The sequence below is a fragment of the Clupea harengus genome, chromosome 21, assembly GCF_900700415.2.
Source record: "Clupea harengus chromosome 21, Ch_v2.0.2, whole genome shotgun sequence".
NCBI lineage: Eukaryota > Metazoa > Chordata > Actinopteri > Clupeiformes > Clupeidae > Clupea > Clupea harengus.
In genome coordinates, this window is record NC_045172.1 from 16,047,822 (window position 1) to 16,113,428 (window position 65,607).

The window sequence follows — 65,607 nt, forward strand, 5'->3', positions numbered from 1 at the left end:
CACACACACACACACACACACACACACACACACACACACACACACACACACACACACACACACACACACACACACACACACACACACGAAACAGCAACACAACAGCTCTCATATATACAAACCCCAGCTCACATATATGTACAGATGCAGTATATACAGCATGCACAGATACATGAACACATACACACACACTACCCAGAGTCTCGTTGGGTATTCAGAAGACGGTGTCAGACACAAACACTGAGAATAGGTGACTTGAGGAGGCGCTGAAATTAACGTGAAATGGGGCATGCTGTGTGCTAAATTAGACCTTATTATGCTGGTGTGTTCTCGCTCCTTCTCTCTCCCTCTCTTTCTCTCTCTCTCTCTCTCTCCCTCTCTCTCCTTCTCTCCCTCTCTCTCTCTCTCTCTCTGCCTCATCTTCAGTTTTTCTCGCAAATACTCTTAATTAGTATATGAATAAACTGTATTTTCTTCCTTCTGCAATAGTGGCAGTCTACATGAAAGTATACCTGTAAACTGGAATGGTACATTTCAGCAAAGAGTCTTCTGGCCCATCTGAGACCTTCCTCAAGTGTTGAGATACAGCCTTGTTTTCATGGCAAGAAATGGCATTTCAGTGTATGAAGTTAATACAATGTGGTTGGTAAGCATGCTCTAGGAAGCTCTACTCAGGCTCTATGCTGAGCTCTGCAAACCTGAGGGGACGGCGTTCGGTTGTCTCGTGGAGCAGTTTTCCTGTTTGTCTTAGCATTTTGGCTGTCATCGTCAACCCCGCCACCCTGCAGTGTTCGACACCTTTTCCTGTTTCTCAATGTAAGCAAGGAGTGCTGTTGTCAGGGAATTCACTAACTGAGAGGAAGAGAGAAAGGGAGGGAAAGGGAAGATGGCCCACAGAAAAAAGAGGATCTCTAATTCACATGAACAAAAATGTTAAGAATGTTTGAATACATACGGACAGCCTCAGTGCCTCTTTCTGGACCAATAGGCAAAATAGATGTTAAATGTGAAATACCTAGCTCTTGCATAATAGATTTTAATTATTTGTAGCTGTAACAAGCCATGATGTGCAATGCACAATAAGAACTCCACACTGTGCGGCTGAAGGTAAGGACTAACATGTGATGGTCGATTTAAATCTCTGATCTGCATAGTTCCCTGTCTTTGGATATTAGTTTTAGTGAGACCTTGAATAGTTCCCTTCTGTGATGGAGGCTGAAGCAGACATTAGCTGGTGTTGAGAGATGTTCTAATGTATCCGGATACCACATGCTTTTAACAGATCCAATGCTGGTAAAAATGAAAATTGCACAAGGTGACCTTGACCAGGTTCTGGATCCAAAAATCTCTCAATGTGTTGATATGCATGAAAACAAATGCCCCCTCATAAGCCATGTCTAAAAAGAAAAAGGTATTTTTGTGTTGTATTCTTGCATTTTTACATTGTTTTTGGCAAAAGCAGTGGCAAAACAACGATCCCTGGATTTCAGTAGTAACTGGCACTATCAAACTATCAACAACATTTGTATTATGAGCCCAAGTTCAGTACAGGCCACCAAAAGCCCGTTTTCTATTTACATGCTTGAGCGGCTGGCTGGGTGTTTACAGAGTGAGGTGAGTAGGAAGATGATTGATGAAGATGACTATGATTTATGGAAAAAATGATTAACCTAATTGCTTCATTGACTGTGAACGAAAGGTGCAAATACAGCTTTACCAGTGGATTTGGGACAACTATATAAAAATAACATTTTAAACTTAAAGCAACTCTTATATAATGACTATATAGACATTGAGAATATCAGTGATTGTGACAGCAGTCAACTAGTCATAAATTATCATTAGAAATAATCAAACATCAATCCCTCTTCCCTGTAACAGTGAATTTATTAAGCAGTCTATCTGTGAGTTATTACACCAAACATAGACTAAACTTCTCATGCTTCATTTTAGATGGGTGTTCCCACACTGCCAACCCCTAACAACTCCATTTTCCATTACAGAAGCCTGACGACCACTCCAATCAGTGTGACTCGTGTGTAAGAGACACAGCTGATTATTACGGAAAGATCCAAATGGAAAATTAGATTAGCCACGGTGTGGAATTATCCCTCACCCCGCTACTCGCTGGATTCTTTCCCTTGCTGGGAAGCGCTGGCGTCATTCCATATCAGGTTCCACGGTCACTGTAGGGAATGACCCGTGCACCAATCGACGGGGAATCTGGCTGTGGAGCCTCCTGGGCTATACCATTTTATCTGGGTGTGGGGCCTCCTGGGCTATACCATTTTATCTGGGTGTGGGGGGGAGAGGGTTACACAGTGGGGAGGGTCCTACGCCACAAGGCCTGAGTCTCAGCTAGGTGACAGGCCTAAGAGCTCTCAGACTCAAACTGTTATTTATGGAAACCACTGCCATCAACGTCCCAGCCAAACACGACTGTGGAGTGAGGCTGTCTCCATAGACCACTCTCAGTGGAGTGAGGCTGTCTCCATAGACCACTCTCGGTGACGCCCCAGTGTGCTTTCTTACCAGGGGTTCCATTACACAATACAAATAAACCCACTGAGATGCTGAGAGCACTTACAGATAACTAGGTGTAATTTTTTATCATATAGTTTAATTTTGTCCTATTGAATGAACTTCACATTGAGGTTTTGAGTGTATGACAATTGAGATGAGGTGTGTGACGATTAATGTCACACCTACATGCTTGTTTATAAAGCTTACTGACCCATTGGTTTAGTATTTCTCAATTTCATATGTTTGGGATGAACTTTTATTTACATTTTTGCATTAAAATGATTTCAGCTGTCATGGCTTCTATGTGCAGTTTATATTTTATTTGTGTATTTAAATATAGCTTCAGAGAGTTTTTTCCAACTAACCCTCAAGATCTTGATGACAACACCAGAGTTCTAAACAACAGTATGATTTAGCATGCACAGTAGGTCCTCACATAGTAGGTTTGAAGGATGGGATTGGGCAATAGAGACTCTACAATGCCCTCTTGTACAATCTCAAAAGAGTTTGGTGACCATGACCTGGGCTTCCCCTCACAACCGACGTCATTATTTGGTAAGCTCCCTTCTCTCTTCAGATTTCACGACTTTTCTTCAAAGGATAGATAAAAAAAAAAAACATTTTGCCAACGAGACAGGCCTTTTTTAAGTACAGTCACTGGCTCTGTTGCCAGGGTAACCCGGACAGGATGTCTGTGCTTGTGACAGACTGGGAATTCTCCGGAGCCCACAGAAAAGGCCATGATGCTAATTGATGCTAATTGCGAGAGGAATAAAGCTTAGCACTTGTCACACGGAAGCGATGATGTCACAGCAACCTAATGTGACAGGGCGGTGTCTGGTTCTGTGGCCATGTTTTTTAAAATCCTTTTTTTTTGTAGATTTGTACTTTTGTTTGAGTCTGGAATATCATTATCATCAGCATGAAAGCTAATATGTGCTTACAGCGAAACCTTTTGTCATTTTTAAAAGTCTATTTTAAATGACCACATTTTTAAAGATCTTGATAATGGCTATTGTGATACTTGAGAAGAGCATATTTCTCATTTATTTTAATGAGTCTTCAGATGTCTTTGAGAATGGGCAAAGCTGAGTTGGCAGTATCCTGCAGCTTTGAAAGTGACTGTCCAGATATGAAATAGGAAGGGGAGGAAGAAGCAGGCCATAGTATGTACATGAACAGCAGGGAACACTCTGTCCGCCATTACCCAATCAGGGTCACCTTCACCTTTCACGCTCCACGCTTCCACGCTCAGTATAGGCCTTTATCTGAAAACGCCTATCAGGCTCTTCTGGGCTCTATTACGGGTTCTATTATGGATTCTATTCGGAGCTATTATGCTATGGTTCTCTATTCGGTGTTCTGTAAGAGATAAACACACAGTCAGGGCTGCGTTAAAAAAAATGTATTCTACTTGATGTACTTTGTATGTTCTTTTCATTATGTTCTTTGCTTTCTTTTAATTACATTTCAATCTCTCACTTGTCTTTATCGTTCCTTTGGATGTTCCTTTTGGTGTTCCTTTTGCTCTTATTTATGTAAAGCACATTGAATGGCCTCTGTGTATGAAATGTGCTTTATAAATAAACTCACCTTTCCCTTCCCCAGAGACACAGGCACAGACACTCTCTACACTCTACTGTACTTCACCTGCAGTACAAATGACCCCCATCCCAACTGGTAGAGCTAGGTGCTAACAACCCCAAGGTCATGAGTTCATCACATACTTAGAACATCGACACTTTACTTGAACTGTAAGTTAGGTAAAGGCAAAGGCTTGTGCTAAATAAATTAATGTAAATGTAAAGCAGCCCAGTTCCATAGTGCTGGCCCATATTGCTTGTCCTTGAGTAAAGAACATGAAAGCACTTCTGCATTCCCCCCCCCCCCCCCCCCAAGCAGGAACTACGAGCAGTCTGATGTGGTAATAGCTTTACAGAGACGTTTTGTGTACAGTAAACTTGTGTGAGTCTTTATTAGCATTTGTTTAAGCAACATGCCCTCCCAATGCAACCGTAATGCCATCACAACACAGTCTGAAGTGTTTCTAGGGACAGTGGGCGACTCCTTAAAGTCTGACATGAAAGTGCTGTTTCTTTGGTGACACTGTGTAGTCAGTTATTAACACGACCTAAACCATTATTTTGTGTAGCCATCTCTCGTTATAATGTGAATTGCCAGGACGGTAACTAGGACAAATGTTTTAGCCAGTGGACCATTATATATAGACGTACGTAAGTGCAGTGTGGTAACATGTAGTCATGAAAGCCTATCAAGTATTGGGGAATTACTTAATATTGTAAATACCTTATACCTTATTTTGAGAACATGTTAATGTTGTTTTGCTTTGTTAGAACTCTTCCTCCACTTTACGGGACGGTTTGCTTGCCTGACTTCAAGCTGCGAGCTCTCAGCTGACTATCAACCAGCAACCGAACCCACACCTGTCCCCCTCATCTGCCTCATCACACAGGGCAGCCGTTCCAGACATTCACTGTAATTAGGGACATATCTTCCCAATACCTTCTCTAACATGTGGATGTTCAGTTCCTTCAGTCAGAGCCAGCCTTGGCAGTGTTTGAGCCCCTGAGAGATTTGACTTTGGCATTTTGCAGTTTCTCAGGAGATGTCACTGTGGCCTTTCCAAAGGGAAAAATACACACCTCTCAATTCTCCTCTACGGTAGTAAACCACAAATCATTCTGGAGATTCAATGGAAATATTTCCCTCTAAACCGAGACAGTGATGGAATGATGGTGATGTGGATTTCTTTCCTTATCAGGCGGCCCTCGTAAATGACTTTGTCTGCTAGCACAAATGCTACGGCTAGCTCACCACAGAGGTGAGGCTAATCTCACATTTCGGCTGGCTAGTGGGATAGGGAGAGGGAGCAGGAGCTGGGCTGGGCTCTCCAGGAGTCACCTTGTCCCTGGCTGCAATGCACTGCAGAGGAGGAGGCCCCTGTGCCTCTATGGGCGGATCGGGGCCACAACCCTCCCTCTGTCACCTCCACGTGCCTGATGCTTCCTGAAGCAGAACTATGCCCTTCCTCCTGCCCGCCCTCCCTTCCTCCCTTCCTCCCTCCTTCCTTCTTTCCCTCTCCCCTTTATGTTCACCCTCCCCTCTGCTCTCTTCCTGTACCTTTCACTGTATCAGCGTGTGTGTGTGTGTGTGTGTGTGTGTGTGTGTGTGTGTGTGTGTGTGTGTGTGTGTGTGTGTGTGTGTGTGTGTGTGTGAGTGTGTGTGTGTGTGTGTGTGTGTGTGTGTGTGTGTGTGTGTGTGTGTGTGTGTGAGAGATTGTCTCTCCCACTGTGTCCCCCTGACTTAGGACAATTAACATGTTATACATGGGTTTAGAAATCAACAAGATACTGGTCAATAAGAAGCAAATGATGCTGATAAATACACAACAGATCTCTCTTTCTCTTCCAGGTCTCTGTGTCTCTCTATCTCTTTCAGGTCCCTGTGATCTCTCTGTCTCTGTGTCTCTTTATCTTTCATATACATCAGCCCTCAAATGCCTGACATAATGCCAATGCTTCAGCAACATAACATTCACGTGTACGACATCATTCCTCACCGTCATGTCATTTAGCTTTGGCAGAAAAACTACATGGCACTACCTTCCTGAAGCCTCATCGCTGCTTCTGCAAATGACAGGGGTGGTGGGGGGGGGGTTATAAAATACAACCCTGCTACAAAGAAGTATTACTAGTTTGAATCTTCCAAGCTCAGAGCGTGGGATGATTTCCTGCTTGGGATCGTATCTGTTTAGGGCAGGTGGTGAATGAATGACAGCTTGGGCTAGGGGAGGCAAGCCTGGGATGCCGCAAGTAAGCTGCATGTCATTACAGCATCAATCACACAGGCAGGCTCCTGGGAGGGCTCTGTACAGCTCATCTTCCCTCACGTGGCGACGTCACCTGTTTCTTTTCCCGTCCGTTTTACACACTCACTTCCCACCAGATTACCAGAAGTGTGTGCTTAGTGTACTAGCTAACAATGGCTGCTGTCTTCTGACCTTGGGGAATTGGTATTAAGGGCGATGAGCTGAGCACCCTATGATATATGAGAGACATGGTGGAACACACTAAAGATTAGAGGTGCAGAGTTCTCACTTGTATCATTCAACCATTTCCATTTCTCGATCCCAATAATCGTGTAGTATGTTGGCATTGTCTGCCTCCCTGTTTCCCTTTAATGCCATTGTTGGCTCCGACTCCATCTTTTTGCCCTTGGCAAACCCCATACTGAACCAGCGCTGGTATGCAGCTGTAGTAGTGCCATGTAGGACAAGAGACTCCACCAGCGAGGCATGCGGGAAGGTCATCAAAGCTCCCCATCTGTGACGCAGTAGGCGTGAGAGAGTGACGTATGGGACATGCTCCTGGTGTGTGCAAGAGAGAGAGAGAGAGAGAGAGAGAGAGAAATAATGATCAGATGAGAGAATGAGGAATGATATATATAGACTGGGATAGATGGTGAAAGAGAGTGCGGGAGAGAGAGAGAGAGAGAGAGCACACACACGAAAATGGGGATGCGCTCTAAAAATAGCAACAATGTATACGAGAGCGGGTGCTAAAATTGCAGCATGTGCTCACTGGTGCAGTGTTTCTAAATGGAGGTTGCCTGCGTCGTTCGTCAGCGACGTCATCGGTGACGGAAAAGTACCTGCACCGGACAGCAGCCACACCTTAAAGCTCTCCGGTGTTTTAGAGTATTAAAGAACAGTGGCTGGAGTGGAGGGGGTGGGTGTGTGTGTGAGGGGGGGGGGTACACTGTCGTGTTAAAAGATTAAGAAGTCGCCCATCTCTGCTCACTGTCCTTTGTCTGATCCGCTCTGCCCGGCTGGGCTGCTGCAATGGCCCCGAGCAATGTTCCTAAGACTTCCCATGAGAGATTAAGGCAGATGCCAGTGAGGTCAGAAAACATTCAGGGCTCGACTGTCGTTTAAAAATGCATGGGATTGAGGGAGTGTGCTTTCTGAGGACCCATCTGAATGGGTCTTAAAATAACAGCGTCAATAAAGTAGTTATATTATGTTGATTGACTGGTCCCTAGTTTGCTTTTACTACAACCAACCGCATGTTAGGCAACATTTGTGCTTTCATAAAATATTGCAGTGTAGTGTTCTTTAAAGGCATGTAATGATGTTCGGCTGTTGATTGCATGTAATTGCATGGAACGGTACCCACCAATCCCTCTAGTTTCAATTCTGTCTTTCTCCCTCAAATTTTCAGTCAGACCCATATAAGGTAAAAACAAAATCTACACCAAGCCCATAATCAAAGAAATGTCAGTAATAGCGGGATGAAAGTATGGTGCAGGGGCTGTGACTGCCCTCTATTGGTAGACTTACGTCACTGAACCTGCACTGCAAGGTCACCCAAGGCAACATCAGGAGGAAGTGGGCTCTCAATCACTCTGAAAAGCAGCCCTTCCTATACAGTAGCGCATGATGGTTGGTTGTATGGCAAACGTTGAACACTGGCAGTGCATGTAGTGATGGTATGTTTGTCAGTGATGCATTTTGTATGCATGCTAACCAGAATGCCAAGATTCCTATTTGTCATTGGGCTTTCCTCATTAGCTTTGTTATTGTGAGTGATTTAATTTGATCATTTGCTTTTTGTCTTTTCAGCTGAGTGGAGAACGGATGCTTATTGCTGGTGCTGAACCTATTCTTAGATGAATTGTCATGTCTAAAGAGTTAGAGGCATTTAGAGGTAATTTTCTCATGCACACAGAATTATCTTAACTTCACACCTTTTTTTTTACCATTTCTTTTAAACTCATGGAATTTTATCCTCGAGAGAGTCAGTTATTTGGGGACATTTCTGCCCGGCACCAATAAGAAATGAACCCGGCATACTACCTCCATGAGAATTTTGATGTGAGGCACACAAAAAAGTGGGCTGCAAAGTCATCAATTTTTCAGGTGCTACAACAGAAGGCCACTCAAGCGGGCCGAGACATCAAGCCTGTTGATTGTTGAGTGAGACTTACCCCAACTGTAACCAAGAAAAACAAGCTGTTAGACGATTAGATCGGACCACTGTGGTAACCGCATTGTGTTTCTGGACGCTGACAGGAGTGTACTTAGCCTAAAGTTGACATCACCAACACACCATCACTGAAACCCTACCTAGGTAGGCGAAACCCATCCAGGAACGTCTCATCTTGCGAGTGAGTAACACCTGATCATTGTCAAGAAGAAGGTTGTGGTTGTTTAAGTATTTATTAATTGTGTGAGGTAAATTTGGCAGTGCTTCATTAAACCAAAAAGAACTACTGACTTCAAGCACAATTCTTAGCTTTACAGTATCTGTAATCCCCTTTCAATTAAATATCACTTCATTCAAGACTTCATCAGTCTTCATTTTGTGTATACTTTAACCGCTTGCATACTTTGCATGCTATATTGAGTCTTATCAGTAATTGATTGGTGTAAGGTAAAAATAAGTAACTTTGCATTGCAATCAATTCATCCTTGTAGACAGCCTTTAGCAAGGGCAGAGGTAGGACGTGTTTCCATAGCAGTGTGGGTGTGGATGGCAGCCTGTGTTTACAGTCAACAGCAGAGGCCCCTGTGGGTCTATCCAACATCCCACACCACCACAAACACAGAGACCATAGCCAGACCCCATCTGGAAGCCCACGAGTGGCGCTAGCATAACAGACACAGCATGCAGTCAGACATGTCGGCCATAAATATTCAGCATTCGCAGCTGAAGGGATTGCTTAAGGAAGTGCTTAAAATCAGCAATCAAATGGTTGTACAGAGGCGTGCATGTCAGAGGGCAGGCAGGAGTCTGCTATGCAACACAGTGGCATTGCTAATACACAGATTTATACAGTTAACATGGAACCATTTTTGTTAAGCAGATGCCAATTGAACTGTACACAACCATATCCCTTACCAAAGTGAGGTATATTAGTACATATGCTTCATTCACAAATATAATCCATTTATCCTTTAATTCATATTTTTGGCCGAATGGACAAATATCTTCTCATATCTTAATCAGATCTTGGTAGGGGAGCGTATCTATGTCCCCAGGGTCCTAAGTTCTAGGGTCCTGTGCACCCCTGTTCAATATTTGGTTCGATAATAACACACAGACACATTCAAAAATATTTCTATTTTTTATTACATTTTTCTATTGGAACAAGGCTTTAAAAATAGTTACATAAACACAACTATAACATAACCATATCTTATTAAACACATATCTTATTAAGAGCTGGGGAACATCTTTTTCAGGTTCCCATTATGTGCTGTATAGAGCTACGGAACACAGGACCTTGGGGGACATATCCTTGGGAGCATTGGACCCATGCAAGCATTTGTTATGAAGACATTACACAGATGGCCCTGACAGAAAAAGCCCCCTCAGGCCTGTAGCAGACATGGAGCAGGTCTGCTTACGTCCAGCTCACAGCCAGGGGGCCAAGAGCAGGTGTGGGCTGCCTGTCACAGGTGCACAGGAGGCTGGGCTTGTGTGCTGAGTAAGCCCATTATACCCTCATGGACCAAGAACAGGAAGATCATCTGCTAACACACACACTTACACACGCATGCCGACACATCTGCATGGAAACACATTTACACTCACATACATGCAAACCGAGAGTTAGAGCACAAAAAGGAGACAAAACTGACAAGAAAGAGAAAGAGAGAGAGGAAGAGAAAGCGTAGAAAGAGAGCGAGAGGATGAGGGCGAGGGCGAGGGAGCGATCATGTGACAGGGACACTCTCTACTTTTCTTTCACTGCCCTCCGCAGTGAAGCACAAAGCCATAATTTGCTGAGAAGACAGGTTTTATTTCTCTCCCTCGTGCTCATGGTAGGGGAAACGAGTGAGAACGAGATGAGGACAAACTGTACCAGCGCTTTCACACCTCTTCAGAAGCAGCCTGCTGAGGCTGATTCATACCAGTCTGGCCTGTAATTAGACTAGGAGCCCCCCCACCCCACACTCTCTTTAAGACGTAGGTGATCTCTCTCTCTCCTTCTCTCCCGTATTCTCTATACCTGTGACATGTACTCACTGTGTACTGCACATACAAATGTGTACAGAAGGGCAGGTGTCAATATGGCAAGGACACACACAAACACACACTATTTACCCACTTACACTGACACTGTGTGTACCTCTTCTGGTTTGGTTCTGGCTTAGTCACAGCAAAATAGTCACACAGTTACAACTTAGTGAACAACTTTCTTTGTGAGACTTTGCCATTTTCATCGTTCACTGCTGATTTCATGTTCACTGCTGATGAAATCAGTAGTAATTCATTTGCGATGAGCCTCAGTAGTTCACTGTCATACCTGTTAAAATATCCCTTATCTCTGTCACTCTCATGCCCATCCTTTGGCTGACATTTAAATGACTTTTCAGGAAAATACCATCTGTTAATCGGAAATGAACTGCCACCATCGTACATATTTCTGGAGAGTCTTCACATGTCCGCTCTGTATGCCACCTCGTGGGGTAGAGACACCTAATCCAAACATAATTAAAATAACTAATGACTTAATAAACGGCAAAGCTTATTTGCACGGAGTCGGTTAATCCATTGTCTGCAGATGGCTCTACTATTGTGAATATCCGGAAAGAATCAATATCTAGACGGTGATGAATACCATCTTTGACCAGACGGGCTTGACTTCCTGACTGGAATACTGCTTATGTGGCTGTGGAGCTAATGCGACATTTATGCAAGGCCTCCGATGAACTCAGAAACACACCTTATACCAGCACATCGATGATCTTTTTCAGAAACACACCTTATACCTGAGGATTAGCACAGTGTTATGGAAAGACAGACACAGGTGAAGACATAAGGATCTGCCAAACATTAATCTGAAGTCAAGGCTCAGCCATGATTTTTAGTGGTTGCCACGGGATACGTTATGGTTCAGGACTCAAGAGTGGTCAAGTTGTACGATGTAGTGTGTAGATCGAGTACTCATTGAATAAAACTACTGAGGCTGGGTATAGTTTTAAAAAAAGATCTAAACAAGCACGAACCACTCTGCAAATCTAACATTTATTGTTAAAACTTCTTCAACCACATAAAACTTCTTCAACCACATTACCTGTAAAACAAAGATATCCTGCAAACTGTCTTTTAGGCGTAAGATGAGGCATAACGTCTGTTTCTCCTCATGAAAAATAAATGCCAAGATCTACTGCACAGATCTCTGCTAGTAGTTACAATTCAGTGAAGTGTGTACAGCAAACAGTCATTAAAATATTCATTGTGGTGCAGTTAAACCAATAGTTGGCCAGTAATTGGTAAGTGTCACTCAGAAATAATGCCTCTTGGCTGCTGCTCCAGACTATTACTGGACGGAAAGGTTAGAGCCTCGTCCTGCTTAGTGATTTACTAAGTTCAACCTTTCCTCTTCTTTTTGCGCAGACACATATACAGTATATGTTCCTGATGCCCACACATGGCCTTGCATGACACAGCACAATGATTGCACTTATTACAATAAACGACAAATTTGTGACCATACAATCTTGAAGCCTTCACTCATACAATATATTATAATACTATACTATAATGCTTTTTATTGCAAAACCAATGAGTACACATAATGATGATTTAATGCTGTATTAATGCAAAATTGGCACTGATAAGGTCACTTGAAGTACAAGGACAACCCATATAATAGCAACAACATAGTCCTTCAGCTGTATGTGCAATATGTCATCAGCTTTTATAGAATGAGATCCCTTTGGTGTCCTGAAGCATGCCTTGCATTGTACTGCCCTGGAGAATAGAAGTCATTCTCTAGTGTACGGCATTCTGCCATATCTCCAGGCCACTGGCTGTGTTCTGATATAACACATGCATGAGAAGGCATGACGGAAAAAAAGGAAATGATTGAAGGCAGTCTTGTGACTGGGAGATAAAGAGAGGAAATGGGGATATAAAGGACCGGTTTAAACAACATTATTTCCTGATGTGTGAAACGATGCCACAGTCTGCAATCTCAGTTCTTGGCAGCAAGGCTAATGAGGATAGTTCATTATTTCTATTCACTTTCCCTGTGCCCCTCCCCACTTTGTCCCAGTCCCTCAGACAACACAGCATCCAATCGACTATTTCACACAGAACTACTTAGCTATGCAGCTAATCATTTAACTGTAATGAATGTATTCATATTTGCTCTGTTACCTGCTGTTTTTCCAATGCAATAGTCTCTAGAGATAGAAATGTGGATCTCAATATTCATAATGTATAGAATAGTATTACTGTTAATATGCCAGTACGTTTGATATTTACTTTCTAAATGACAAAAGACTGAAGGACAAATTCAACTTGCTGTGCTTGCAGTACCAGCCCCCCCCCCCCCCCCTCCCCCTCTCTTCCTCTCTCCCTCCCTCTATCTCTCTCGCTCTCTCTCCCCAACATACTTACACGGAGAGCAGATAAATATACCTGCACAGACAGCTCCTGCAGCCATGATAGCAAACTTATCATCCCAAGGCCAGCAGTAACTCTTCAGCTCCTTCCGGGGCAGATGGCAATGTGCTGTGTGCTGAGGCTGAACCAGAAATGGGAGCTGACTAGAAAGAGTATGAGAGAGAGTGTGAATGTGTGTGTTTGTGCACACACGTGTGTGTGTGAGAGAGAGAGAGAGAGAGTGTGAATGTGTGTGTTTGTGCACACACGTGTGTGTGTGTGTGTGTGAGAGAGAGAGAGAGAGAGAAAAAGAGAGAGAGCAGGAATGAGTGTACGACAGTAGATGTGATGGTGAGATTTTGTGTGTGGGTTGCCGGCATGACCAGCATACAACATGAGTGGGTTTGGGTAGTAAGGAGGAATGAGTGAAGGTGGAGGGGTGTGTGTGTGTGGGGGGGGGGGGGGGGGGGGGGCAAAATGGCTCTGACATCACCCAGGGACTGGCTATTTCTGGAAGCACTTGGCCCGGTCCATTAATCAAACGGCGCATCCTTACGTCTTCTCATCGCCTCCCTCCTCTGCTGCTACTGCTGCTACTGCTGCTGCTGTAGCAACAGCAGGGAGTGGGGTGTGGACGTGCAGAATCAGGCACCTCATACATCATCAGCTACCACTCATCTCTCTCTCCCTCTCTCTCTCTCTGTGCGTGTGTGTGTGTGTGTGAGTGAGAGAAAGAAGAGTGAGAGAGAGAGAGAAGGATGAGAGAAGGAGAAAGTAAAACTGTGTAAAGGTGGATTGCATAAGAGACATGGGGAGGAGCTACATCAACACTTCCTTTGTCTGAGCATGTGATTTATCATGTGTCTTAGAGAGAGAGAAGAACTGTCAAGGGTATGGAAAGGGCCGATGCTATTTTTTCTGTGTTTCTGTGTTATCTCTGTGTGTGTGCGTACATCTCTCTCTCTCTCTCTCTCTCTCTCTCTTTGTGTATGTGTATGTGATTGTGTTTGCATGCTCTTCAGAGTGACAGATACATAATGGTACAGGGAAGCCATCACCTTGCAGCTCGACATAATGAGTCATCGCGGTTGCCTTGGCAACCACCAATCTAAGTTCAGTGGGTTCATCTGCACCTGAGGAAGCTTATGTAACACTGGGAGGAAAATCTTTGGCTTCACTTAGGGTCTCAAGCATGCATATCAATGACGACTTGAACTAGCACGAAAGTGGTCCTGACTACTATTGACAATGGAAACATGGTACTGTTCTATTGTTATGACACTGATGAGACCGCTACTATGACTGCGCTACTACTACTACTAGCCCACTACTACTACTTTGATGGCACCCTACTAATACCTTATATCAGTGAAGGACTTTCTGTTAAGTATGATGCTCTGTCAGTGAGGAAACTAAACAATTACTAAATTAAAGCAAATGTTTGCAGGAATTTGTCTCTGGGGTGTGTTTTTATGAGCAACATCTCTCAAATAATGTTGATGGTATATGGTACTGTAAAGGACAAATGAACACACACGTCGTTCTCACTAACCTCTAAACACAGCAAAAATGTAAGAAAAGCTTTCACTGCATGATGTCACTAACTATATCGACAAAAGACACCTGCGAGATCAAGCCTTCTGCACTATCGTTAGTGTTCGCAAGGTTTTAGCTTAGGCATACTTAGATTGTTAGCTGCTCGCTAGTGTTAGACCAAAAGTCTTTGCTTCTGCTTTTATTCATTACTTACCTAATACATATTTAGCATGCTTTCACACTGTCAAGGTGATCTGTCAGCCCTCTGGTGTACCTACCCTGCCATCTAGTGGTTTCTTGGCATCGCTGATATACTGTATGCCCTACTACTAGGCACTACACTTATTAGGTAAGTGACTTCTGAATATCAGCGCAGGCTCTTGCATACTAAAGTGTCAGTAAATCATATCCACAGGACATCTGACATGATTTTAGTTTGGTTGTTATAATCCACTACCGGGCGGTCTCTTGTTTTTTTAGATCGGCCTTTTAGTGAATGGATAACCACAGATATCCGTCAGTTGGATGGACTACTCGGAGCGGCGGAAGTCTGAATATTAATTTTCAAAACATTACTCCGATTCACGAACTTTATGTTTTACTTTCTCAGAACTCCCCCTTCCGACCTTTACAACTTTAAGTCTTAGGCTACAACTTTATAGGCTACTAGTGCTTTATCTTCAGGTAGGATAAAAAAAAAAAAACGAGACTGTAGAGGAAATCTGAGATTTAAATGACCATGACACACGTGATTTAACCAAAACAAGGCGAGTCAATTTATTTCGTTTTGGCATAGTTCCTACCGGTGTTGTACCTATGAAATAGGGGGATATTGATGGAATGAAACCCAAAAGGACTGTATGCTGGTGTAATGAATAAGTGACAATCGCCACAGGTTTGTCCGGTCAGAACATGAATGGATGTCAAGTCCCAATGATGATGAAAACACTGTATTTATTTGCACACACACTCAAGCCGTGAATGGCGGGATGAACATGAATGACTGAAGATGAACGGTGAATACGATTATCCGCGTAAAGGAATTCTTGAACGACCGTGTTTGAACCGTGATTGAGTTATCCGTGTTTGAACTATCCGTGGTTTCTATTAAACAATACAAATATATACAATTAAATACAATAAAGATGAACCATTATATACAAGATGACTGAATATAATATATACAAGATGACTGTTACGGCTATACTGTAAATACGGATCTGTCCCTTTAAATACCGTGCAGTGTAACGGCGAACATTCCATATCTCCGTAACAAAAGTAACTGGTTGAACTGGCCTCGGGGTGAAATGTGGATGCTACAGATGATAATGATGACTGTAAATAACAGATACTATTTACAATGAACTGAACGGACTAAAGAGCTAAATGATACATATAACCAGTGGCGGCTGGTGAATTTTTTTGGGGGGGGGGGGGGGGGGGGCGCAGTTGGGCGGCGCGGGTAAAATAGCACTCCACAATAAGAAAAGAGCTTTGTTTAAAAAAACAAAGCTTTATTTCAAGAACACACAGTGCTTAACACTATCCAATAACAACCATCAACAAACTGTAACTTTGGGCATGAGAGGTTCAGAGCAGAATGGTTTCAGAGGTTTACAGAATAAAACAGGTGCCCACACCCTCACATGAGAGGTTTAGAGCACAAGAGATTCAGAAAGAGATATCACATTTTACATTGGGTGTTTGACAAGAGTAGGCCCCACTACTAAAGAAATGTAGCCCTCCTCTCTTTCAAGTTGGCAAATCTCACTAACTTTTCCCTCACAACAGCCAGCATACAGTCAAGAAGTTCATTCTGGACTGTTTTGGATGTTCCCTTAAACACAGTCGCGCTCTCGAGATGCTTTTTCAGTGCACTGTCAAGTGAGGCAACGACGCCCACCAAGCCACGGAATATCCCTGGGTTATCCGAGTTCTCGCTCTCATCATGACCACGCAGGGCCAACTCAAATGCACCACAGAACTTCACACAGTCTATTATTCTTGAGAGAATGTGTCTGTTTTTCCTTACTTCTTCATTGTGTTTTCGAATGCCAATTCGGTACCCTTAGTCGAGCTGCTCTGCTATACTCAGTCTTCCAAAGAGGCTTAGCTTCAGGCTGTTAGTTAGATGACTGCGGCAAGATTCGTGCTTCTTACATTTATCGTTGAAATGCTTTAGAACCCTCATCCCCGTTGCAGTCCAGATTGTTTCAGTCCCAGGACTTTAGAACAACAGGCAGGGGAAACAAAAAAACCGCATCACTCACTGAACAACGAGCTAACCAGCTCCGGTTAGCATACAGGTTTGAGGAGAAGCTACGGGTGTACGTCCTCCCGCGGTCGATGTTCTGCTGCTGCATTTTTAAATCCGGACGTTCGGGTCCCATGTCTTTCAGTCTCTTCTTATCGACATCTGATCGTCTATTGAAAGGTGTTTCACGAAGAGATACCACAGAGTTTTCAGTCGCCATACTTACAGAATCAAAGTCCCTGCTAGCTATGTTGCTCACGTAGATACGTGAGATGTATATGGGATGTGAGGGAATGATAAAGGTCTCTGATTCGACGAATAGTCTAGTCGCGTTGAAATAAGAAACGATGTCATTGGTTAGGGCGCAAAATGTTGCGCCCCAGGATCGAACTTTCATCCGCCAATGAGAAGCTGTCCTTGCTAAAATGTTTCAGAAAAGTATGAGAGCTCCCATTGACTTCCATTTGGCCGGCGCCCCTCCAGGGAGGAGGGGCTTATCTCAGTGATAACGAATGGCAATATATTATATTTGGTCACATTTAAGTGGTTGTTGACAGGGGCTTACGGTCTCCCACACACATTTAATGCGTTAACACAGTACATTTCTTATTTTAATTGTTTGGTATATAATGGTTTTTTTTTTTTATTTTTTTTTTTCATCTCAAAATTTTAGGAGGGGCGGCGCCCTTGCACCCTGTATTGATGCACCGCCACTGCATATAACAATACTTACATTCTGGAACGACGCACGGCAAATGATCGCGAATGTCTTTGAATGAATTGAATTGTCCGATGTGCTCCTTGAAGATGACTTCTCCAACTCCGCTTGACTTGACCCACAACTTGGCCAGAGGAGGGTCGGCCTTATATAGTGGAGAGATGACGGGGGCCTTGAAACTGTCTTGAAACTGTTGAAGTGGCCAAATGGTCAGTGAAATTCCACTGTGCACGAGCCCCACGGAACTCTGGGATCAGCTGATAGGCTGACCTCTGCCTGGACCCCAGGTCCTGTGAGTGGCCTGCACAGTGGGGTGCCCCAGCTGGGTGCAACTGGTGGTCTTTTTAACAGCCGCCCTCAACTTTGTGTAGCAAAGGTGTTTTCCTGAAATGAGCCAGTTGCATCCTGCGGGAATGATGGGGGTCGGATGGCAACGGGCCGCGTGTAGGTCCGGCCTATGACCTGGATCTGCGCTGTCCGTCTGCTGATGAAGAAACAGCCACACCTGTGGAAACAGAATGCGGTCGGGAAAGCCGCCAGCTGAAGGGTGAAAGTGGGTCAGCCATTCTGGGGATGACTGGGTTGCTGTGCCATCTTCGGCACTCGGCACAGCCGTGCTGGTGCTTTCTGACGGCCTGTCTCCCCCTCAAGATCCAGAACCGTCGCCGTAGCTCAGCAAACACCCTGTCCGGGCCTGGATGCATGAGCCGGCTGTCACCATCCTGGATGATGAGCTTGGTGATGGGGTGATGAGGATCCAGCACTATGGGGTGCAATGCGTCCTCCTCCAGGGACTCACACCTGCGGAGCCGCCCCCCCACACGGATCAGCTGGACCCCAGAGTCGAACTCTGGAGCCAACGTGTGCAGTCTGCTGGCTGCAGGGACAGGTTTCCCTGTGGAAAGAAGAATGAATTCCTCCGGGAAGCAGTCTCTCTGGACTGTCCGGAGGAGGGCAAGCTCAGCTTGCCTGACGTCCTCTGCTGCGGGATCTGTGGGCGTGGCCACCCCATGACAGGCTCTGATAGAGGCCTCCAGCAGCTCTTGGTAGCTGCTGAAACCTCCAGGATCGGGAAGTGGCTGAGCAGAGGTCACAGAGACGTGACCACAGAATGATGACTTCCGCAGGTCAGCAGGCTCGTGGAAGGATGACCCGTCTCTTCCTGCTGACCGGGAAGGCTTATTCCTTGTGTCTTTGCTGCTCCGTGCCTCTGCACGGATGGACTCCTGACACAGTCGTGTCCTGATGACATCCCTCTGCCTGGGTTTGGTCACCTGACAGCGATGCTCAGTGGAAGGAGTCTCGTTACCAGTGAGTAGACACTGAGGGGTGGAGGACTGATGCATGGGTACCTTGAAAGGGCCTTGCAGTGTCCAACCGAGACGTGTGCACAGTGCAGCCGGTCCACCTGGTGGGCCTAGGCGCACTCGCTCAACTGGGGTGAGGAGATGAGGGTAGTCAGACCCGATGAGGAGCAGTGGTTGGGCCTGACTGAATGAATGAAGGGGCAGGCCTCTGAGGTGGTGATAGGCTTTTTGAAGGGCTTTGACTGGATATGAATGAGTAGATAAACCAAGCTCCGTTGAGGTGAAAGCTTGCTCTATCCTGAACCGCTTCTGAGGATGAATGGCTGATGCCACAGAGAATGAGACTGACCTCCCTGGCACAGCCCTGATGTCCTGACGGATGGTTCTGAGTGCCAGCTCCTCACTCCGTCCGTGAAGATCCAGCTCCTGAGCAGCACTGTGCAGCAGCATTGTGCGCTCGGAACCGTCATCCAAGATGGCGTAGATCTCCATCTTCTTGTTGCCATTGAATAGGCACACCTTCACCATTTTCAGCAGTACGCTACCACCCCTCCTGGCAGGATCGAGGTAGTACGTCACCGGCTGACTGGCTTCGGGGGCTGGCTTCTCCGGTCTGGCGTTCACCTCGTGCAGCACTTCCAGATGCGTCAGATTGCATGTCTGACATCTGGCCTTGAGGTAGCACTGCACTGTTTTATGATCCCTTCCACACCTCCAGCACCGTTTCCCTTTCTTGATCCAGCTGACCTTCTGATCCTTGGTCAGCTGCTTGAATGCTGTGCACTGATTGAAATAGTGCTGTATGTTGTTGCAGAACGGGCAGTACTTCTGCGGCTGCTCTGCCTTCCGTGGTGAGGGCTGTGCTGTCTTGGTGGACTCGACTGCCTTAACAGGTGAGTCACACCCAAGCAGGACAGTGGTGGAATGCACGGCTGGGCTCTGATTCGACCTGGCGCCTATCTGGCGGTCAGGTGGCTCTTCCAGCGGTGCTCTGGCGTGGATGAATGGCACCTCATCCTGCTGAACACGGACCTCCTTCTCCAGCCAGTAAGAAAAGTCCAGCAGTGTGGGGATTGGTGTCCGAATGGGGTCGATGTAGCGTTTGAACTGGATGCGCAGGTCATGTGGAAGCTTTGACAGCAGTCGTGACACATGTGACCCACACTCCAGTTCTGTTCGCCCTTCTTTCCCCAGCTGGTCCAACATCCCCACAAGGGCCCGCACCTTTAGTGCGAACAGGCAGAACCCCCTGCTGTCAACGCTCTTTACTGGAGATTCAGCAAGGACCTCGTTGATGCGCTGCAGAGCCAGCCTGTGTGGCTGGCCATACAGCTCGGTGAGTGATGCCATGGTGTTGGTGTATGGATACCGACTGTTGCAGTAGGAGTCTGCTATCAGCAGAGCATCCTCCAGCTTCAGGTGGTCGACCAGGATCTGGTACTTGAACCGCTCAGTCGCATCCGCAGGCAGGATGTTCTCCAATGCCAGCTTCAGGCGGGCAATCTGGCGGGGGTCTTCTTCTGTGAAGCACGGGATGTGAGGCTTTGGTCCTCTGTAGGTGCTCTCTCGTCGGGGAGGGGTAGGTGGCCCATCGTAAGGAAGGGTCCCAGTGGCCTCAGTCCAGCAACCGGGTATAATGCTGGGTTGTAAGGACGAGCTGATGAGGTGCAAGGAGTGAATGGCATCATGTACGGTGTTGGTACCTGAGATGGCGGTGCGTGAGCAGCTGGGCTGTGCTCTGGACGCATATGCATGCTCCGCATATGATCAGTCAGCTCAGCCACAAGCTGTTGAGGTGGATGATGTGGGCGTGGCACCTGCCACGGAGACGTGTCATCATCTGGTTGGACCACCAGCTGAGAATGATGAGACGTAGTCCACGACACACCTTGCAGGTCATCCACTGGCTGAAGGAAGGGCTGCCTGGTTGTCAGCGGCGTGGATGAGAATCCGGGAAGGGAAGCCTTGAATAGGATACCCCACTGTCTGTGACGTGGGGTCGTCCTCTGGATGCGGCAGCGAAGCTGGTGGTTGGAGCTGGTGGTGCCTCTGATGCACGTGGTGAGAGGGCTTGGACAATTTGCTGCATATCAAGTCTTAATTGTTGATTGTCCTCCCTCATCTCCCTGAGAGCTGAGAGGAATGCCTCTGGGAGTGGGCTTGACTGCTTCTGTCCAGCAGGTGGTGCTAGAGCGTCCACATGGCTGGGACTGATGGCTCCACCAACGGCTTGGTCTGGAAGGGTGCGTGGAAGGTGACGTCTTGGAAGTTCCAACAAGAAGTCATCCAAGTACCAAGGCTGACGGCCCTCACGGCGAGCACGGGTGTTGTCTCTGGGCATCGACATCCTGGCCTGTAGTAATTGTAGATATCCGGCTCGAAGGACCATATAAAATAGGGGGATATTGATGGAATGAAACCCAAAAGGACTGTATGCTGGTGTAATGAATAAGTGACAATCGCCACAGGTTTGTCCGGTCAGAACATGAATGGATGTCAAGTCCCAATGATGATGAAAACACTGTATTTATTTGCACACACACTCAAGCCGTGAATGGCGGGATGAACATGAATGACTGAAGATGAACGGTGAATACGATTATCCGCGTAAAGGACTCGTATTTACACATGAATTCTTGAACGATCGTGTTTGAACCGTGATTGAGTTATCCGTGTTTGAACTATCCGTGGTTTCTATTAAACAATACAAATGACAAATATATACAATTAAATACAATAAAGATGAACCATTATATACAAGATGACTGAATATAAAATATACAAGATGACTGTTACGGCTATACTGTAAATACGGATCTGTCCCTTTAAATACCGTGCCGTGTAACGGCGAACATTCCATATCTCCGTAACAAAAGTAACTGGTTGAACTGGCCTCGGGGTGAAATGTGGATGCTACAGATGATAATGATGACTGTAAATAACAGATACTATTTACAATGAACTGAACGGACTAAAGAGCTAAATGATACATATAACAACACTTACATTCTGGAACGACGCACGGCAAATGATCGCGAATGTCTTTGAATGAATTGAATTGTCCGATGTGCTCCCTGAAGATAACTTCTCCAACTCCGCTTGACTTGACCCACAACTTGGCCAGAGGAGGGTCGGCCTCATATAGTGGAGAGATGACGGGGGCCTTGAAACTGTCTTGAAACTGTTGAAGTGGCCAAATGGTCAGTGAAATTCCACTGTGCACGAGCCCCACGGAACTCTGGGATCAGCTGATAGGCTGACCTCTACCTGGACCCCAGGTCCCGTGAGTGGCCTGCACAGTGGGGTGCCCCAGCTGGGTGCAACTGGTGGCCTTTTTAACAGTACCCAATTCAGCACCCCCAGTGTCAGATGCACCCCCTCTTCTTTGTAGGGGGGGACAATGCATGGTAACATTTCAGAGAGTAATTCTTGGGGGGGACATGAAAAAGTTACTGTCTTGGCCCTATCGCCCTCTCTCTCTGTATGCTTTCTTCGCACTGCGTTTGCTACCTTGCAGACAGCTAGCTAACACTTGTCTTTGCAGAATAAAGATGATGAATTTCAAGTGAATCCACAAGTCTGGTTTTATCTTGAGTTTACTGAAGTTATCAGCATGCATTTATTCATACAGGACGTTTGATTTTGTAAAACTGTCTGGAACAGTTCCGCTGAATTCGGGGTATGTTCCACGTGCTTCGTTACTGCACTTTACTGGATTAAAGATTGCGCACTTCACTGGAATAAAGACAGATTGCTGCATCAACCACAAAAGAAACTTCCTTTTTTTTACAAACACAGATTGCTGCTACATCAACCTTAAAAGAAACTTCCTTTTTTCTTACACAGACCTGAACGGCGAATGTTAGTATGTAAAATGCAATACACAGTCTATCTGACATCAACATTGAAGCTTATTTTTTCAAAAGAATTCTAAAAATTAAAATATAAATTTCATCTTTCTATTTCTCTCTCTAAATCCAACTCTGTTGCTCTGTTATTTGGCAGTGACTGTAATTCCTGTCCTTCCATACTGTTCTTCTCATCTCAATAAATGAAATATGAAGGTTTCCTCATGAAATATAATTTTCTAGGGGGTTCTGTATGTCAACTATGTGTTTTTCAGGAGAACAGTCAAACAAACAAACCCACGATTCAACAAAGTTGTCGCATTTTGCAAAACATAAACCTATGTTTTTTTTTATTTCACTCTAACGCAAATAGCTGCAACACTTCTGTCGGCCTGAAGTTCAGTTAAAGACGACTGATGAGATTAAGAATTGAAATCATGGTGCCCTGGTGTTCTCTCTCATTTCTTCTAAGCATCAGCTTGCCTAATTTGTGAGCCAGTCAACAGGGTCAACAACAACTCGGCTACGATTGGAATAATCTGACGGGCCAAAAAAAAAGCTGGTGGACAGAATTGGTCCGGGGGCTGCCTGCTGCCGACCCATGGTGTGTAGGCTACTGGACTGACTGAAACAGGGAGCTGACGGTAGTCCCGCCCGTTGGAAATAGCATGTGAACCAAACCACTTTGAGGAATAGGGGATAATGATTTTCAACACTTAAAAAACACATTGTTTTACGCTTATAATTAGCACCGCTATATATAACTATATTATTAAAAATTATTGATTTGTGTTTACAATGATTTTTGGGGGGGACAACTTTATGGTAGGGGGGGACACGTCTCCGCCTATGTACGCAGATGAGACTAGTATGTGTAACCAGAGTCAGTTTAGTGCATGTGACAGCTTCACAGTAAGAGTTATGCTGGGGGTACATATCACAGAAAATGGAACACAAGGCCTGCCATGTAATGCACCCCATCTGCATCATTTTGTTCCTTTGACCTCACTATTGGTACTTTTAACTGCATGCAATTGGTGCCAAGATATGTATGAGTTTGATAGGTCTGACAACAGATAAGTCAGTGGTGGATGTGGAATTGGTTTATTATATTTTATCTTATAAAGCAGCAAGAACAATGTTTAATTTCACAAAAACAAGTGTAGCTATTTGATGAAGAGAATATGCCCTTTAATGGTGAGAAACACACATAGGTTATGACTTGTCTATCAGGCATAGATCACATTACATTTTCATCAAGTGATATTCAGGATCAGAAGGCTATTGTTTCGACCTATATACAGGTTAACCCAATTAAAAGCACTTACTTTTGAACCTATGAATTGCAAGAAATGCTAGAATCATATTTAGTCTAGTGAAACGCCGTGTCAAATACATTCAACTTGCTCAAAGCAAAATTAAGTTAATTCATTTTGTAGTCATGGCTGGGGTAGGCTATATATTTCCACAGAACAAAAAGGTGTTCTTTTGCGTTCGCTATTATCCGAGTTTTTTGGGAGAAAAACATCGGTTGTTGGTACTCTTTAGAACAGTTTTAAAGACTGTAATCACTTGTGTTCTTCTCTTCCATCTCTTTCACAAATAAGTAAATCGTAGTATAGTATTTTCCCCTGCGTTTGTTTAGGCGAACTGCTTTCCTTTCCGATCAAGCGAGTGGTGCGCGCTCCCGCGAGGGGGTGCATCTGACGCCGGGGGTGCTGAATTGGGTACAACACCGGCATTGAAGAAAAGACTTTTGGAGGTAGGACATTGTTTTCAGCGAACATATCGATTTTAAATGTAGGCTATACTGTAAATCAATTATGTAGCCTACGTTAAATACCCTCAACAGAATTAACCTCATTAATTTCAGGTTCATTAACCTAGAATAAAAAATCTAATCGAAACCAGTTGTTCTTGCATTACAATAAATAAGCAGTGACGGCTTGTTTTTCAGACCATGCGAGGTGTGATTGAATCCGTCGGTTTCCTGTTGCTTATTCTGTCATCGAGTTCAAGTGAGTCTGTAATTGCATTCAATATAAAGGCAAAATCTAAAGAAAAGAGAATAGGCCTATAGCCTACATGTATGTCATTTTGATAGATGAAGCTGAAAAGACAATACTTCCTCTCTTATATTCGTCGTTCTCTTTCATTGTTTAGTTCCTTATTCATATATTCCTGCACTTCTTGGACTCTCCACTTCTTTGCACTATTGTTGTGTTAAAATTCACAGCTCCTGTATATAGGCATTCCTCCTTGTATATACTTTTTTAGACTTCTTAGACCGTTGCACTGTTTGTATTGTTTTGTGTTGTGATGTATATTCTGTGTAAGCACACTGAGAGCCACTTTACCAAGTCAAATTCCTTGTTTGTGCAAACTTACTTGGCCAATACAACCAGATTCTGGTTCTGATATTCTGGCAAGAAGGCTATGAGGGAAAGAATTGACAATTTCAACTTCAATTCAATTTTATTTATATAGCTCCAAAACAATAAAATTGTCTCAAGGAGCTTTACAGAGCCCAGGGCCTGGACCCCCTTAGAGCAAGCAATGTATGCGTAGTGGGTATACAGTGTGCTTGTAGGGTTACAAGGGTAAGTACAGTAGGAACAGAAAACTATGTCAATGGTGGCAATTATTTACATTGCAGGAAAATGTTAGCAGAGTATGGGGTAGAATAAATGTATGACAGTATGGTGGGGATGGGTACGTGTAGGATGAGGGATTCTACAAGTAGATCGGGTGGAGAGACTACAGCAGCATCCCACAGCGAAGATAGTCTAGACTAGAAAGGGAAGTGGGTAGAGAGGGGAAGGGAAACAACAAGAGGAAAAAAGAGACAGAGTGAGTGGGTAGAGTTTGGCTGTCAATATGCGTAAATGAGGAACAGTGGTGGTGAGGAGCAATGTTTCCACATCCATGAGCATTGGGATCACGCTATGCTGTGGCCCTCCTTCACGGTACAACATGTGCTGTCTGTAGCCCAGTCCTGCTAAACACTACAACATGGCCAGCAAGAAGAGGTGAAGAATGGAATGAATTTAGTCATGATTTGAATATGGAAAGGGTGTCTGCATCTCACTTAAGATTCACTTTTTTTTCACCCAGATGCAGATGCATCATTTTACTCAGTGCCTTATTTTACCCCTCTCTCTTACAAGGTCAGACAGTGGTAGAGTCTGTCCATGGAACAGAAGGCCAAGTCTCTTGGCTTGAGTGTGAAGTGGAAGAGAACAACTTTACAGTGGTCTGGACCCGAGACAACCAAACAGTGGACACATCCACCCCTCGAATCATAGTGCAAGGTGCCATGCTATGGTTTCTACCTGCTAAAGAAGAAGACAGTGGACTTTATACCTGCAGTGAAAGGTTTGGAGCCCTTTCTTTGTTGAAAAAAGAAGTGGTGTCCATTTTCAGTTGAGATGTCATGTTCTGCTGCTTACCCACATGGAAAATGTTTGCATTGGTGTCTATTCCACAGCCCCCTGTCTCCTGTGGTGTCCAAGATGCGTCTCTCGGTTGGGAGGGAGCCGTGTCCACTTCCAAGTGAGATTCGTACTCTTCAGCAAGGGACCAATGAGACACTTATCTGTAGACAGGATGAGGTCTCTCAGATTGCATCGGACCGCCATGACAGCTGGTTGAGGGTAATTGGCTAAATGCTTAACAGTGAAGGTGATGATGTACAGTGGACCAGGAAATGTCACCAGAGCATGTCCAACAGGGGCTTCCATATGATTAAATTACATATTGCATGGCAGGTGACCAATGAGTCGAATCACTGGTCAAGTGCATGGTTGGAGCAAACACACTGCTGGCCTCTGACCACTTTGAAAGACAAATAAGTGTGAAGGCACTGGGGTCGTTTTGATGCAAACAAAAAAAACACCTTATGTGTAGAGGAGGCATGTATGGAAAAATACATATATCCTCCTCTTATATTTGCTCTCTTGTTTATATTCTCTGTGTCACATTCTGCATGCACTGCCTTTTTACTGTCTATTTTATATGTCTATTTACTGTCTACTATTCACTGTATGCTATTTATGTGCAAATAATCTTGTTAATGTGTGGTTTTCAGAAGCAATGCAGAAGGGCAGATGCCTTTAAGACCTTGGTGGGACACTGACTGTTTCTCTTTTCTAGGACTGCAAGCCTATTGACAGCCTCACACTTGTCAACGTGATGCCCAGTGATGCCGGGAACTACACCTGCGTGGTTCATTTCACATACGAAGGGAAGAGCTACCTTGCTTCACGAACCGTTTTGCTAAATGTCCAAAATGGTAACAGTGTAATCATCCATAAATCTGCAGACATCCAGTCATCTTATAAGGCCACCCAACATCCAGTCATCTTATACTTATAAGGCCACCCAATATTGTGTTTTACTATTTCATTTCCAAGGAAATTTTTTTGAACATACAACTAATCAGGTGAAAAGAGCCTGCTAATTAATGTTCTTGATGTCAAATATTTTTGCAGCGCCTCCTGTTAAACCTACAGTGATTTACCCACTAAAGGACACCGTATACGTCTTCCCAGGTGGGTGTAGATAAACCTGCAGCATGATGTTGCATGACAAAGAACAAACTGAAACAAACCTCAGAGTCAAAGCATAAAGGTCAATGAGTTAGGTTCAAGATCTTCAAAACATGTCAGAGAATGACCAAAGGATCATTCCATATAAAATATGAATATTATTTGTATTATTACCATCATCATCTCTCATACCCTTATCTCTCACCACTGTGTACCACAGATCAGCCAGCTAATCTGACATGTATTGCATTTCTTGGTGATAATGAGGAATCTGTGCTGGAAACTATATCTTACTGGACTGTGAACCATACCTTCATTCAAAAATGTCCAGGACTGAGTAAACATGTTACCAAGTAAGTACCTTGTCATGTATCTGCACAACTGAGAGAGCAAGTTTTACTTCTAGCATTTCTGTGGCTTGACTCAAAACATCTTAAAAACTCTTAAAATGTTTTCTCATGTAATACAATGTACTGTATATTGAAAACATTGGATGGAAGGGTCTAACGTAACATCACAGAAATAATGCTGAGTTATTGCAAATGCAAGTCCGACTGAAATCTTTCTTGACCTGCAGAGAGAGAAAAGAGGATGGGATGTACTATTCAGTCAACACACTTTCAATTCCAGAGGTCCAACAGCAGTACTTTCACCTTCCATTCCAGTGCAAATTCGTCAATTCAATGGGTGAAGATTACAAGGATTTGCGGCTGAAACCACGTAAGTTTTATAATGATTGACCGGAAGAGGTTCTAGTATATGTAAATTAGGGCTGCACATTGTATGGTTTCAGCATTGTCATTGTGATATTCACATGTACAATAGTCACATAGCAAGACGTGACAAATGAAAACATGTCATGCTAAAACTTTTTTGCTGCTTGACAGTCCCTCCGAGATTTTGCAGTTTGCAGTTTTTTCACCTGGTAGTTAATAACGCGCACCAGAACTCTTTCTCTCCCTCTTTCACATACAAAATCCATGCATCAGGTAAAAACAACATGGGATGGATAGATTTTCAAATGTACACATTTTCATTTACACTCAGTCTTCCATAACAATAAAGTAACGGGTGTGACACCCCCGACGGGTACTTGCACATGTTTGTAAAGGGAAGGGTATTCAGCTGGTTGCAATTCAGCAATCTCACCACTAGATGCCACTAGAAACTACACCATGAACCTGTAAACTGTTAAAGGTTATTTCAAAGTTTCCTTAGTAACCATAGCAACCAGGAAACACCATGTACTGCATAGCCTGAAGCCACAATAAAAGGCAGTCTTCGGTTCAAAGTGATCACAACCACTTGCAGATGATGTTAAATGGCTTCATAGACATTAAACAATCCTGAGAAATATTGGCACATAAATGGCGCAAGGGCTATACTCTGATATCAATGTAGCGAAAGAAGGCATGAAGAAAATAACAAGATAACATGATAATATATAATAATATGACATAATAATGTTTTACAACTAGAGCTATTGAAGTCATCTGGTGCAGATTCATGTATTTTTTCATATTGCAATTGTATATCGCAGATTTTTTTTTGCAATGTCAGTTTTTCCCAGTATCATGCAGCCCTAACGTATATACTTCACCATGCTTCATTTCAGTTAAACTGAGTAAATGACCATCTGACTTGCTGTTTGAAGTATCTCAATGTTTCCAATGTTCATGTTGTAAGATGTATTTATCAGAGTATGTTTAATGTATCCAATTGGATCCAATTGGATCCAATTAAATCCAATTCTGATTCTGATTCTGATTCTGATGTATGCTCCATTTGTTTTTCATCATTGTAATCAGTTTATTTATTTTGTTCACATATAGATGCAGCACTTAAAGGGAATAAACACCCTTTCCCCTTCTTTGTCTTCTCTAGTCAACCATCATGTCCTCTACAGCTGCACAGGCAGCCTTGTAGTTCTCGTATTGGTCCTTGCTGCGCTGCTGTGCTGCATCTCACGAGGTCACTGGTGCAGGACCCGGGTTATCAGAGATGATGCCTGTAAGTACCTGTCCTTACCAAAAGGGGAAGAACTACTAGAAGTACAGGTAAAACAAAACACACAAGTCTGCAGTCAGCAATTGGCAAAATTGGAGCATTAAGAATACATAAACACCCACTAAGTTGAGACAACTTGCTACTCAAAGAGTTTTTGATTGTGTCTCAAAGGTTACCTACTACCACTTAGTCAGAAGACTAAATGATTGAATAGAATTATCCACAAATGTCACTTATTTATCTGTTATTGAACCCTAACTGAAAATCACATTTAGACATGATTGCATTTATGATCAATAACTGGGTGAATTGCATTCCTTTACCTAACATTTATGAATGATGTCATGATTTATAATGTGGTGGACCTTACCAACTCTCATTACATTCTGTATTCACCAATTCATTCAAGTTATATAAATAATTGTGTTTTGGTCAGTGAAATGTGTATATCCTCTCTGGTTACACCAGTTTAGAAATATGAATATAGTCCCCCATTAAGGACACCAGCTGGCAGTAACACCACAACCCTTAGGGTCCTGTTTAAATATATATAGCATAATATGAAAGTCATTTCCTGTATTTAAGATTGATTTACTGTAAATGTGCATTTCAGATCCTCTTCTGTCCCAAACTAGCACGTCCACTGAGGGCAATGGCTCCATACTGCTGACACGTTAACACCTATGTCCTTACAAAGGTCTTTAAATCCATCAAACGGAGGAAAAGGACAGAGGCTTGAAATATCATCCCCACTGCTGACTTGAATGCGTATTAAATGTTGACAAATGTATCCAGTAGTGCACTGTAGAACGGTGTGAGGGACAGAGGAAAAGGTGTGTTTTGTCAGAACATCCTGCCATAGATCTTATTTTAGAATGTACAGGATAAATGTTTATATTTTGTTACATGATAAACAGAGTTAAAGCATTAAAGTTTTTAGACATTACAACATTGCAGAGTTTGTGCATTTTCAAATAACTTTTTTTTTTTTTTTTTACATCATTACTGCAGAGTTTGATTTGAAGTTCTCTGAATAAACACCAGATGGCGCTTTAATACACAGTTTGCTTGACGGTGGCAGTCACAGCATAGAGGTTGAATGCCATGGAGGAGTACTGCTGAGTAGCTTACTGAATGCTCTATGGCAGGGGTCTTCAACCTTTTTCAGCCCAAGGACCCCTTGGCTGAGAGAGACACTGAGCAGGGACCCCCACCCCCGCCGCCCCAAATTTGGGCCTGATATTCATATATTTTATTTGGAACTAAGTGTCAGTCACACACACACACACACACACACACACACTCCCCTACACATGTTTGAACATAATTGCAAATCATCTGTGACACACAACTCGTTTAAATTTATTCTGTTTATTATTGACATTTTTTCTCCCTTACAGTTAGCCATCACTCTGTATTCAATTAGGGAGGGACAAAGAATTGAGTAGCTTGAGAAGCTTAAGTATGGATGAAATATCTCATACCTAGTGAGAGATCTGACGTTTGAGAATTCATCACTCATGTCTTTGGCAACAAGATTCTCCCTATGAAGCATGCAGTGCGTCATACATGGCTCTCGCACCGCCTGTGCACATCGCGACACATTTTGGCCAGGGTATATCATGTTCACGGAAAAAATTGTTCTATCACTTTGAAAATCTCTGAACTTGTTTTACGTCCAGGCAGCTGCTTACAGAATAGATATTCCTCCTGCATCTCATTTTGGTCGACAAATCACAAAAGCTAAAAGCTGAGCGTCGTTTGACACATCGGTCGATTCAACTAATTGTAGTGCAAAATAATCTGCCTTTGGGAGCTTTGCGACTAGTAGTGCCCTCACATCAGCTGCCAATTCATCAATAGCATTGGGATGCTTTTCATTTTTTTTACGTACTCATCCTTCCCAAACATTGTTTTGCACATATAGCTGCTGGCAATATTAAACTTTCCGCAATTATGTATGGCTGTTTGGTCTGAGCGACACGTAATGCAACTTGATAAGAGGCTTTTAAAGTTAGCTCGCTCACTTTGGCTGATTGTCTCATCAATGTCTGCTGGCCCTCAAAAGATTTTAAACAGGTAATTAAAAATGATTTCAAGTGAGCATGGGTTGTCTTTAAGTCTCGTTGCAGCTTTGATGGTTTCATAGTTTCGTTTGATAGCACGGGAGGGCAAACCACGTAGTGGTTACACTGGTAATTCGTCACCATCGGTCTCTTTGTAGGTGAAGGCAAACTTCAGATAATTCTCTGAATATTTACGTGTCTTCTCCCGTTTGGCTTTTGGCTGTTCGTGGAAGGGGTGTTGGCATCCTCTGAATGTAGGTCATCTGAACCGCCATCAGTGGTGTCTGACGTGGAGCTTTTGTTCCGAGAAATTACAAAACGATTAAAGCAGGTAACGTGTTTTGGCACCAGATAGCTAAATGTAGCTAAAAGTGCATATGTTGGCCATGGTGATCAAATTATCGCGTGAAGACTCATGGGTAGCCTATGTATTATTTTTAACGAATAGAAAGCAATTTTTACGTTCTGTTTATGTTTATGTAGGCCTATTGGACGTTTTTAATTTTTGGAAGAGGGAAAAAATGCTTCAGATGAAATAATTTGGCGGACCCCCTGCAGTACCTCCACGGACCCCCTGGGGGTCGCGGACCCCCGGTTGAAGACCTCTGCTCTATGGAGATGCAGAAAGTGTAGATATTTGTGTTTCCCATCAAATTACTGCTATGAAGATAGGAACAACGTATTCTTGGACAGACATATAAGCACATCACAGCACAAAATATTTGCAAATATCTCTCAAGGCTCTGCTACCTCTATTGGCTTCTGGCAGATTGGAGTACAAGTTGGCGTAGAAATATTGCTTCTGTGTAACCTTCACTTTACTCCTAAAACAAGTAGCCAGATTGATACTTAGATTATTGGGGAATTCATCCAAATTATCTTTTGGACATCTGTGAGAGTAAAAGAGTCAGCCTGTCTATTCGTCACCTTCCGACAAAATGTATGTGTCAGCCCAGGACAAAACTCATTACTGAAAATGTACAGTTGCAACCAGGTTCACTGTTGCCTGGACAGCCACATTTCGTTTAGGTTCTCAGTAATGTCCATGAACCACAGTCAAGTTGAAAATGATTGGATGAGCTCCTAACTCATGCAGTTAAGAACTGCATTGCCAAATTTTAACAGGCAGTGCCAAGATACGAGCCATTTGGCGCAGCAAACTTACCAAACTGTTCGGGAGAAGTGCCATAACATCTGTTCCCTTAAAAATGACATGCCTAATTCGCTACATGGGTTTCCACAATTTAACTAATAAACTATGTTAAATTCAAATGACAGTATCTTTGCTCTCCTTTGAGAACGTTGTAGTAACCAGATTTCAATACATTCCATTAATCATCACCTATAGCGCACTAAGCCAGTTGGTTACCGTTTGAGAATATCCAGACAACACATCCAGAGAAAACTGATTGGCAAGATATAGTCCCACAGCAGCAAGGAGCCAGTGATATTCTCAAAGCAAGGGTGTAGCTTACATCCGTTTACTTACAGACCACAGATGTGGTGTCCCTGCTTAAATTCAATACATTCCTAAGGTCAAAATTATGGGGGGCACGAAATCATGCAATGTCAGACCTGTCCTCAAACATAGTAAATATGATCTATGATGCCGTAGCCATCACCGGCCCCAGCAAGTGCATCGTAGTTGCTGGTCCCCTCCTCCAGGAAAGCCAAACTTCCGGACAAGGCAGCGTCAGTGGGCTGCCCATTTCTCTCACTATAGCCGTACATTGACAGCAAAGGCGCGAATCATTACGCGCCCGGCGAGGAACCGTCATGCCAACGCTGTCCTCGGGAACCTCGAACGTCTACGTATACACTGCCCGCGGAGCTCAAGTGCATCGTGTGACCTACGCTGACTGTCATACACCTCCTGAGAATTGAGGTGCGCCGAATCAATACGATAAGACCACACAGGCTAAATACCGTGACAGTTTTGGAATAGACATCGAAGGAAAGAAAAAAAGAAGAGAGCAAGATGAACAACCTCCTCAAAATCCTTTGGACGGTATGGTTTGCATTCGGTAAGTGACAGAAATGTATAAAGTGATATAAAATCGGCATGAAATGCTTAGATCGAGCAATCAGATTTAAAACGTCAGCCCGCGGATTGATGTCCCGTGTAATGCATTGGCATGTTAACCTGAGTAATGCGAGCTTTATTCACGGTCATTTTGTTCAAGTCCCTGCTTTTGAGTGAACCCTCACTTTGACGTGACAGCCGGCTAGGCGAACTCTTTTCATTAAAACAGCCTTTGCGTAAAAAGAGATTTGGAATTTGTCATTGCAGGTGGACCGTCTACAAGTTCAGTCTGGGAGCTTACCTTCCCTTATCTCACGAGGGTGGGTCACATTTCTGGTTAATGTGGTGACTGATAATCGTCGAATTTATCGAGGCCCTACTGTCCATTTGTTTGCTTTTAAATCGTCCCAGGATATATTCGCTTGGAAAGAGCAACATCGATTTTAAGAGTATCTCGCACAGTTTGTACGTTTCAGTCGGGTGTTTCACTCTGTCAAACTGAGGTCCACATTCGGTGATATCATTCCCACTGTACCTGATGATGAAACACGAGTTTCACTGTGTGTGTGTGTGTGTGTGTGTGTGTGTGTGTAAGATAGAGAGAGAGAGAGGTGTGCATGTGTGACAATGTGACTAGAGAGAGAGAGAGAGTAAAGGAGAGATACTGGGTTATATATGCACGTTTGAGAGCATTTTTCGAGTGTTTATTCTCAGCTCAGTCACTGTGTGTTTAGACTTGCCATGTGTGAGCTGGAGTGTGTGTGTGAGAGCGGGTGCCTGTGAGAGAGAGGATTGGGCACTGACGTCACAGTAGGCTTCACTTGGCTAGTGCTTCCTCGTCTTAAATTAGTACAGTGGAATATGATCAGATGTCCTCTTTCCAAAGGTGGTGTGTGTGTGTGTGTGTGTGTGTGTGTGTGTGTGTGTGTGTGTGTGTGTGTGTGTGTGTGTGTGTGTGTGTGTGTGTGTGTGTGTGTGTGTGTGTGTGTGTGTGTGTGCATTTGTTTATTTGTATATCAGTGAGCCAACAAGCAAGCATTAGATTTAGCGTTGGATTTTCATCTGAACACAAGAAAGACTCCAGTCCAGGGTCGGTTTGGCCATAAACAAACAACCTTATTTATCCCTCAAATGTGTGCTGTTTGGAGGCACCCTCCTCTTCCTCAACATCCGTTCTCTACGGAACTGTGTGTGGCCACTCACTGTACATCCGTGTGTATGTTGCGTATACCAGGGATGGACAAAAATACATCAAATACAAATACATTTTGCTTTAAGATACAAAATACTAAAGTTGTAAAAGTATCAAAATAAAATAGAAATTACAGTAACAGTAACCATGACCTGTATCAAAATAAATTACAGCATTTTGTATTTAAAAAATGTATATATTTCCATGGCAATATGACATTATATCACAAACTTCCTCTCTACTTGGGTATATTTGATGATTTGATAATATTGATAATAACAAAGCATGTTACAAATCTGTTTTGAGAAGCACCGTATCATTCACTGGGGAGTATTCAAGCCAGCTAGATCACTGTAACCATGTCAAGAAGGCAAAAAAACATACATCAAATTTCTTGTCACTCAATCAGAGAAAGTGACAAAAACTCTCTGTGCTTTCACTCTTTCAAGATTTGACATTCAGGTGACACAGTCTGTATCGCCCTAGCAGACATACATTCTGTCAGTTTAATGTCTTTTTTTTTTAGAACAGTGCTTGTTGCCTGGACTATAAATTGGCCTTTAGATGAATCCGAGAAGACAAATGAGACATCAGTCTTTCTCTTGCTGTGTGCTCAGCGCACAATTCTATCTCCCTTTACATGTGACATCATCATCATGTATACAGTTTTGGAGAAAGTATTTTCTGTAGTTATAAAATGGTCCACAAAAAGAGTATGCTCAAAATAATTACAAAGACAACCTATATGAATATACGATTTGAGGTTTATATTGTAGTTTTTTGAGTGCACACCCAAACATTGTTATCTGGATTACTAAACAGAATGGCAGCTGGACCAGAAAAAAAAGAAGATATTCCTGAGCACAGGTTTACTTTCTGCTTCACTTTGTATTTTAAAATGCAAAAATACTGACCACCATACTGTTTTGATACAAATGACAGAGAGAGAGAGAGAGGTGTGCATGTGTGACAATGTGACTAGAGAGAGAGAGAGAGAGAGAGTAAAGGAGAGAGACTGGGTCTATCTTGATACAAATGACAAAATGCTATTTTGTATTTTAAATACTTATTATAAATACATGTATCAGAAATACTGGCCATCCCTGGCGTCTTCAACCCTACAGAACCCTGTAACCGTGAGGCCTTGTTGTGACTGTTAACCAACATGTCCTGGAAATGGATCAACAATAGGTCTTTAGACAAAACACAGCTCGGATGTATGAAAATAACAGAAACAGGGCTTGTTTAACCTCTTATACAGCTTATAAGCATTTTGAATCTATCTACTTTGGTAGAAAGACATCCTCGTACAGGAAGACACCGAAGGTGCTAGCCTGCCTCGTAGAGCTGTGCTCACTGAATTAACAGGCTGTGGTATACGCTGACCAGCTAATTTCTCTGTCTCAGTAATTGCACAGCCCTGCTGCCATCGAAGGCCAGTGTGCTCCATATTTATCCGGTGCAGATAATTATCCTGGTGTCAGAGAGACTCTCCTCATCGTGAAGCAGACTGTTTTCGGAGTACAGTCGTTTGAGTATAAAAAGGATCTTGGGTTCTGTGAGGTTGTCAAAACTTAGAGAAGGTCTCAGTTCAAGTTGATTTATCTTCTCTAATGACGTGCCATACATGTTTTACTGGGGTTTTTTTTTCATGTGAGTCTCGTGCCCTACTTCGTCTGTTCGAACACGCTTTGAAGTAAGCTCTTCTCAATTTCAAAAAGTGGTCTAACCAGTTTCAACCACCACATAAGAGCTTTAATTTCTCTTTCATTTTGGAACCATATAAAGTATTTTACACATATCCAGAGCACTGATACGCTTTCATTTTGTATACTGTGGTATTTTAATGTAGGTATTCAATAGTACTGTTGCATGACATACTGCAAAAGACAGACATGTTAAACCCCCACATGTTTTATGTGTCAAATGAACACTCTTAAACACTCTTGAACACTCAACTGGCAAAGAAACTAATTTGTTAATAAATAATTTGTCTCAATCGATCATTTCTATGTTACAAAGCGCTCTGTGCCCTTTTGATTACTCATCATAAACTTGAATAGCGAGAGGGCTGGGTTATTGATGGAAAGAGGGAGAAGAGGGGTCAGGGAATGTGGTTGTTTGGAGAACCAGTGAGTGTGGAGAGAGAGATGAGGTGAGTTTGTGAAGGGGAGGTGTAGGGAAAGATGATAGAGAAAAAGACTGTGATTTATACTTGATTTCCCCATTCCCCTCACCTCAACCACCCCAGACGGTTAACACAAACTAACAGTGTTTCTGTGTTGCAGGTGTGTCCCAGGGTCGGATGGTGACCGTGCCTGCCGGACCCCTCATTCGAGTAGAGGGTCAGTCGGTGGCGATTCCCTGCTCCGTCACGGACTACGAGGGACCCAATGAGCAGGACTTTGATTGGCTGATCGTGCGGGACCCGGACCCCGTCCAGATCATCTCCACTTTCGACACCTCGTTCACAGATGTTTCCCTAAAAGAGCGCGTGGCCAATGAGGATATCCGGATACAGCGGCTGGCTGACAGCAAAGTGGAGCTCAGGATCAAGGAGGTGAAAGTGACGGATAGCGCCACCTACAGGTGTAAAACCCCCAGCACGGACACACAAGTTGTGGGGAATTATGAAGCAGATGTGGAAGTTAGAGGTAGGATGTGAATGTTTGTTTATGTTTGTCTGCCTGTGTGTGTGATGTGGTAAAGCTGTTGGCACATAACAAGGATAGTGCTTTACCCCAAGGGCCCACTGGTTCACAAAAACACATCAGCATGCCATGAGAACTAAGCTGCAATTGTAGTTAAAGCAGCACTCGTAAACAATGTTGTATTTTGTAAAGTTCAAACCACTTGCAAGGCCTTTGTCTTGACAATTTGTGATCATGTCCTGGCAGCAATTAGTGTGACAATTGTAAAATGCCCCCATATTTGTTGTCATTTTAAGTACTTCACCTTATAATCTGAGACTCCAAATAGGCCTCCCCTAGGAGTAAGTTACCAATAGTGTACTTTTCTTCTCACATGGTGCTGGAGAGCCTTAGCTAACCCAACGCTGCCAAAACCACTATTTAACTATTTAACAGATAGTGTAGTGAAGTGGAGGGCTATTAAGGGCTCGCATCTATTCAGTTAAGCCACATTAGATCATGTGTCCTCTTTTCTGCGGGGCTCGATTGTTGGGCGCTCTGAACCGACTCCCCACTGCTTCACTTCCGCATGACTCCACACGACATAGAGAAGCCCACAGCGTCTTGGTCTCAGCTCTCCGGCCCTGGCTCTCTGTGAATGGCCATCTCGTTCCCTCACGAGTGTAAATCCTGGCCTGGTGCTTCGCTCGTTCAGGGCCTTGAGGTATTTAGGTGAGCTTGGAAGCTGTTGCCAGCCCTCCCAGGAAATGGACTTGGCCAAGGGGTCTGGAGCAGTGTGGGTGAGCGATTTTGCTCGGTGTGGCTGGTGACTTGCCAACGGAGAAGAAAAGAATGAGAGAAAGAGAGATGGAGAAAGAGAGAGACAGAGAATGAGACAGAGCTCATCTGTTCTGTGTGAACACTCGGAGCAAATGATCTGCCGTCAGGTGCTGATTTTTTTGGGTGCTGTTCAGTGTTCCATGACGCACAGATTAGCCGAGGCCAGGTGGATGGTCTAGCGTGTGTTTGGCGGGCGCTCCCTTCATTCCCTGCTCGGACACCCTTCACCTTTTTTTTCTTCTCATCATTGAAGCAAAACCTTAGCCGAGCCGTCAGGAAGAGGGAGAAAGATCAGCGTTGTGTAATACCAAATTTACAAGCTAGCCAACATCAGCACCCTCAGGAAATACAAGCGCCAGTAATAGATTCAACACAGAGACAGACAGGCCGGTCTGTTAGTTAGGGCCCTGGAGTATGAATGAGTGTTGAGTCAGGAGCAAGTCAGGAGTCAGGCTTTGGAAAAGGTGGCTTTTCCCTTTCCCTGTCAAGTGATGAGCTGGATGCCGTTGTCACTTGCATGATGATATACTGTGCCCTCAGGCTTTTCCTGTCACAGACATGCCCACCCGGGCTTCCCCTGCTGGCCTCTCCGGCGCTCTGCTGCGCTGTGCTGCGGGTGTTCTTCCCCGACTGTGAATGATTAGAGGACAAACTGATTTGGGAGGAGGGGTGGGGCCGAGCTCTGTGCAATGGGAAATTCAGGGAATCGAAGCAGTTTCATGTAAATGAAGTCACGCACAGGTGGTCATGCACACATACACGTACACACACACACACACACACTTATCCTCTTGCCTACACACACACACACACACACACACACGCACACACGCACACACATATACATACTGTATGCGCACACAACACACACACACACACACACACAAATATGCACACAATCACTGTTTTCACATTCTGGGCCTGAGGCCCTTTCTGATACTCTTTCCTGATAACAGCAACACAACGGGTATGGGGCCCACAGTTAGGAAAACACCTACAGTACTTATATATACAGTACATTTCCCCTTTACATGGAGAAACGTTCACACTCCTCATGTATAGAGATGTTTGCAATGCTCAGACATCCTTCCTCAAACCACAGGCAGGGCTTGGCTGAAGCGCAGAGGATCCGGTCCAGCAGATGGGCGTTTTACAAGGGAGGATGCCTGTCTGGCCTGGGATGTGTTGTAGCTCAGCAGGGAGATCTGCCCGTATTTGTTTAACTTTGACTGCTCATTGTATGGATGCCTGTCTTGCGCTGGCCGTGCGATTTCACTTCTGGACGCCCAGATCGCCAAAGCCAGTAGGGGTCAGCCACAGTTTCCTGCTCTGTCTATACATGCAACACTATCATGTGTGAATTTAGATATGGTGTGTGTGTGTGTGTGTGTGTGTGTTAGTGAGAGAGACAGGCAACACATTTGTTGAAGAGAATCTTTGCAAGAGATAACATTTAGGGAATAGACAGTGGCCTCATTACTTGTTATTAGCTAATAATTTACGAAGGGGTTTTAAGACTTTGCAGTTATTGTACTGTGCATGGACTGTTTGTTTTGCTTTGTTTTGTCAATGTCCTCTAAAGCTTTGTAATACCTGCTGAACATTTGCCTCGTAAAATGTATTTGGTGTTTTTTGCATATATGTTATAGATTAGTAATGTTAATGGTCTGTTATGCGTCGATTGCTAATGCTGTTTCTTTGGAGACAGATGCTTGAACTATGCTTGTAGTAACTCACACTGTATCCCTCTCCCCTTGTGCTTCTTTCAGTCATACCCAACAGCCTTGTGGTGGAGCCGCGCACCCCTGCAGCTGTCATACCCGAGGGTGGCTCCGTGGGGCTATTCTGCAATGCCTCCTGGGATCACACTCTGGGCACCCAGCTGTCTGTCACCTGGTCCGCCCGCAAAGGAGTAGCCACGCTGGAGGACCTGCTGACGTTCGGGCCAGACGGAGCCGTGGTGGTGACAGACATAGCGGCCCAGCGGTACGCCAGCGGCGGGCTGAGGCTGGACCTGCACCGCAAGGGGACCTACGGGCTGGCGCTGACCGGAGCCATGCCAGCCGACCAGGGCGTATACGTGTGCACGGTCCGGGAGTGGACGAAAGAGGCGGGGGGCGCCTGGTACAAACTCCAGCAGAAGAGAACAGACATTGGACACGTCTCCGTCACATCCACAGGTATGTGGCTAGCGTGATCACATGTGCCATGATGGTGAATATTTCCTAAATATCACACAATTTCTACTGATATCAAATAATGATATTTCATTTCCATGGATTTCCAATTCATTACATCAAATGATTACACTGGCTGTTTATGGCCAAAGGAGGCATGTTCAGTGGAGTGTGATGTTCCACGTGAAACTATTTTTAGATCACACGGCGAGTGTTTTAATATGAAGGTCTTGTTTAATTAGCTTGACATTCCAGCAAAAGCCCCCCCCCCCCTCCAACACCCCCAACCCCCAAGCTTGATCACAGTTCCGATCCAGTAGACAGCAGACTAGAATGCACTGCGAATGGTGTCCTTGTTTTCACCTCTGGCGATAACTTTACGCTTTCGCAGATGAACTGATCCATCAATCAAATGCTCTCAAACGGCAAACTGTCAGATTGAGAGTGACTTGGAGCAAACAATTTGGATATGCTTTTGTTGATGGTGTGATTAATAAATGACTAAACAGGAGACTATATGGTCCCTTTCTGTATTGTCACTTCAAAGGTAAGATAATAGGTGGTTTCTCAGGAAAACTGAACTAGCGTTCCATCCAAGTTTTTCAGTATTTGCCTTTCCTAGCCTCAGTGGGAAAGCTGAAGGCTGTTTATGTAAAATGAGATGCAAATGACAGCATGTTAACATTCGACGGTCGGGGTGATGAGATTTCAAACACAGCATCCTGCTGAGAAATTGGGCTAATGAAAATTGACGTTTGTGTTTTTTTTGCCCATCTCTGTAGTTTTGGTTTACTCTGTAGGTTTTTTGAGCTATAACAATTCAAGCTTTGATAATTGAACAGTTTGTATTTAAGACGATATATATTGTAGTTATGCTTGGAATGTACATTGTGTAAGAATGGAGCGTTTATGAGGATCATGCAGCCATCAGAATGTTACATAGAGATAGACAGCATTAATGTCCCAGTTGTGAACAGAATGTGTGTGCACACGAGCATGTGTGTGTGTCCATGTGTGTGTATGTGTGTGTACTCGTGAGTGTGTGTTTAAAGCACAGAATAAGGAGAAAATCACTTTAGCAATTCTTACAGATTCCCACCGCCCTCTTCTCTCCCTTACCATGTGTACCATGTCCAATTTTGAGGACATCAGGCCTTCATAAGAAGTGTCTCTCCTCTGTCTTTTGTCCCCCCCCCCATCCTCCCCTCCTCCACTTGCGCTCCGTCTGTATGCGACCCCATACATCCCCTGCCGAGGACAAACAGTGCTGTTTGAGCTGAAGTTGCCAGGGATAGCCGTCCTGGGTTACCACAGTCGGTCTGTCGGCACCACTGCCGCCTTTTTTAATTAAAGGAGAGAATGTGGCCCTGAGAGAGCTAAGGCAGGATAAGGGCTGCCTGTAGAGGCAAGGGTAGATAGGGGACTGAGGGATTCATCAGCCCCCCCCCCCCCCCCAAAAAAAAACCTATCTGCTGCTGGTGATAGCTGAGGCCCCAAAGAATCTGAGGGGTGTTTGAGGGTGGTAGTGTCTGTTACGGTATGCAATGTCTTTAAAGGTGCAGTCTTCACTTCTGGCGAGAAGTTGTTGATATTGGAAGTCAACAGCCGATCAAATACACCCCTCCCTTCAGTGGTCCTGAAGCAACATTGTTGACTGGCTGGAATAATGGTCGGAGCCCCTTTGGTGATTAGGGAGCCTGGACAGTGGATTAAAACCAGAGTTTCTGTGAGCACGCACACAGAACAGACAGCTAGAGGATCATGAGGGGTGTTTCACTGAATTGACAAAATGCGTATTGGAATATAATTGAGGACTGCGCCTTTAATGTTATTTTCTTGTAAAGCTTTGGACTTGAAGTGATATATCTCATCTCATTCGAAGTTAAATTTGTCGTGTATTTGCCAAATTCAGTTTGAGCCCCTCTGATTTGTGCTGAAGGGGATCAGCAAATCATACCTCTCCCAAGTATCATGTCTTAAGCAATGTTGACGGGAAAAAAGCAATGTGAAAATAATGACAGTGACACAAGATCAAGACACACAGTCACACCTTAGTAGAAATGCATGACACATGTAGCCCTGCTACTCACCGTTCCAGATAATCGTGTGTCAGGTGCCTCCGACGAAAGACGTTCATTATGGCATTCCATTGCAATGTTGCTCTGCTGGATTCTGTTACAGTCATTTGGTGGAGTAATTAGTCTTACAGAAGAGAATGTATTGTTTTTTGTGTCATAACAAGGGATGTATTGCAAAGAGATTCATATCTTGTAACATGCATTATAGGACTGTTAACACTCGGCTGTACTTATGAAGGGAGTAGTTTGCTCTCCCTGGGGCTCAATTCTATGCACATTTCATAGAAGTAAAGACGTTCAAACCACACAGCCAGACACAGGAGTATATGTGTGTATCAGACATGGGATTAGACACTGACTGGTCATTAGGTCTATCATTTTTCTCATGCAATGGGCATCTTTTATCATAAAAACATACAATGAATGTATTCATTCAAGTTATGTACAGCGGGTAAAATAAGTATTGAACACGTCACCATTTTTCTCAGTAAATATATTTCCAAAGGTGCGATTGACATTAAATCTTGTTACAACCAAAGTAATTCATACGTTCCAAGAAACCAAAGCAAATAAATTCAGAAATTAAGTTATGTGTAATAATGTGAAATGACACAGGGAAAAAGTATTGAACACGCTTACTGATATTTATTTGTACAAAAGCCTTTGTTGGTAATGACCAAAATGGCCAGTTTATGGTGAAATTATGTTCTTTCCACTTCCGGATTATGGCGCCAACAGTGCAAACTGGAACATTCAGAAGTTTAGAAATGCGTCCGTAACCAACGGCATCAGTATGTTTTGCAACAAAAAGGTTGTGAAGGTCTTGCACCGGTCTTGCACCGGTCTTGCACCGGTCTTGCACCGGTCTTGCACCGGTCTTGCACCGGTCTTGCACCGGTCTTGTGAAGGCTCTTTACTTTTACCCATCATGAGATGTTTCTTGTGTGACACCTTGGTAATGTAACACCTTTTTATAGGCCATCAGTTGGGACTGAACCAGCTGATATTAATTTGCACTGACAAGGGGCCAGATTGCTTTCTAATTACTGATAGATTTCAGCTGTTGTCTTGGCTTTCCATGCCTTTCTGCACCTCCCTTTCTTCATGTGTTCAATACTTTTTCCCTGTGTCATTTCATATTATTACCGTAATATAATTATGAACTTTTTAGTTTTGGTTTCTTTGTATGTATGGATTACTTGGGTTGTTACCAACATGTGGTGAAAATTTCATGTCAAAAGCACCTTTGGAAATATATTTACTAAGAAAAATGGTGACGTGTTCAAGACTGAAGAAATTAAAGAAACTTTTATCTTTTGGCAGCTTATTGGTTTAATTACTCATTAACCACGGTATAAGGTTCGCTACCACAAAGCACTGAATTGCTTACCTGCCACAGTGACACAAGAAGCATAATGGCCAGCTCAGTTTCAGCCCTGCTTCGCTAACACAGACCCTTATCTGATGTCTTTCAGCCCAGTCCCTCAACGTCTCTGCGCAGGGCAGCACCACGCTGAACACGGGCGACACCCTGACCCTCAGTTGCACCGTCGGCGCGGACGACTACTCCCTCCTGGGCCTGGAGGTGGCCTGGCTGACGGACGGGTCCCGCGTCCTGGCCCGCTTGGACCGAAACGGTGTGGTGAGCAACGGCTCTGGCATGGAAACGGCGGCGGCGGCAGGGTTAAGGCGCGTGGGCGATGGGGAATTCAGGCTGGTGGTGCCCGCCGTGGAGACGTCCGACGCGGGCCAGTACTTCTGCCGGGTGCGGGCCTGGGCCCGCCTCAGTGGGGGAGGATGGTACCAGGCGGCGGAGAAGACCTCCAACCAGGTCCAGGTTCTGGTGACCCATTTAGGTGAGTGGTCCCGGATTTAGTGTGGGGTGTGGGCCTGTGGAGATGACAAGAGGTTCACAGTCAGGGAGTGAAAGTGTGCCTGTGTCCTTCACCATGAGCTAATTTGACCCCTGACCCCGCTTCAGCTCCTCATTTGACTCCTTATTTCCATCTTCTTTTGTGCCTCCTGGCTCAAGGAGTGTGTTAGTTACCATAGCAACTCCTAAGAGATCACAGACAACAAGCTACCTTCACTTTTTAAACCTGGACTAAGCACTATTGCATTCACTGAGGCTCCTCAGCATAGTGTCATACTCAGCTCAGTTTAACCTACATTGGGATTACAGTAAAATTGCTGCTATGAATGTCCTTAGTTCACACCAAAAAACATGGCCTGAAAGTTGTCTGAAAGTTGCTGTAATGGTGATGAATGTTGGTATAATCATGGCGAGAGGGCTCCAGCTGGGCTAGCTCTTGTTTTCAGTTCCGCCAGCATGTAGAGCAGCTGCATAAACTACAGGACAACAAATTTATGGAAATGAGGAGTTATCTTCCAACAGTCCTCTCAGCCAGTTAAACAGACCCAAGTTAATATGTTTTAAACAGAAGCCTCGTCCATAATCCAGTGCTAAAAATAATGTGTTTCATATGTGGACAACAACCCACAATCATCTAATAGTTAAAGTAAAATTTTTGCAGCAAATATAACTCAAAAGGTTTTATTCACCATTATGAAGAAGGAGAACACCACGAAACACACACATTGTTGCTTACACATGTCGCCTGTAAGTTGTTAGTGATCTTAGCTATGCTGTTAACATGTGCGCAGGGTGCTATCTCCAGTTTCACCCCAGGAGGGCAAAGAGGTCAGCTTGTCTGTGCTTCCCTGGACTGGTTTGGAGTGTCTGAGATGTAAACCAGAGATGCATCCTTAAAAACTGACCTGTCGGCAAACCCATACATCAGAAGTATTAGGGTGGCCTTTATGAAGATGACTGACAGCTTAGGAGTCTGAGTCAGTTGAAGGCTACCAATGCACTGCAAAAGATCTCACACCCAAAGTTGACTCTGCTGTTACAATCTTTTTATAGAATTGCTTTTTTCTATTTAGTCATTTTGTAAACACTTTCATACAAAGTGACTTCAGTATTATACACTTTTTTAAGTTCTTCAATTACAGTGTTGGGATATATTATGGATAGACGTATAGATATATATCTACACATTCACACAGGTAGTGTGGAGGCCTCAAACCCTAGGAGACATACTGTTATAATAGATCATTCCTAATGATCTAAAGCACCTTTTTGACCTGTTCTGGCTTAGCCAGCTGTCCAAGTGTAGATATGCTGTTGGAAGTAGGTTGGACAAGTCACTTGGCCTTCTTAACAGCTGGTCATTAACTGTTTTTGGGTCATTACAGCATTACTGAACAGTGCATTGAGTTGTTTTTCTAACGTCTTTAATTAATAAGAAGACCTACTTGTCTACAGTGCTCTTGCTAAAGATATCCGTCTAGCCACATCAGCCGTCTTTGGAAAGGAGAGAGAAAGAGAGAGGAAAAAGAAACCTGTCTCTCTGAAAAACAGCTCCAAGGTTGTTTGCTCGACTCTGTACATCACAACAACGTATAGACACTTCCCCCCCTCCTCTCCGATTCCTGACGCATTTCCTGTTGTTGGCATCCCACAGAAAGGACTCGCGGCAGACCTGGGGTGTGTAAAGAAAAAAGTTTGGGAATGCCCCGCACTTTGCCCCAAAGGCCGCTGTCAAAACAAGCCACCCTGAGCCGTTAAAAAGGTCCGCGAACTGCATGCTTTGGTGGGCATTGTTCCTGACATCCTGAACTGGTCAGGCTCTACTGCTGCTTCTGTGGGAGAAAATGTTGCCCCAAGGCCAAAGGCAGGCAGGGGCTCCAGAACCACATACATTGTCTATAAGCGCTACGCTGAGCTAATTCCTTTGGCAGGGCTTTTGACGTTCTGCATTGGGAAATGAACTTAAAGATGCGCTGTTATTGATTGTTACTGTTCATCACTCATCATTTCAGGCCAGTGGTGTCTTAAGGTGTTCTGCGGGTGAAATATTCATGCTTATATTGCTTGCTTCTTATAGCATGACTTTTATCGCATAACTGTTATGCATTCTGAATGACTTGAATGAGTTCACGTGGTGATGTTGCTACACACAGATGATGTCAAGTTACTCTGTGGTTAGTGCCAATGTAAAAACACCCACAGTTACTGTAATCCTTTTGCTTCACCAGTCATTGTGAAGTGATTCGCGTCAGAACGATGAAAGGTAATAGTGGTGAATGCTTGAGTGATTATGGTATTGGCTCAAGACCAGTTTGTTTCTTGCTCTCTGTTCATCTGATCTGAACCAGCCAAGTAAGCATTTGCTTTGTTACAAATGTGTCCTATCTCTGTATCTGTCTATGTCTCCCCCCCCTTCTCTCTCGCTCTCTCCTTCTTACTTCTGTTCTGTCTTTGTGTTTCTGTCTTTCCTTGCCCTTTCCCTGTCTCCCTTACACACACACACACAGATGCTCTTGCACCCCGTGACCCTTAATAATGCCATTCTGTGTGGTATGTATGCTGTGTGGTGTGTGTGCTGTGTGGTGTGTGTGCTGTGTGCTGTGTGTGCTGTGTAGTGTGTGTGCTGTGTGGTGTGTGTGGTGTGTGTGCTGTGTGGTGTGTGGGGTGTGTGTACTGTGTGGTGTGTGTGGTGTGTGTGCTGTGTGGTGTGTGTGGTGTGTGTGATGTGTGTGCTGTGTGGTGTGTGTGGTGTGTGTGGTGTGTGTGTGGTGTGTGTGCTGCGGTGAGCTCCACTCCAGTGGTGAGTTACTGCCGTGTCGCCTCTCTTATTGTTTCTGCTACTCACTCATCCTCGGCCTCTCTCTCTCTATCTGTCTGTCTCTCTCTCTCTCTCTCTCTCTCTCTCTCTATCTATGTCTTTCTTTCCTGCCTCAGTTGGCTGCACAGCCCCATACAGGTCCCCTAACACCCAGCATCACATCACATCACATTGAATCGCATAGCAGGACATTGCGATGCATGTGTCTGCCTGCCTAATTTAAAGCTTCCCTTTTCACTTTCAGCCAGTCGGACTGGGGTCCGTGCTGTGTGTGTGTGTGTGTGTGTCTGTGTATGCTTGTTTCAGCTTGAGTGTGTGTGCGTGTGAGTGAGTGTGTGTGTGTGTGTGTGTGTGTGTGTGTGTGTGTGTGTGTATCCTTGTTTCAGTTTGAGTGTGTGTGCGTGTGAGTGAGTGTGTGTGTGTGTGTGTGTCTGTGTGTCTGTGTGTCTGTGTATGCTTGTTTGAGTTTGAGTTTGAGTTTGAGTGTGTGTGCGTGTGAGTGAGTGAGTGTGTGTGTGTGGGGTGGGGGGGTTGGGGTGCTTGCAATAGAGGAATGCAGGCGCGTTGGGTTGGCCTTCTGGTGGAGTCCGTCTGAAACCCTATACTCTGAGCCACAGCCCGGACGCCCCGCAAACGAAGTGTCTCCTCTGAGAGAAAGGCCTCCTGCTGAAACACCTGACCTGCCTTGTAGAGAGAGCAGAGAGAAATTAATAAAGAGAAGGATAGAGAAAGAGAGAGAGAGAGAGAGAGAGAAAGAGGGACAGAGTGAGAAAGAAAGGAACCACACATTCATCTGTTTGTTATGAAGCCAGACACTGTGGGTATCATAATCCTTTGGGGTCCTCTTCTCATTCTGGGCCTGAATTTATTCATGCCGTTGAACATTTTTCACTCGCCCTCATCCTCGCTGAGCAGCACGCGCAAACACACACACACACACACACACACACACACACACACACACACACACACACACACATACTCACACACACAGAATCACAAACCTGCTTGTGTATAGGAGTGTGTACAGGGAGTTGTTTCACTAGAAGAAAATATGTGACGTCTTTAAAAACAGAGAAAATCAGGGCAGTACTTGGGTGATTTAGGGATTGTTCGCATGCTTATGTTTAACAAATGGTTCGTGTTTTGAAAGGTGCAGATGTATCAGTTTTTTTGCTGCTGCGTCACAAAGCTTCAGTTTGGATGTCCGATGATATAGTAATTATAGACAGTATGTTGAACCTAGAGGTCAAAATGGCCAGATACAGAGATGCAGTCGAACAAATAAGACACCAACTCCTGTACTCTTGTTTAACTATAAAATCCTATTTTAATGATCATTTGATTTTGCAGTGATAAAGTACCAAATATTGTATTGTTTGGCACAAGTAGCTCACTCCGATAACATTAGTTAGACTCTGATAAATTGAATGAATAGGTGTTTAATGACACAAATGATATTAAACCCCATACCAAATTCCTATACCATATAAAAGATACAAAAGCTGATGATTTGAAATTACTGTGTATATGTGCTTTATCTTTGCACTGAGTGAGAATTGGAGTGAGAAAGAGCGTTAAACAGGCAATGATAATCGAGTTAGCATGACTCTCACGTGTCACAACAACTGGAAAATTCCAGCTCTCCGTTCCCACCCTTCCAGTCTCATGTTATCTGCTAAGGGACCCAGAGCTGGCAACACTCCAGACCAAAAGCCAGCAGGGCCATTTACTAACCCACATTTACGCCTCACCTGCATTATCTGTGCGCTACACCCATTGACCTCCCCAGGGAAACGTAGCAGGTTTTTTTTTTGGTTCCCACAGAATAATTAGGCCTGACCTATTTTTTTTATTAAGTGATCAAACTCATGGTGTCTTTGTGTGGAGGCTCGTGTGAGCCATGCACTACTCTCCACTTTTCTAATTCTTTCTGAGGGAAAAGATAACATTAGAGTTGCGTGGTACATTACACCAGTCAGTGCATGTGTTTGTGGGCCAAGTACTGTAGGCATTCGAAACTCAATGACCCTTGAAGAAACGCTTAAGTGCTGCTTGGTTTAACTGCAACAGTGACAACACTACAGCGGGCAGCACATGTTTTTGCAGTCCCTTATCTCAAGCTCCTTAACATATTTACACGCAGTTGGTAAATTTAAGGTCTTTCAAGTGCTGATTGTCAAAATTCAGTCCACTGAATTTAATTTTTTGCTATTGCTTGTTTTAGCCAGTGTTCAGATGATATGCCTTCACTGTAAATGAGTCTTTGTTAACACCAGGCTTACTCTAGGGATGCCGTATCAGCGTCCTCCTTGGTGCAATCACGTAGGCCTGCTCCACTGTTAGGCTTGGTGTTGATTTAGTGTGTGTGCAGCCCTGGTCTCCGGCATGGCTGAACCATTCTTGAGTGATTGAGGGGGCTCTGTGACCTGCGGTTTTCCCCCTCAAAACACACCCCTGACCCACAAACGTTCAGCGCCGGACTCCCGCTATGAGCTGGACCTGATGATGAGTGAGTGTGTGTATGTGATGGCATTGCATGAGTGAAAGACACTGTGTGCATTTGTGTATGTGAATTTTGCGAAGTCTCATGTTTGTGTCAGCAGGTGCCTGCATAGCAGGGCCGCTGAAATAAAACGAGGACAGTGAAAGACAGTGAAGGGAAGGAGAGAAAGAAAGATGCAGCCAGGGAGAGAGAGAGAAAGTGAATGAGTAAAAGAGAGAGAGAGAGTGAGTGAGTGAGTGGGAGAGGTGAAAGAAGAAAAGCCAGTTTGTCTGATAAAGTGTTTGATAACAGCCTCACGCTCTTGAGAGTCCAAGAGTGGCGTTGTGTTTCTAGCTAATGGAGGGTAGGATTGGCTGACTGACTAACTCTCTCACACACACACACACACACACACACACACACACACACACACACACACACTAACACATGCACACACACAAACACTCGCTGAGGCGCTTGTTGGCCTTCCTTTACCCTGCCGTTCCCAGGATACTCCATTGCAATCCCCACAGACCGGCCTGGGGCAGTCCTGTATCCTCCTCAGTGTATTTACCCAGCCAAGGCTTTGAGCCGGAGACCCTCCGCTGCTGTCCACTTTGGCAGCCTTTTAAGACAGCACACACCCACTCAGAACATTACCATACACTAGATCACTTACAGTGTGCTACTTTAAAGACTTTCTTTTGTGGGGGTTTCTGCACTGACTAGTTCCCTCACACACAACCTGGCTCGCAAAAGCTTTGAAAAGAAAGGCATGGTGTTGAAATGTTTCTATGCCTTTCATTTCACACATTTGATACTATTGATTAATATATATAGATAGATAGATATTAAATTGTAGTAGGTTATGGAAATGTTTTAGATTGTATTAAACTCTCATTTTTAGAACCATCTAGAACCACCTAAAACCACCTGATTAAAAAAAACTTTCCCAAAGCATAGCTGTTGGTATGTTTACTTCCTATGCTTTGTGTCAATCCAGCCAAGCCTTTCCCAGCTAAGAACCTCTTATCACTTAAGATCACACGCATTTCCTGTATGACCTCTGTGTTTCTTAAGACAGGGAAATAAACTTTGACCATGGTCTCTCTCTCTCTGATAACGGCAGTGTTAAGCACATAGGTGCAGTGATGCCCTGCCCAGGCAAAGCAAAGCCGGTGTTGTTGCGTGGCAGATATAACGAATGACGAATCAGACGGCCAGGCTTGGCGCAGGTGCAGGTAGTGGGCGGGGTCTCAGGGTGCTGGAAGAGGAAGTGGGCAGGTTTTTATGTGCGCGGGGCAGATGGTGACGGGCGATGATTCAGACTCGGTGACGTCCAAGAGACACAACACAAGCCCACTGCCACATATGTCCGTTGGGACCTGCAGTATGAATGGGGACCTGGTATGTCACTGTGTGTGTGGGCGTACATGAACGAAAGATTATATGTGTGTATGTGTGTGTGTGTGTGTGTGTATGTGTCAGTGTGTGTGTGTGTGTGTGTGTGTGTGTGTGTGTGTGTGTGTGTGTGTGTGTGTGTGTGTGTGTGTGTGTGTGTGTGTGAGAGAGAGAGAGAGAAACACTATATATACCTCATTCCTCCAAGTGGCCTTTCAAATGCCATGATCAGGCCCTACGGCTAGACTGGGTATATATGCTCTTAATAGTCACATTTCTTCTCTAGGGGCATCTTGACTCCATCAAATAGCTTGAGTGCTGTGTGGATGCATGCATGCATGTGTGTGTTTGTGTATTTACCGAATGTCTGCGTATATGTGTGCATCCATGTGTGTGCATTCATGATTGCTTATGGGTGGTCAGGTTTAGTGATCATAACTGTGTGTCAGTGTGTGTCTTTACATTTATGTTTGCATATTGTACATTCATGTATTATTCTGGGTGGGTGGCAGTGGTGTATCAGATGTGTTTGTGTGTCTAATAGGAGGATAATATATTGTCATTTTATTGAGGTGTGTGTGTGTGTGTGTGGTATGTGTGTGAGATGCATCACAACTCACTGAGGCATGAAGGTCCCAGCTGTAATGGGGAGAGCTCACTGAGCACCCAGATTTGCCCAGTATCCTCACACTCACACACTGACACACACAGGCACACACACACACACTCACACACACACACACACACACACACACACACACACACACACACACACACACACACACACACACACACACACACACGCACACTGGTTATTTCCAAGTAGTCGGATACACACATGCCTATAAACACACACTCATAAAAACACATACACTTTGCCCACACCTCACCTCCCACAATGCCACCTGGGCTCTATGCCCAGAAACACTTGACACTGTTGTTCAGACAGCCTAGAAACAGGGTCAAGATAGAGCCATATATCTGGAGATGACCCTGCATGTGTGTGAGTCTTACTCTCTCTCTCTCTCTCTCTCTCTCTCTCGCTCCCTTTCTCTTCTCCCTCTCTCTCTCTCTCTCTCTCTCTCCCTCTCTCTGTGTGTGTGTGTATGTGAGTGTGTGTGTGTATGTGTGTGTGTGGGTGTGTGTGAGTGGTATCCCCATTGACCGTAACACTTGCATATGTATAATCATTGGGGTGTTGCCTTAAACCACGCTGGAACAGAGTTCATCCATCACACAATGATTACCAGATGCTGACCAGGATATCATCGGTACCATATCACTCTCACTCCATTGAGATTTTTCTCACTGCACTAGCAACAAATCATACTCCCTCCCTCTCTATCTCTCTCTCCCTCCCTCACTCACTGCCACTCCCTCTGTCTGTTTCACAATTTATTTCCCTTCCTTTCCCCCTCTCTCCCTCTGTTTCCCCCTCTCCCTCTCCCTCTCCCTCTCCCTCTCTCTCTCTCTCTCTCGCTCTCGCTCTCTATCTCTCTCTCTCTCTCTCTGTCGAGTTAAAAATGGCACTGACACCATGAATGCAGAGCCCCTGCCTCTGCCAAAAGAGACTCGCAGCAGATCCTCATGTGATCAGACGGGGTAATCCAGGTCCAAGGGATCGGGGAACTCCTGCCAGGTTTTGGTTCCTCCCACGAACACTGAGCCAGCTGATTTCACTCATTAGTTCTACCTCCAGGAACTCAGTTGTCATGTTGACTCAGAGGCTTAAGGCTTGAGGCACTGTGATAGCCATGCAAGATACCCACGCATGCTTGAATGAATGTGTCAGTATTCAAATCCACTGGTTTAGAATATTTAACATAATTAGATGATTGACAACAAATGCGGGATGCCTATTTTCTTGTTTTCACAAGAATGCTTATTTTGTTTTCACCTTGAATGCTTTGGGAAGACAAATAAATATAAAGATAATTGACATGAGGACATGAACCCAACTCTTTAGTTGTGTATTGATCAGCTCCCATTCAGCCCTTCCCCACAACCCTACAGACAGGCACTGTGATAACCATGACAGTTACCAACATGTGATTGAATGAGATATTGTATTTAGCTGTGTATTGACATGTCTCATTTTATACTCTCCCGTATTTTATACTCTCTCATTTCAATTCAATTGTATTTATATGGAGAGTGTCGATAACAATTGATTGATGCCTGAGTGCTGGTTAACATTCTCAGCCTTAACGAAGGCCTTTGTGGGGACTGATGCAGACACTGAAAGTCTGTGTGTGTGTATGTTCGTGTCTATATGTGTGCCCATGTGTGTGTATGTGGGTTTGTGTGTGTGTGTGTGTGTGTGTGTGTCTATGGTTCTGTGTCTATGTGTGTGTGTGTCTCAAGGCGCCTTACAGAGCCCAAATCCTGCACCCCCTACAGCAAGCACTTAGGCGATGATGGTAAGAAATAACCTCTTATATTAAACTCTCTCCCTCTCAACCCTTCAGAGACAGACTTCAGTGTGCTCTTCTCCGCCCTGATCACGCCGCGCCTCCCTGGCGATCCCACCGAGCTGGAGTGCCGCGTGACCAACGTGACACACCTGCGCGACGCCCGCTTCGGCGTCTCCTGGCACCACACGCCTGTGCCCACCCACCCGGCCACCACCGCCCCACGCAGCATCATGATTGGCTCGTTGGATGTCAACGGCGCGTTGACGCCCGGTCCCCGTCACCGCCGTCGCCTGGACGCCGGCCTGGTCGCCATGACACGCGAGGAGCCGCTCACCTTCAAGCTCCGCCTCCTGCACACCGGCGAATCAGACATGGGAGAGTACACCTGCAGCGTCAGCACGTGGAGCCCCGCCCGCTCCGGAGGATGGGAGGCCGGCGTCGACTACCAGACTCCCATCTTTAAACTGGCTTTCGCTACTAAAAGTGAGTATGGCGGTCGTGCAGGGCTTTGGTATTTTTACTTTTTTTATTTTATTATTTTATTCATCTCCTGCTATTTAAAAAAAACAAGCCCTCTGTTTCTAAAAACAGCTATAGAAACAGAAGTCTAAATAGACCTCCCAAGGCTCAGTTCTGAATCCTTCATTTAAAAGCTGCTATTCAAAGCTGCTCTATACCTTCAGTGAATACTTTTGTGTGTAAGTTGTATAACGAGGACTCAAGATTTTAAAAGGTCTCTGTATATCGTCTGCGAGAGCTTACCTCCAGCAATAATATGGCTTAGTGTTCATTTTCCGTGGAGAGTAAGAATGAAATATACTTTCATCTAAATATGTCTGCTTAATGCAAATGAGTAAGCTGCACTCTGTATTATGCACTGTGCTAGTTGTCACATGGTTATGGGTTCAATATCCAGGAAGAAAACGTGTTTTAAAATGTATGCTAGCATTAGAATGGTTTTAGATGGAAATGTATGTTAAATGATTAAAAAGGCCATCATGGTGATATAATTAGGCCTATATGTCTGATGGAATGGCTGTCCTTGAAAATGGCTGAAAAGGATCTCTTACATAGGGTTTGCGACCTGCATAATTTTACATTCTTAATAGAATTAATTTGGTTCTTTTGGTAGCTAAAACAGTGCATGAGTAATTATGGATGTCCATTTCAGCATTCTGATGCTGTAGTTCTCTCTGATAATTGCACTGTAGTTCCTTAATCAAAACTGATGATTTTTCACCAGAAACATACACATAGATTTCCAACACGCACATAATCCTTTGAGGCGTCAGTGCTACGCTCACATTAGGGTGGGCTGTCAAATCATTTATTTTAATTTCTTGTTTTTTGTTTTTTCCCTGACCACCAGGGCTCTGCTGTGATGTAATCTTGAAAAGGGTTGTCTCATGAAATTCTTATAAAATTGCAATTCCCACGAGCACCTGGTTTCTAAAACAAGACACCAGGCTTCAGTTGTGAGGAATCTGGAGCATTCTCCTCCGCAGCTGCCCGGTTTGATCACACATGCAGATCAGTCACCGGTCCCCAGAGAGTTGGGCGATGCCAAACTTCTTCTTTTCTTTTTTTTCTTCCTACGGCTTGAAAAGCTTCATAAATACAAGAATGACTGTGCTGGTTAGTGCAGCCCAGATGCAGAGATCTGAATGTTTTCACGCTCCCAGTGTAGCCTGCTGGATGTGTGCTTGGCTTGCTTTCTTCTGCCAGGTTTCACATTGATCACCATTGGTCATTGATTAATTCATATCATATTGATAGTCGACACATGCCCAGAAATTTGGGCTTTCTGTATTTACCGTGTCTGCAGACTATAAAAGCAGTAATATGGGGTGTCTTTAACAGTCTGACGTGTCAGTAGAACCTTACTTTATGCTGTTTGTGATTATAACAATTAATATTGTTTCATAACAATACTGTTGGATCTCACTTTGTCCAGAGGAGACTGTATACAGTGAATGCAGTGAAAGTATTTTGTATGTACACAAACCCATAACCTACTGATGTACTCTGGCAGCTATGGCACCCTCCTCTTTTTGCAGACCTGTGAAAGTTAATTTTAGAAAAAAAAATAAAAGAATTGTGTTGCTGTTCTGTTAAGCGGATCCAGCTAATTTCACTCCAGGTTGAGGGGATATGGGGGAACACTGGTACTTTTAAAAGCCTGTCTCATAGTCCATTGGCTCTCTGCTTGTCCTCAGGCCTAAGTATTAGTATGCTGTCTAACTCCACTCAAACTTTATCTCTGTTGTTTTTTATAGTCTCCCTATTTACTCATGTGTAACTTCAAAGACCACCTTATATTCGATTTCCCCGCACAAAACCCCTTAAAAGCTATACTTACAATTATAAAGCTATACAAGCATTTATACAAAGGTTTTCTAACCTCTAATCAGTTATCTTTGCAGAACCTCTTTATTTTATACTTCATTCATTTACAGGTGATTACACACACAATTATGGCCCCTTTCATTTACAGTAACACAGTTTTATGTATGACCTACCTTGCATATTGAAGGGCATTATGACATTTTAGTATGAAATGTACTGTATATGCAAGCTCTTTACCACAGATTTGTCAGGCAAGTATTGCACATGGCATGTTTGATTCCTAAATGTGTCTACAAACTAGGGCTGAACGATTTGGGAAAATAATCTAATTGCGATTTTTTACCAAAATATTGCGATTGCGATTTAATATGCGATTTTTTTTTATCCTCTTTTTCTCCCAAACAAAACGTAATGAATGATTTAAATATGACCAACACAATATTAGATACATTTAGTGTAAAATACTCTTTCCCACATTTACATTTTTTATTTAACTGCTCATTACAGAAACAAGAACAACAATCGGTGGCTTTGCCACTGTGCATTTAAGTAATTTTAAAAAAGTCATTTTAAGTATAAACAGTAGGCATGCACTTTTTAAACTTTTTAAAAATTTTTAAAATTTTTTTTTTTTTTTTTTTAGACCACGTTTTTTAATCGCGAACGTTGCGGTTAGAAAATCGCGTTCTATCATATCGCGATTAAATCGCAAATGCAATTAATCGTTCAGCCCTACTACAAACCTTTTCCATAAGCGAGTCTTTGTCTTTGTAACATGGCGTCTCTCTCTCTGCGCCTCCTCCCCTCAGGCCCGACTCTGAGTGTGGTGGCTCGTCGCGTGCGGGAGGCCACCACCGGCGGGGGCCACGTTCGAGATGAGCTGCCAGGTGATGGCCGAGAACCTGCGCAACCCAGCCTACTCGGTTCTGATCCACACCCAGGCCCAAGTGGGCGCCCCGCCCCGCCGCATCGCTTCCCTGAGCCCGGAATCCGTGGTGCGGCTGGAGGACTGGAGCGAGCCGGGCCGGCAGGACTCCGTGGTGTTGCTCCGGACCGGTCCCAACGAGTTCAGCTTCCGGCTGCAGGGGGTCCAGGTGTCGGACCGGGGCTTCTACTCGTGCGAGGTGAGCGCCTGGACCAAGCAGCCGGGAGAGACGGACTGGACTAAAGCGGTGCGTGGGGAATCCAACAAGGTCCAGATCTCCTTCGACCACACAGGTAAGATTACATGTTCATGTTCATGCTGTTATAAGTCTCGAACACACAGGTAGGATAACATGTTCACGTTCATGCTCTTATAAGTCTCGAACACACAGGTAGGATTACATGTTCATGTTCATGCTCTTATAAGTCTCGAACACACAGGTAGGATAACATGTTCATGTTCATGCTGTTAAGTCATAACGTGGCGACGTTTCTCCACGTTCCTAACTTTTACTTCAGCAGTCCTTTTGGAACAAAGAACACTTTTGCGGAGAATCATAGGCTGAGCTAAGAATGAGAACGACATGAAATTATACATAACAGAAATGGGCCTCAGATGACTTTCAAACATTCACTGACATTCAAACATTGCTCAAGGGGACGGCGCTGGCCCTGGGGCAAGGTCTTCATCGGCTTTAGCTTAGCTCCTCAAATCATCTCGTCTCGTATGATCTTTCACTGGCATTTGGCTTTCAGTTCCTTGCTATTGCTTCCAGTAGACAGAGAAACCCAATTCCAGAACTACATTACACACACACACACTCTCTCTCTCTCTCTCTCTCTCTCTCACACACACACACACACTTTCTCACACATACACACACACACACACACACAGAGAGAGATAGAGAGAGAGAGAGAGAGAGAGACATGCAGACATACACAAGCGCATACTGTGCATACACATAAACGTACACACACATTCACTCGTGTGCACGCGCGCACACACACACAGTCACACACACACACAATCACAACCATACATGAGCACACACACATACATGTAAAAAACACACACACACACACACACACACACACACACACACACACACACACACACACACACACACAAACTCAGGACCCCGGCCTACTTTCCCTCTTGTTTGAAGTTCTTGTGTTGTTTCTCTGGGGAGCGAGTAGTAGTTCCCCAGCCCCCCCTAAAGCAACCCCTGGTGGCAGCCCGGCACTGGAGTTCCTCATCTCCCAAAACCACTGCACCACTGCTGTGCCTCGCTCTGCTGCACTACCCTCTCCCCCCTCAGCCCTCAGCCCTCGCCCGGAGAGCCCCAGCCTCATGCTCCTCGTGATGGGGCATGGGGGTGGGGGTGGGGGTGGGGGTAGGGGTGGGCAGGGAGGGTGGCTGTGTTGTGGAGGGGCTTTGGTGGACAGTTCCTCTCCTCTGGCAGTGGGAGCTTCAAAGCAGTCTGGTCCCCCCTGGGATGGGATGCAGCCCTAAATGCCACCACCAGTGGTCTCCTCGTTCTGGGGGACATGTCTTGTCTTGTCATTCCCCCTCTCTCTGTTCTGTGCTGTTTCTTACTCTCTCTTTCTCTGTGTGGTCCTCTTTTCATCCCTCTCTCCCTCTTTCTCTCTTCCTCTTCCCTACTTTCTCTCTTCCTCGCTTTTTCTTTCCCTCTTTCTTTCTGCCCCCCCCCTTCATCCTGGGAGCAAAATGTCATAAACAAATCCACCCAGCTCCTCCGCCTGTGCGTCGAGCCTCGGCATTTCTCGATCTGGGCACGGATCATTAGGTCTGCTCAGACAAACGTCGCCGAGGCAGATGCTGCCGCCGCTGCCACGAGTCACGCGCACAAACACACACACACACACGCGTTCACACTTGGTCTGGGGCTGGACGAGTCGCCCATGTCCCCAGAGCAAGACAACAGCAGGTTTGCACATGCATACACACCCCAACACACACATACACACATCCCAACACACACATACACACACACACCCCAACACACATACACACACACACACCCCAACACACACATACTGTACACACACCCCAACACACATACACGCTCACACACCCCAACACACATACACCCACCCCAACACACATACGCACACACACCCTAACACACACACACACACACACACACACACACGAACACACACACACACACTCCCCAACACACCCACACGAACCCACCACCCCCGTTGGCTGTCCAGGTTGCCAGTATGGGTGTGTGGAGAGGGAGAGAAAGATGTGTTGGTTTGCAGTGAGGATCATTCTACATAGAAAAATGGAGGAAGACTTCTAGTGAATTATAGATAAAAGTGCAAAACCATCTGTCCACATGTTGCTAATGTTATTGTTATTACACTGCAATACCATTACATTATAGTCTTGTGGTGTAAGAAAAGAGTGAGGTGTTGTCTGAAGGCAGAAAAATCCTCCAGAGATTTCAGAAAAGATGTCCCCAAGAGAATCAGACGTAGACGAAGCCATCTTTTACTCCAGATGGTTGATGGTTGATGCAGGATGCTTGAGTACAGTAGCTGTGTGCTGGCTCTTTATTTGACATGTCCGTCTCTCCGTAGGCCCGTCATTCGGCATCTCCATCAGCTCCGACACCACGAGCCTGTACCCCTGGGAGACGGCCAAGATCGAGTGTGCCATGAGTGTCTCTGGAACCCCTCCAAACCCAGGCAAGTGCCAATCCCTGGGCATACTCCCAGGCTCTTCAGCACGCTCTCAGCATGAGCTAATGGTACCTCTGAATAATGGCTAATAGTAACGGAATGCATTAGGGTGGTTACTTGTGTTTCCGATTATGCAAACATATTCACACATGTACGTTCTCTCTCTCTCTCTCTCTCTCTCTCTCTTTCACACACACACACACACACATGCACACACACGCACGCACACACACACACATTCTCCAGCCCTCTCCTATTTCCTAACTGTAATTAAACACAACTACCCCAGATGTCACATCTTTAGTCACTTCCTATTAGAATTGACTTGTTTAATCAATCACCTCAGACTGCCCCCCTTTCGTACTGGTCACTCAGCCTAACCGCTCTGATAAATGAAAGCCCAGCCCAGTGTTCAGGCATGTGGGAGAGCTAGACACGAACTGACCCTTTTTTTAAACTGGAAGGAGTCAGTCGTGCTCCCAAGTGAAACATTTTTTTTTTTTCTACGGTCAGTGTTGTTTTATTCTTTAGCCTTATCGGCGCCCTCTCCCTCATACTGGTCTCATTAAGTGAGTTTTCTGGGTTGGGGGGGGGGGTTCTCTGTCGTTCTGTCCGCGCCCCTCCCTCCCGCACGCTCGCGTGGACGTGCGCTCTCTCTCTTCCTGTGTCTCCTCTGCTCTTGCAGGGGTGTTCGGGCCGCACTGCCAAACACAACAAGGGTCACACTGAAGACAGAGGGCTCCAGAGCAGTTTTTCAAATAATAACAGATGTGTTTGGGGATGTGAACGCTCACGTTGGCTTGCTTGTGTGTATGTGTGTGTGTGTGTGTACACAGGCTTGTGTGTGTGTGTGTAAAAGAATACATTCATGCTGCCATTTGTTGATGTTTATTGTGAATAGAGTATATAGTATTATATACTTGTGAATAAGGTTTGATGCTTGATGTATTTAAAATACATTCAAAAGACCACTTTGTCTTAAGAGCAAGGTCACATATCTTAGGGAATTGTGCAGCTGCATACTTCCTCATGAAAACAGACGAACATCTGGAGCTGCATACTCTTTTTGGCAGGTATCTCATGGGCTACGCAGCTATGGGTTGCTCTCCACAGTCAAATGGGACTAAGGCTAAATCATCCAGACACATCAGTCTAATCCAGCTTTGTGTGGTCACGTGCCTATTTGAACTCCAAGAACAATCATTATTAGTGTATTTAATTCCTGCAAAGTATGGGTTTCCTGATACTATTCTGAAGTTATTCATTTCATTTTTATTGGAACTAAATATGTTTTAAAAGAGAAGGGTTTTTCTTTTGCTAGAATTCCCAGAAAATGAACGAAGCAGAGAGCACAGGGCAACCTGACCGCAAAGCATTTTTATAATAATAAACATTTGATGTTATGAGTGCATTAACAGTCACTCACCATTACCGGACCTAATTAAAAAAATACATTAAAACATTACAAGACAAACATCATAAAACTTTACAAGAGGTAATCACTTTATTTATCAGTCACAGAATCTGTTAGAAGCTAAACTATTACCGCCAACATTGTTTAGCAGTTTGAGTTTGATGGCTGGCTGTCTCTGCAAATGTAATATGGGGGTGGGTGGGGGGGTGGCGTGGAGCGGAGCCCAAGTCTGGAAAGAGAGGATCCAGATGCTCTCTCTCCCATTGAGCTGTGTGGGATGGGGGTGGGTGGGTGTCTGTGTGTGGGGGGGTGGGGGGCTGTGGGTGGGGTGGTCAAGCAGGGGGAGGGAAGGCCAGCTGTGGGGAGTGAAAGGGAAAGGGAGTGGGTTGGGGTTGGGGTGTTGTCAGTTCTTCAGTTATTATGTCATCTTATCAGTCAGCACATGCTGACAGAATTGGAAATGATGATAGTGCTGGTATGATTAAAGACTAGCCTTGTAATGAATTTATCTCCAGACCCTTCAGTTTCCTAAGCATAGCGATATGGGGAAGAGTTTTATTTCAGAGGGACACAGAACTTTTCAGACCAGTTTTCCCTGGTGGACCCCCCCCCCCCCCCCCCCCCCCCCCCACACACACACACACACACAGACCCACATCTTTCTCTGTGTCTCTCTCATTCACACATACACTCTCACACACACACACACACACACACACATACACACACACACACACACACACTGTACAAAATTGCTAGGAGAGATTGCTACTTTTTTCTCTGTCAACTTGATAAAATAAAAAACCTCCACTTATCAATTACATGTACCTAAATCTACTTTTGAATGTGTCATTGTTTGTGCAACGTTTACCAAAGCCGCAATACTGAGCAACCAGGGATCTGTTGATAGAAGCTCAGCAAACGTGTCAATGGGTTTGAGCTCCTTAGTATGTGTGTGTAGATATGCATTCAGCCACCCTTCATCTTTCACCGTATTTTCATCTTGAGTACAGTTCTTTCATCATAACATAATGCTATGAATCTGTTCTGTCGCGTTCAAGGTTATTTATGACTCAACTTGTCATACGAGTTTAGTGAGAAGAATAAAGTGTAACCAAGTGGCAATCATTTCTTCTTCAGTTGAGCTTAGAAAAGTGTTTCTAATCTGGTTGTTATCAAATGCGGCTGTTAATGGTGCAGATAAAACAAAAATGTATCGACATGTAAATCTACGCTTCCATAAGTACCTGTACAAAAAAGATGACGTCATTCAAAACCAGTGAATTATATCTACTTTGAAGCTATTGTGAGTCATCGAAAGTTTATTAAATGCACTCATACTGCACTCAAAGTATTAGTATAAAGTATAGATACACTCAAAGTGTATTGATGTCACTGAGGCATGTTCATACAAGAGAGCTAAAGTCCCTCAGGCAACTCTACACCACCTGCCACACATGACAAGGAAACTGTAGCTGATCTACTCATGGTATTGTTTGCACCTGTCTCTTTGCCCTGTAGCTGTGTGGTCTAGTGGGACCGTCAATGGTGTACAGTAACTTTGGCGTTCGTTTGTCATCGTGCTTTGTTGTGGCATGTTCTTGTTTGGACATCACCACCACACACCCCACTTCCTCCTAGGTCGGGTTAAGACATCAGTGTCTGAAATTCCAGAGTGTCTGCCGCATGCAGCATGCGCATTGTGTCTTCCAGAACTAATGTCTCCCAAGGATACTATTGTGAAAGAGCTGTGCTGTGTGTGTGTGTGTGTGTGTTTTTTAAAGTGTTTTTGTAAATGGTAAACAGATGCTCTCGTAAAATTGCTCTCTCTAATAGTTTGTCTCATGACATTTGGCCGAACTTTTATAAAGCTAGCATGTGTTTGTTTCTTTATTCTCACATTTATAGTTTTGAAAAAACTGAACTGATTGGATCCACTTTGCCTCAGTAGCTGCGATTCAAAACCAGCTCTTCGCTAGTCAGCCTGAATGGTGGGAACAAGCCCATCCTTTGGGCGACTGATGTTATCAGCAGCGTCAGCGCACTACTGAGTCCTTCTGAAAGCGGCATTCAGCATGGACTCCAGCAGAGATGTATGTCAGCATTCCTTGTTTGACCTATCTGCCTATTATACCATGTAAATGTACAGTCCATTTGTAATTCCATTTGGCCGTTATGTCCATGGCTAGGCCAGCAGCTGGTTGAACTCCGGACTATGCTGACATGAAGTGTTACCGGGGGGGTTTGGTTAGTAAGACATTAGGCATGTACTCCCTTGTTCCTGGTACAGGAGGTATCTTGGCTTGCCGTGTTTACACAGTGGCGGTCTATTTGGTGAGCGTTGACATGCTCATATGTGCCATCTAGTGAATTAACATTGTCTCACTACGTCTCCTTATCCTGTTTTTTTTTTCTTCTTCTTTTGAAGCTGTTGTGCTTCTCGTACACGTCGTGCTTAATGTTCCCTGTTGGAGAGTCAGGATAAGGGGGGGGGGGGAGATGAATGTTTCCTGGTCTTTGAACCATCTGGTTTCGAAGAATAGAACCCTAAAACATGGGTGAGGCAGTCTTTTGATGTCAGACTTGATATAAAACTCATCGGTGACTAAGAACTGCAGCAGTCAGTGTCGCTTGCATGTACCCCATGGTTGGAATGTGACTTCAATGAGCTGGGTGGATTGTATGATCATTCTTTTCTCAATGCCACTTGGCATTAGGGAAGCCCCGAAGCTATTTGCAAGTGCGGACATGTCGACCCTCGCCTGCGAATGAGTAGTTAGCCTTGACCTCTCGCCCAATCATATCCTTATTGGCCTCTATGAATACTGCTGCCCTGTCCATCTTTGTCTTCATCATTGTCTTCATCATGAGCACAAAGTATGCGTCCGCTAGAGACATTAGGGCCTAAGTGGACACGGCTATTAGAACATTAACTGTCCATGGCAAGATGACAAGGCACACAAGCATGCAGGATATCTTCATTCCCTGCATGAGTTCATATAAAATGAGTGCATTACATGGTGTCGTAATGGTGTTGCTTAATGTTATTATACATTTATATTATCTGCATCCTTTTTGAGTATGTTCCAGTGCAGCAATGTGACGTGTTCTGATTGCATGATGACCATGAATGTATGTATGTTAATGTAAACTTATTTTTGTTATTGTTGTTTCGCCAAGGCGATGTTTGTGGTCCTGACAGTAGTTGTTCATCCATCCATCCATCCATCCCAATGCAGTCCGGATCGCTGGTCCACTGCTCCGCTGGTCCGCTGCTCCGCTGGTCCGCTGCTTCTCTGCTCCTCTTCTCAGTCGAACGAGCACGTAGAGTGCACATGCTTCTCCTCAGAGGCCTCCGGTGTCAACGAGAGCCAGGGAAAGCAGTCAAAGTAGCGCATCGACTGAGACTCTGCCCTTTGCTGGCCCTTCCACTGGGTTGACCCCTCAAAATGCATCAGTTTATCAAAGATGTTCTCTCTACTCGCAAGGGCAGGACAGGACAGGACAGGACAGGACAGGACAGGACAGGGCCGTCAGAAGGGAAATCAGAGCACTGATACAATAATTAACCTAATCTTCCATTATCATTTCATAGCCTCTGAATTCAGTGCACTCGCTTTCTCTCTTCTCTCTCTCTCTCCTTCTTTCTTCTTTTCTCAAATCCCCCCCCTCTTTTTGTTTCACCTATTTTTCTTGTGCTGAACACTTCCCACTCTGCTTCCTTTGTCTTTTGTTCGGTTTGTGATAAATGCAAAGAAAAGAAACCCTCATCAAAGGCCGATGCTATTCAGGTGTTTGACTCAGCCACCCGCGCGAGGGAGTGTGTGTGCGTGGTGTGTGTGTGCGTGCGTGCGCGCTATGTGGGGTGGTGAGAAACAGCGGTAGACCATCTTGCCGTCGCCCCTAATTGCCTGTTTGTTGGACGAGCTCTCGCCGCATTCCTCCTCACATCATCATCGTCATCGTCTCCTCCATGTAGGATCCTTAGGCTTGCACTGTACATACCTACAAACACGGTGCATTTCAGCCATGTTGTATTTATGTTGGCGCTCATCCCTGATTCTGAGCAGTGTAATTGCACAGTGATAAAGAGGCCTTCATCACTCCGCAGAGGACAACAAGGAAATGCATCTGGCAGCAAATGGCTCCCTTCTGATGCACAGTCTTACAATAATGGCTCCTCGTTGTGCTGCTGTTATGGCGGATGTGTTGCAAGTGCTGAGTGCAGTCACTGATACAAAGACCATGCATCATCATACTCTACAGTGCCAATATTGCAGTAGTCGGAGACAATTCCATTGTTACGCATTGGAAGGAGCACTTTCAATATCAATAAACATGATCAATGTCTTTTATTACTTGTGGTATTAGTATGGGTCTAACAGAAGTCTCACTGTGTAATACACATTAATATGTTGCTATTAGATGATTGTCTCTATTTAACCTGAGAAAGGACCAGCTATCTATTCACAGAGTGGTTTAGTTTTCTATTCAGCAACCCATAAAGGAGGAGGAAGAGATGTGGTTTAGACAACAGGGTGGGTTAGACAACAGGGTGGGTTAGACAACAGGGTCTATTCAGAGTGTTGGCTGGCTCAGGGCGTGTAGAATTCAATGTAAAAGGATACAGCTCTATTTCTGTTCAGGTACGTTAGAGGGTTAGGGTTGTTTTTTTGCTTATATATTCACAACTCAGTTGACTGGTTCACGTGTCATGTCTCTCTCTCACTTTCTTCTCCTCCTCTAGACGACATGTGTTTGAGCTGCGCTGGTTTCTGACACGTCTCCCGGCTCCGACAGCCCCGGTTGCTGCTGGCCACCATGGACCGCCGTGGCGCGGTCAAGAAGAGCCCTCGCAACGACAGCAGCGACGTGAGCCTGGAGCGCTCAGGCCCGCGCTCCTACACGCTCAGCGTCTACATGCCCAGGACAGCGACACGGGGAGTACCACGGCGCCACCCCCTGGATACGCTCCCCGACACAGGCAGCTGGAGCCACCCTCACCTCCGCCAGGGTCTTCCTCAATGTCAAGTTTGCCTGTGAGTAGATGCTG

At 44.6% G+C, this 65,607-nt stretch overlaps 2 protein-coding genes across 3 annotated transcripts; both read left to right on the forward strand.

The window, feature by feature from the left end:
- Positions 1-24,247: 24,247 nt before the first annotated feature.
- LOC116218178 (interleukin-1 receptor type 1-like) lies at positions 24,248-30,104 on the forward strand. 2 transcript variants are annotated; one of them, XM_031558675.2, is made up of 10 exons: positions 24,248-24,366; positions 24,562-24,622; positions 25,772-25,979; positions 26,092-26,257; positions 26,757-26,895; positions 27,095-27,154; positions 27,372-27,504; positions 27,729-27,871; positions 29,036-29,161; positions 29,772-30,104. In XM_031558675.2, the coding sequence occupies exons 2-10, from the start codon at positions 24,565-24,567 to the stop codon at positions 29,834-29,836; spliced, it is 1,098 nt and encodes a 365-aa protein (XP_031414535.1). In that variant the 5' UTR covers positions 24,248-24,366; positions 24,562-24,564; the 3' UTR covers positions 29,837-30,104. The 2 variants fall into 2 exon arrangements, with proteins under 2 accessions (XP_031414535.1, XP_042558812.1); XM_042702878.1 differs by lacking the exon at positions 29,772-30,104 and having other exon boundaries at positions 29,036-29,755.
- A 2,312-nt stretch (positions 30,105-32,416) lies between these two features.
- Positions 32,417-59,146, forward strand: LOC105911710 (prostaglandin F2 receptor negative regulator-like). The gene is made up of 7 exons (XM_031558764.2): positions 32,417-33,248; positions 36,728-37,093; positions 39,679-40,089; positions 43,640-44,020; positions 53,210-53,638; positions 56,311-56,719; positions 59,039-59,146. The coding sequence occupies exons 1-6, from the start codon at positions 33,203-33,205 to the stop codon at positions 56,667-56,669; spliced, it is 1,992 nt and encodes a 663-aa protein (XP_031414624.1). The 5' UTR covers positions 32,417-33,202; the 3' UTR covers positions 56,670-56,719; positions 59,039-59,146.
- Positions 59,147-65,607: the final 6,461 nt, after the last annotated feature.

Coding starts and splice junctions, on each gene's coding strand:
- LOC116218178 (XM_042702878.1), top strand. CDS start 24,565: ATGCGAGGTGTGATTGAATCCGTCGGTTTCCTGTTGCTTATTCTGTCA. Junction 26,258..26,756: donor GCCATGACAGCTGGTTGAGG/GTAATTGGCTAA, acceptor TCTCTTTTCTAG/GACTGCAAGCCTATTGACAG. Junction 27,155..27,371: donor CACCGTATACGTCTTCCCAG/GTGGGTGTAGAT, acceptor TGTGTACCACAG/ATCAGCCAGCTAATCTGACA.
- LOC105911710 (XM_031558764.2), top strand. CDS start 33,203: ATGAACAACCTCCTCAAAATCCTTTGGACGGTATGGTTTGCATTCG. Junction 37,094..39,678: donor AGCAGATGTGGAAGTTAGAG/GTAGGATGTGAA, acceptor TGCTTCTTTCAG/TCATACCCAACAGCCTTGTG. Junction 40,090..43,639: donor CGTCTCCGTCACATCCACAG/GTATGTGGCTAG, acceptor GATGTCTTTCAG/CCCAGTCCCTCAACGTCTCT.